A 65,963-nucleotide genomic window follows, 5' to 3' on the forward strand; every position below is an offset into this window, starting at 1 on the left:
AGCAGCCTTGTCTGCACTCTCAGACAAGTTGCTGTTCAATGAAAGAATAAAAAACTTAGTGTCTTGCCAGCTCCGGGACTATGTTTTTCAGAGGTATTGGGGCCAGTGGGATTTGTATTACAGTGAAATTGTAGGAACTCTTTTACTCTTTCATTCATGTTCTCACTCTTATTTGACAGTCTTAAATGATATTGCATCCAGAAATCCATGACAGAAGAATGTTCATGTTGGAAAGACAAGCACGCATTAGGAGGTGCCAGAATTAAAGATGCTTCATACCCATATATGTAAACAAAGTTGTTTGTCTTGATAATTGGCTGAACCAAAAATAGCCCTGAGTGGACTTGTAGGTGCTAAATTTTTACATTATTACATATCTACACTCAAAAATAAAACAAACAAAACCTACATTTGTAAATTGCACTTTAATGTTAAAGAAATTGCACTACAGTACTTGGACAAAATAAATTTTTAGAGTGGAAATATACATAATGAAAATGCATATAAAGTGAGCAGTGGACATTTTGTGTTCTGGTTTTTAATTGACAGCAATATATTTGAAAATGTGGAAAACATCCAAATATTAAAATAAATGATATTCTGTTATAGTTTAATAGTGTGATTAATTGCTCAAGTAACTGCGATTATTTTTAATGCTTGGCAGCCCTAATTACAACCTAAATGATAGGCTACTGCCACAACATTCTAAACAGGCATCACGGGTACCTGCTTCTTGGACAGCTTCTTAACGTGGTAGCACTGATATGACCCAGAACCTGTGGCAGGTTTTTCCCTTTTGGCGAACAGGTTAACTGTGGGACTTGTCTGTGATCTAATGCTCATTACAGGGGTAAATGGGTGAAACTCTCTGGCCTGTCTTGCAAAGAAGATCAGATTAGATGATCTAACGATCCCTTCTGGCCCTAAAATCAATGAATATGAAGAAAATGTCTGTAGTGGGTCAGTATGGCCTCCTGCGGACCCAGAGGCCGGGGAAGCTATGCCAAGGCCCTGGTGGGCGGGGCCGGAGTCAGGAGACCAGAGGCCCGCCCCTCAGAGGGCGGGGCCAAGGGCTAGAAGAGCCAAAGGCGGGACTCGGGCACCATTCAGTGCTGGGCCTCCGGGCAAGGAGGACGTGCCTGCACGAGCTCCCCGGGGCCAAAGGGAGAGGGCCTGCAGCCGCCCAGCCAGGCGGGAGGAGCAGGCCCCCAGAGGCTCCACGCAACTCCGCATCCGTATGCCCCAAGGAGACTACCCGGACTTCCCGGACCTACCAGGACCTTCCCGCCGGTGGAGACCCCCTGCCGTGGAAGAGGCCCCGGGAGCAGGCTGCCTCAGAGCCCCGGCGGATCCCTATAACATTCGGACCCAGGACCGCCCTGCATCTCCTGTATTGCCACCGCCTGACTACCCTAACGACGTGGTCATGGACGATTGGCCAGGGCCCCCACAGGTGGATGACCCAGAGGAGACCGACCTAGGAGGACCCCTCGACCAGATGGACTGGGACCTGCCGCCAACAGAGGGTGAGGTAGGAAGTGGCCCGGGGAACGTCGCTCACGAACCAATGGCAGTGTGTTGCGGCCTGGATCCCCACTGCCGGGGTTGCATGTGAGCGACCCCCAGGGCCCCGGGCCGGGTCGCAGTGGAGCGGGAGGGCCTGCGACCCCCTACCCCCCTCCCTGACAGGGCCAGCCCCCGCTGAGCCTGTCTATAGTCCCTTGTGTTGCTGCCCTGCCCCAAACTGAGGGTTGGGCCGGTGCGTATCCTTGTGTTGCTGCCCCGCCCCAAACTGAGGGCTGGGCTGGTGTTTTTCCTTTGTGTTGCTGCCCCGCCCCAAACTGAGGGCTGGGCTGGTGCTTGACTCTTGTGAACTGCTGCCCCGCCCTGGACTGAGGGCTGGGCCCAGAACTATATAACTCGGGTGAACTGCCGCCCGCCCTAGACCAAGGGGGTGGGCGTCACGGGACGTGTTACACGTGGTGGAGAAAGTGGGTATTCGATCCCCACCCCTGACGTAAGGGGTGAGGAAGTGGGCGCAGACCCACGGAGGGGAAGGTCCCTGGACAGTGAGGGCAACTGTCCGCTATCTTTTTTTTTTTTTCTTTTTTGCGTTTTTGTCTCTCTCTCCTCTTTCCCTCTGGGCTTGTTTTGTGGGTTCTTGTATTGCTGCTAACTCTGTTTCCCAATGGAGGGGGACAGGCTACTGCAGTATCTGGCGGAGAGCCAGCAAAAGCAGCAAGCTGCCCAACTACAGCAGCAGCAGCAATTACTCCAGCAGCTGGGAGCCCAGCAGCAGCGGCTCCTGACAGAACTAATGGCACAGAGCCAGGAGCACCAGCAACGGTGCCTGCAGCAGCTGGCAGCCCTGGTGCCGCTACCCACCGAGCCACGGCAAGAAGCTCCAGGGGAGGGCCCAGCGTCGGCCCCACCGGTACGCCTGACGAAGATGGGCCCCGCGGATGACCCGGAGGCCTTCCTGGTCACCTTCGAGCGGGTGGCAGTGGTGGCCAGGTGGCCCCGGAGCCAGTGGGCCACATTACTGGCCCCTTATTTGACCGGGGGGGCCCAGAGAGCCTATCGGGCTTTGTCGGTGGAAGACGCCCGAGATTATGACCGGGTAAAGGCAGCCGTCCTAGACGCATTGCACGTCGGCCCAGAGACCTTTCGCCAGCGCTTCCGGTCCCTGACCTACCCTCCGGGAGCCCGGCCACGGTGTGTGGCACAAGAGTTGAGGGACGCGTGCCGGCGGTGGCTGCAGCCGGAGATGAGAACCTCCGCAGAGGTCGTGGAGCAGGTTGTGCTTGAGCAGCTCCTCTGCATCCTCCCACCTTGAGGACGGGCTTGGGTGCGGCGCCACCGCCCTGCCACCGTGCAAGTTGCTGTGGGTCTTATGGAAGACTTCCTAGCGGCGGAAGAGCCAGAGGCGCCCACGGGCCTGGTACCATCGTCCTGGCCCCTGCGTCGGGGAGCTGGGAAGCCAGAGGAGCCCTGCTCCAAATCATCTGGCCAGCTGCGGGACCCACCCAAGCCATGTCGGACGACGCCTCTGAAGCAGGACCCCGGTAAACCCCAGGGGCGGATGGAGGGGGCTACTAGCACGCGACCACCAGATCCTAAGGGGCGCCAAACCCGGGGGCGGGCCCAGCCCGCGGTAGGACCCTGCTTCAGTTGCGGTCAATGGGGGCACCTCCAACGAGACTGCCCAGAGGGCATCTGTAGCTTTGGCCGAGTGTGGGCGGCTGAAAAGAGGGCACGACCCCCTCAGGCACCCACAATTACAGTCCCAGTCCTCGTGGGAAATAAAGCCGTGATTGCTTTAGTGGACTCGGGGTGCAGCCAGACTCTAATACGACAACGTGCCGGCCTGGAGGCTGACCCCGCTCTAGGGACTATCAGGCTCCAATGTATCCATGGCGATGTGCGCCCTTACCCCAGCACACGAGTGCCCCTGACGGTGGCAGGGGTGACCCATTATCTGGTCGTCGGCCTAGCCCCCCAACTAGCGTACCCTGTGGTGTTGGGTCGGGACTGGCCAGGCTTCACAGACATCTTCCGGCCGGCCATGGGACCCAACGAAGAGGCGGCCCCTGTTCTAGAAGGGGACACGCCCAGGGACCCACCCGAGGAGAGTGTGGAGCCGAGCCTGGAGTCCCCAGAGGAAAGACCTGCTGAAGGCCCAAAAGGGACCAGCCCCGATAACGGGGCAACCTCGGACTTTTGTCGCGATCAAAAAGACGACCCCACACTAAGTCGGGCCTATTCTCAGGTGGCGGCCATCGACGGTGTGGCGACAAACCCCCAGCTCATGACGCAATGGCCCCACTTTGAGCTACGCCAGGATCGCCTCTACCGGGTGAATCGGGACCCCCAGACCCAGGGCCAATGGGCACAGCTTTTGGTGCCGAAGTGCCACCGACGGGCCGTGATGAAGCTGGCCCATGACATCCCTGCTGCAGGCCATCTGGGCCAAGAGAAAACCGTGGCCCGAATACTATCCCGATTCTTCTGGCCCGGGGTCTACCAAGATGTGAAGGACTATTGTAGTTCCTGCCCCGCGTGCCAGCTTGCTGCGCCCCCGCGGGTCCCTAGGGCCCCCCTGGTTCCAATGCCAGTGGTGGGGACCCCGTTCGAGCGGGTGGCTATGGACCTAGTGGGCCCGCTCCCTAAGAGCGTAGCTGGCTATAAGTTTGTGTTAGTCCTCGTGGACTATGCCACTCACTTCCCGGAGGCAATCCCACTGCGCAATATCACGGCCCGCACCATCGCAGGGGAACTAATGAAGATCTTTGCCCGGGTAGGATTACCACGGGAACTGCTTACGGACCGGGGAACTAACTTCACATCACGCCTGATGAAACAGGTCTGTGCCCTCCTTGGGATCAAACAGTTACACACCTCCGTGTACCACCCTCAGACAGATGGCCTGGTCGAGCGATTCAACCGCACGCTAAAAGAAATGATGCGCAAATTCCCCCCAGAAGACCTGCGACGGTGGGATCAGTTGTTGCCCCCCTTGCTTTTGGCCATCCGCGAGGTTCCCCAGTCCTTGACGCGGTTTTCGCCATTTGAACTGTTATACGGACGGCGTCCCCGGGGAGTCCTTGACCTGGTGCGAGAGGTCTGGGAACAAACCGCGTCCCCCTCAAAAGGACTGCTGCAATATGTTCTCCAGCTCCAGAAGCACCTGGAACGGGTAGGGGCTCTCGCAGAAGAAAATTTGAGAACTGCGCAGGTGTCCCAGGCTCGATCGTACAATCAGGAGGCACGAAGCCGCAGCTTCGAGCCAGGTGACCGGGTCCTGGTCCTACTGCCGTCCAGCGAATCGAAGCTGTTGGCTAGGTGGCAGGGACCCTACGAGGTTGTTCGAGCCGTAGGGCCGGTCACCTACGAAGTCCGCCAACCCGACCGCCGCAAGAAGACACAGCGGTACCACGTTAACCTTTTAAAACCATGGCGGGACCGGGAGGGCTTCATGATAAACCCCTGCCCCCCGGAACCCGAACTAGGACCCCAGGTGCCTCATGGGGAGGAACCTGTACAACCGGCCCTTGGGGCAACGCTAACAGGGGAGCAGCGGAAACAGGCCCAGTGCCTCCTCCAGGCGTTCCAAGAGAACTTCACGGCCCTCCCAGGACACACCTCCCTGGTCTGCCACGTCATCTGTACAGAGCCAGGGAAGGTGGTTCGCGATGCCACACGTCCACTACCCTTTCGAATGCGTGAGGTAGTAGAGGAGGAGGTACGGGCGATGCTGGCTCTGGGAGTCATAGAGCCATCCCAAAGCGAGTGGTGCAGCCCCGTGGTGCTCGTCCCAAAGCCCGACGGCACCCAGCGGTTCTGCATCGATTTCAGGCGGGTGAATGCAGTCTCCAAATTCGATGCGTACCCGATGCCCCGCGTCGATGAGCTGCTGGGACGTCTGGGGGCCGCCCGCTACTTTAGTACCCTGGATCTCAGCAAGGGGTACTGGCAGATCCCCCTGACACCTTCCTCACGAGAGAAGACCACCTTCGCGACCCCATCGGGCCTGTATCAGTTCACCCGGATGCCTTTTGGTCTCCATGGTGCCCCGGCGACTTTCCAGAGGCTTATGGACCGTCTCCTTCAGCCCCACAGGGACTATGCCGCGGCCTACCTTGATGACATCGTTATATATAGTCGTCACTGGGAGGAACATCTAGACCGGGTGGCCGCGGTCCTTAGGTCTCTGAGGGCCGCGGGCCTAACAATGAACCCAAAGAAGTGCCGGATTGGTTGGCAGGAGACGACCTACCTGGGGTATACCATAGGAGGGGGCCGGGTAAAGCCCCTCGTGGGCAAGGTACAGGCCTTAGCGGCCTGCCCTCCCCCCAGTACCAAGCGACAGGTACGACAGTTCCTGGGACTGGCAGGATATTACCGGCGCTTCATCCCTGAATTCGCCTCAGTTGCAGCCCCCCTGACGCAGCTGCTAACGAAAACCCAGCCACAAAGGGTGGTGTGGACTGCGGCTGCCGACAAGGCATTCCGGGCACTAAAACAATGCCTAATACGGGAACCAGTCCTCTACAGCCCCGACTTCACTCGTCCGTTCATCCTGCAGACGGATGCCTCCGGTGTAGGCCTGGGAGCTGTCCTGTCCCAGGAAGTGGACGGAGAGGACCACCCCGTAGTTTACATCAGCCGGAAGCTCTTCCCCAGGGAACAGCGCTATGCCGTGATAGAAAAGGAGGCTCTGGCGGTGAAGTGGGCCTGCGACGCCCTAAGGTACTACCTGCTGGGTGCCCCCTTCACCCTAGTTACAGACCATGCACCCTTACAGTGGCTGGCGCGGATGAGGGATACAAATGCCCGTATTATGCGGTGGTACCTGGCACTGCAACCGTATGCCTTCGACATACGTCATCGGGCAGGTAAGGACCACATAAATGCAGACTTCCTGTCCCGCCTGGGGGAAATGGAAGAGCCCGCCCCCATGGCATGGGAGACGGACTTGAGTGGGGGGGAATGTAGTGGGTCAGTATGGCCTCCTGCGGACCCAGAGGCCGGGGAAGCTATGCCAAGGCCCTGGTGGGCGGGGCCGGAGTCAGGAGACCAGAGGCCCGCCCCTCAGAGGGCGGGGCCAAGGGCTAGAAGAGCCAAAGGCGGGACTCGGGCACCATTCAGTGCTGGGCCTCCGGGCAAGGAGGACGTGCCTGCACGAGCTCCCCGGGGCCAAAGGGAGAGGGCCTGCAGCCGCCCAGCCAGGCGGGAGGAGCAGGCCCCCAGAGGCTCCACGCAACTCCGCATCCGTATGCCCCAAGGAGACTACCTGGACTTCCCGGACCTACCAGGACCTTCCCGCCGGTGGAGACCCCCTGCCGTGGAAGAGGCCCCGGGAGCAGGCTGCCTCAGAGCCCCGGCGGATCCCTATAACATTCGGACCCAGGACCGCCCTGCATCTCCTGTATTGCCACCGCCTGACTACCCTAACGACGTGGTCATGGACGATTGGCCAGGGCCCCCACAGGTGGATGACCCAGAGGAGACCGACCTAGGAGGACCCCTCGACCAGATGGACTGGGACCTGCCGCCAACAGAGGGTGAGGTAGGAAGTGGCCCGGGGAACGTCGCTCACGAACCAATGGCAGTGTGTTGCGGCCTGGATCCCCACTGCCGGGGTTGCATGTGAGCGACCCCCAGGGCCCCGGGCCGGGTCGCAGTGGAGCGGGAGGGCCTGCGACCCCCTACCCCCCTCCCTGACAGGGCCAGCCCCCGCTGAGCCTGTCTATAGTCCCTTGTGTTGCTGCCCTGCCCCAAACTGAGGGTTGGGCCGGTGCGTATCCTTGTGTTGCTGCCCCGCCCCAAACTGAGGGCTGGGCTGGTGTTTTTCCTTTGTGTTGCTGCCCCGCCCCAAACTGAGGGCTGGGCTGGTGCTTGACTCTTGTGAACTGCTGCCCCGCCCTGGACTGAGGGCTGGGCCCAGAACTATATAACTCTTGTGAACTGCTGCCCCGCCCTGGACTGAGGGCTGGGCCCAGAACTATATAACTCGGGTGAACTGCCGCCCGCCCTAGACCAAGGGGCTGGGCCCAGAACTATATAACTCGGGTGAACTGCCGCCCGCCCTAGACCAAGGGGCTGGGCGTCACGGGACGTGTTACAATGTCTTTCAAGTTTTCTCTGTATTAGTGCCACAATACAGTTGTGGAAGAAAAGCTGAAGACAAAATGCACTCTGCTGTTCCTTCCCAGCCAGGCAAGTTGGCTGGGTCAGAGACAGGAAAATTCAGGGGTTCTCAGCAGATATACTGAAATCAAGCATGGCTTTGTAACTAAAGCCCATACTTACATCACAGGTTAATTAAACCAAGCCTCTCTTCTCAAAACACACTATGCTTACATACATGGCCTGTGGAGGGCACTGCGAGTTTATTTCACATAGAAACTTTGTTCTAAACAGTTGTCAGTAGAGCTGTTCTGTCCCATATCAAGTTTAGTTTAGTTCAATATTAATTACGTATGTTTCCATATGATCAGTGAATGAGATTTTATTACGTTTGAAATTTGAAGGGGGTCTTGAATTCTCTCTGAGTCAGAGAAAATGAAAAAGGAAAGAATGATCAAACAATATACACAAGGTGAAACGAAAGACAGTAGAAATGCAACTAAACAAACTATGATACATCCTGCCCTTTCAGATCTTAAACGTATTTTTCTCTGACAGTGAAAAGGACTTAAATGTTTTTTAAGTGCAAAGAAAATGGGATACTGGGAATAAAGCTGTGTTTTACCAGGCTTTCTGATCAAGGCTAAAATGTATTAGTCATCTAGGGGCTCACATAAGAGCACATAGATCTTAAACCAAACACCTCCATGCATGGTGTCTACTCTAGTGCTATTTCAGGTCTGTATTTGCCCTGTGTTGGTACAAGATCTGAGCATCTCACCATTTGCAATGTAATTATCCCCTGGGTGGTAAGGAAGTGCTATTATTCCCATAGTACAGAGTCAGGGCCACCTCAGACCCAGGGAGCCAGGGAGCCCAGCTGTCCCTTCCCCAGAGGCCAGGTGCCCTCAGCTCACTGAGGGGTGACTGGGCACACCTACAGATGAGGGTATATGGAGTAGAGACTACAGCATTGAAAGACCAGGGGAGTGTCATCATGCTTATCTTAGAAAAGGTTGTGAAGTGTAATCAGTGGCTATAAGCAAAAGGCATGGGGTGATGTACGTTCATGGGTCAGTCAATTATTACCTCACCATCCTGGTAAAAACTGAAATCCAGGACAACACGACAGGGGTAAGGACAATTGTAGTCGCTAAACTCAATCCCTGGTACTCCGAGAAAGGGAATTCCCAGGATTTGGAACCTTACTCCCAGAAGGGGGCTTGGAGCAGGTGGGAGACTTCAGAGTTAGAGAGGCATCCACACTAGACTGTCAGACACGGATATTTTCTGAAATATCCCCAGATCTGTTCCCCACCTCCAGGATGTCCCAAAAATAGAAAAAGAAAGAGAGACAGTTAAGGCATTGGGATCCCGGATACTGACCCAAAAATTGTCCCCATAAGCAAGCGGACCTGGGCAGCTGAAAAGGAGTCTGCTCTGGGAAAAGTGACACCTGAAAATGACCCCCCATTAGAATTCCTCCAAACCGAATGAGGTGATGGAAGCTAGTTCCCCGGAACTCATTATTTGATTGGTTCGTTGCTGCAGCTTCCTTGACTCCTATTAGGCATTCATATGGGCTTGGGTGGCTTTTTCTCTGCTACCACAGCTTAAACCAGTACCTGCACTCCGCCACCCATAGTAGTAAAAAGTAGGAAGGGAACCCTCGCTTTTCTTGTTAGGTGTTTTTACCTCACTGTCTACCTAGCCAACCCCGACACTGGTTGTGACAAAGCTCCTTTTCTGCCTTGATGGATCCTACACTTTCAGGTGGATGTTCACCTCAGAGGGTCATGGCAGCCCTTGGTTTAGACACACTACCTAGAGGCATAAATATGCCATTTATTTTGCCACCTAACCATTAGCCAGAATGGGGAAAAGAGAGGAGACCAAATCAGGAACAGGTCAGATTTTTCCTCAAGTTTTCCTTCCCCTGGACTGTGAGCAACTGTCTGGGTCAGCTCTCATGTGGTGAGTAGGGAGTTGGGGGTGGGGAGGAATCCAGGCCTGCCTTCTAATCTGGGTTGCAATCCAGGGATCCTGTGATAGTTGTCTATAATATTCCCAATATCAACTGTGTGGCAGTTACAATTCTCTGGGCCACTTACCCACACCCTCTGCTGGCACCTCCTTTGCACTGTCACTTTTTCCTAGTTCCTGATAGCATTTGTACCTTCTGGCCTTCCACAATGCCTTCTTACCCTCCCCACCCAGCTCCTTGCGCGCAGAGAGCAAGTGGAAAAAATGTCTTGTTGACGAGTATCAGCTGGCTCTTAATTGGCTCCAGCTGTCCTGATTAGCCGGTTGGTTCTGGAAAGTTTCTTTATGGATTTTATGTACCCTAATTGACCTTCTGCCCTAATTGATTCTGGCAAGTTCCTGACTGTTTTGAATTATCACTTTGTATCTTACCCCAGGAAAAGAGACCTGTTCAGTCTGGGTCTAATATACTTGGGAATTGGGCCCAAACTAGGAGTCTATTTCATGAAGCGGGTCTTTGCCCACGAAAGCTTATGCTCCAAAATATCTGTTAGTCTATAAGGTGCCACAGGACTTCTTGTTGTTCTCAAAGATACAGAATAACACGGCTACTTCTCTGATGTTTAGGTTATGAAACGGAAGTTTAAAACAATTGTTTATGTAACCCTTCTGCTGGAAGGAGTCAGCAGCAGCAAGTCTGTGTGCCAGGTGTATTACATCCTCTCCAACCACTCCAGGTGCTTTGTAAGTTAGTCTATTTACAGACTTTATAACTATCTTGCCTATTGAGCTGTGGAAGCCTCCTCTGATGACAGGAGCAAGGGAGGCCCTCCTGAGGATTCCCTGTCTACTGGCATAGGCCCTTGTATCTCTTGCTCACAGACAGGGATGTCCTGGGCATCAGTGACACCTTCAACTTGTGTATCATCTCTGTATGCTAATTGACGTGTATCTGCACATGCTTGGTTCTCCTCCAGACTGTCTATAAATGGGACAAATTCATCACCCCAGTTTCGTGTTGTTGTGGGAGGAGGGTTTCCAGCCACAGGCCTAAACACTTCTGCCCTGGGATTTAGCACCACAGATGTTGAACTTTCCCCATGTTCACTTGATAGGATCTGGGATCTGGTTCCCATTCTAAGATGCTCCATGGGAGCCTCATCCCCTTCAGATTCAGTCTCGAAGGTGCTGGGTAAGGGTAAATTAGCCCCACAGTGCCCACTGCCTGAGTTGGGTAGTGGATGTAACCTTACGCCCTCTTTTCGCCCCGGCCCCATGTCACAGTCCACCTCAGAAGGGGCACCACAGGCAGTAGGAGATTCTATGTACAATCTTGATTGGCCCTGGTTTCACTCTCAGGTTTGATTCTGTAGACAGGCAGGTCCCTAAGTCTTTCCACCACTAGATAGGGTGCTGCCTTCCATCCACCAGCAATCTTGTGTTTTCCAGCAATACCTAAATTTCGCAGCAGAACTCTGCTCCCAGGCTGGAGCTCCTGCAGGCGCACTGTTGCATCATACCAGTGTTTGTTATGATCTGTGTTCTTGCGGGCAGCTAAGCAGTAGGCATCCTGCAGTTCTTCTCTTAGTCGGGAAACATACTGCAGGTGTGTCTCATAGCTTTCCCCATCCTCTGACACCCCAAAGCATAGTCTATGGGTAATCTGGGCTCTCGTCCAAACATCAGCAAATAAGGGGTGGCTCTGGTAGTGTCATTCTTGGTGGCATTGTAGGCATGCACCATAAATGCAACATGCTGCCTCCAGGTTGCTTTCTGCTCAGGGCGCAATGCCCCCACCATATCCAATAGCATTCGATTAAATCGTTCTGGCTGAGGGTCACCTTGTAGGTGGTAAGGGGTGATCTTGGACTTTTTGGTTCCTGCCACCTTCAGCACCTCCTTCAGGAGGCGACTCTCAAAGTCTCACCCCAGTCAGAGTATATCCAAGTTGGGAGTTCAAACACTGAAAAATATTCTTCCCACAATACTTGTGCTATGGTGGTGGCTCTCTGGTCATGCGTGGGATAGGCCTGTGTGTACCGGATGTAGTGGTCAGTCACCACTACGATGTTTCCAATATTCTTCCTATCCAGTTCTAAAGAAAAGAAATCAATGCATACCAGCTCCAAATTTTTGCTGGTCGTGATGTTCTGCAGATAGGCTGCTCTACTGGGCAGAGTTTTCCATTGAACACATTGAGCATGTCTCACATTTCCTACATACGTCTTTGGCCATCTGAGGACACATTCCTCAAATCCTCCTGCAGTATTGAGCTCCTGCTGCCACATTCCTTACATTTAGGTTAAGAATTTACATGTAACTAGTTTCTTTCAGGAATAGGATTAGCTGCATTTTTTGTTTATTTTAGCTCAGTAATTTGCTTTGATCTGTCAGTTTTCACTTGCAGCCATTTGCATCCTACATTGATACTTAACAAAACATTGTTGTCTATTATTAAGCACAGTGTAAAGAATTGTTACTGTGTGGTGGAGGGAGCAACCACTGTGCATATCTCACTTTCATTGATAAAGGGAGCAAACTTGGGAGCTTTCTCTGTTTAAAACCTTTACTCAGAGTAAGATGGATTTGTTTTGGGTTTTGATGATCTTGGAGGGCTGTGTTCCTGGTCCTCACAGCCTAGACCACCCAGAGCTGAACTCATTCAGTGTCAGTGTTGCTCTGCAGGAATTGATAATCCCAACAATGGACATTGTCTAGGGGAAACCAGAGCTTCTGGCCCGGGAGGACAGGATTGTGGGGAGCCCCACAGAGCAAGAACGTGAATATCAAAGGGTTGATCAGCACACCGAGGGACAATGCCAAAGCCGATTTCTGCAGTCTACATTATCACTCTTTGGCTGTGACCACACTAGCCCCCGCATCTCGGAAGGGGCATGGTAAGGAGGGATTTCGGAAGATGCCAATGAGGCTCTGCCAAGAATATGCAGTGCCTCATTAGCATAATGGTGGCCGTGTGCACTTCAAAAGAGCTGCTGTCGAATCATCTGCCACCTATGTAGATGGGACCTTTCGAAAAGACCCCCTGATTTCAAAAGCCCCTTCTTCCCAAAACCAAAGGGGGAGAAGGGGCTTTCGAAATCAGGGGGTCCTTTCAAAAGGCCCCCGCCTACACAGGTGGGGAGCATTTCGAAAGTGGCATTTCAAAACGTGCGTGGCTGCCATTATACTAATGAGGCACTGCATATTCATGGCAACACCTCACTGGCATCTTCCAAAATCCCTCATCACCATGCCTCTTTCAAAAAGGCGGGCGGGGGGGCTAGTGCGGCCACAGCCTTTGTGCTTGAAAATTTTGCCCTATTTTGGCTTTTGGAGGTTACCAATCATGGTTTCCCTCCCCATGCTACAGATCTGGAGATAATCATTGGTATATAGTAACTGGAGCATAACATAGTGACAAATGATTAAACAAAATAATTCACAGATAAGATCAGGATAATTGTTTACCACATTTCTCTGTTCAGAGTAAGTGTATTTAAGTTACTTTTACTTTTGCGCAACATGCAATTACGTACAGAATTTCTAAGGGAAAGTTCAGGCAAGTAGCAATGGGAAAGCAGGTGCAGTTGGTTATACAATGTGTTTTTGTAGCAAACTGAACTTTCTCATTAAGGAAAAAAATATTAAATATACATCAGGTAGGTCCATTTGATAAGAGGTTTTTGCATGATTTTTTTCTGCAGTTTTCTGTGAGGCTGTTCCATATTTTGTTTGACTGGTGATATAATTTTGTATCAATGTCTTATAGGACCATCTTGTAAAGCTGTTGATAGGTAAATCAAAGGTCTGACTTTACAACTGTGTCTGTGCTGGTAGGCTCCACAGGAGAAATCTTGAGAAGAACCAGTTGTGGGATTGCAGTCCAAGAAGGCTGCCTTCTGGTCCAAGTGTAGACATCATCTCTTGGGGTTTGTTTACCCCGGGGAAATTGACCAGATTACCTCCCAGTCTGAATAGTTTATTCTGGACTAAAAATTACTTTATTCTGGAATTATTAGGATCTGTTGTGAGTACACTGATTTTTTTATAATATTGTGACTGTTATTCTAGAATAGTAAAATGGTAAAATTAGCCAGTGGAAAATCTTTCACTGGCAGAAGAGTTAATGGTTTCGGAGCAGGTGGTGAATTGCATTGGACTATTTAAGTGAAGCCCCCTTGTCTATTACTTCTGTATAAGAACTAAGTGTGAATTAAGATCATTGCACAGGAATTGATACACTGAGAGCACAAAGTCACCATCCTAGCGTCGAACGCTTCCCTCTTCGTCACACCACAGGCTGAGACAAGAGAGAAGTTTGAGGTGTACCATGTCCCTTTTGGAAAAACCCACCTTGACTCCTTGATCCAGGATATGGCGAACTTGTGGCTGTACAATAAACCAACCTGTTGACCTTCTGGCAGTTCTAAGGGAACTGGGAAAGCTGGTCAGCAGAATGAATGAGATAAACAGCCATTTCTGTGATGGCGTGTTATCTAATCAGGCTTTAATGGCTCGGCTGCAGAGGGACAAGTACATAAGAACATAAGAACATAAGAATGGCCATACTGGGTCAGACCAAAGGTCCATCAAGCCCAGCATCCCATCTGCCGACGGTGGCCAATGCCAGGTGCCCCAGAGAAGGAGAACAGAAGACAAGTGATTTATCTCCTGCCATCCATCTCCTGCCCTTGTTATGAAGGCTAGGGCACCATACTTTATCCCTGGCTAATAGCCATTTATGGACCTGACCTGCAAAAATTTATCAAGCTCTTTTTTAAACCCTAATAGAGTCCTGGCCTTCACAGCCTCCTCGGGCAAGGAGTTCCACAGGTTGACTGTGCGCTGTGTGAAGAAAAATTTCCTTTTATTAGTTTTGAACCTACTACCCATCAATTTCATTTGGTGTCCCCTAGTTCTTGTATTATGGGAAAAGGTAAATAATTTTTCTATATTCACTTTCTCCACACCATTCATGATTTTATATACCTCTATCATATCGCCCCTCAATCGCCTTTTTTCCAAACTGAAAAGTCCCAGTCTCTCTAGCCTTTCCCCATATGGGACCCTTTCCAAGCCCCTAATCATCTTAGTCGCCCTTTTCTGAACCTTTTCTAATGCCAATATATCTTTTTTGAGGTGAGGAGACCACATCTGCACGCAGTACTCGAGATGTGGGCGTACCATAGTTTTATATAGGGGAAGTATGATCTCTTTTGTCTTATTATCGATCCCTTTTTTAATAATTCCTAACATCCTATTTGCCTTACTAACTGCCACTGCACACTGCGTGGATGTCTTCAGAGAACTATCCACTATAACTCCAAGATCCCTTTCCTGATCTGTCGTAGCTAAATTTGACCCCATCATGTAGTACGTGTAATTTGGGTTATTTTTTCCAACATGCATTACCTTACACTTACCCACATTAAATTTCATTTGCCATTTTGCTGCCCAATCACTCAGTTTGCTGAGATCTTTTTGTAGTTCTTCACAATCCCTTTTGCTTTTGACTGTCCTGAACAACTTGGTGTCATCTGCAAACTTTGCCACCTCACTGCTTACCTCATTTTCTAGATCATTGATGAACAAGTTGAACAGGATTGGTCCCAGGACTGAGCCCTGGGGAACACCACTAGTTACCCCCCTCCATTGTGAAAATTTACCATTTATTCCAACCCTTTGTTTTCTGTCTTTTAACCAATTCCCGATCCATGAAAGGACCTTTCCTCCTATCCCATGACCACCTAATTTACATAAAAGCCTTTGGTGTGGTTCTGTCTGATGCGGTCTGTCTCTGTGGTGACCTAATTGCTCTCAGACTGAGAATTCCATTTGTGTATTCTCTGCGGTTCTCACCATCTTCCACCCTAGAACGTCACTGTGGGAAGATACCCGCTCCACCTTCGTACATTCCTGCAGCTTTGTCTGAACTCACAGACGAGTTGTCATTCAGTGAAAGAATAAAAAACATAGTGTCTTACCAGCTCCAGGACTATGTTTTTCAGAGTTACTGGGGACAATGGGATTTGTATTACAGCGAAATCCTACGTAAGCCTTTTACTCTTTAGCTACGTCTACACGTGTAGCGACATTGAAATAAGCTATTTCGATGAATAGCGTCTACACATCCTCCAGGGCTGGTGCCGTTGATGTTCAATGTTGACGTTGGGCAGCACCACATCGAAGTAGGTGCTGCAGGAGAGTGTCTACACACCATAGTGGCCCACATCGAGATAAGGGTGCCAGGAACAGCTGCAGATAGGGTCACAGGGCGGACTAGCACTTCCGGGGCAACAGCTAGCCGCTCCCTTAAAGGGCCCCTCCCAGAAACACTCAGCCTGCACAGCACGCGGTCTGCAGAGCCACAGGCAAGCACACCCGTCGAAGCAGTATGGACCCCCAGCAGCAGCAGCAACAGCAGCCAGAGGTCCACACAGCCGCCCCTGCAGCAGCAATACTTGCCCTGCTCAATGCCATGCAGGAGGCAGCTGACCACCTTTTATTCACAGAAGAGGAGCTGCCCCCAGGGGAGGAGGAAGCAGCCCCAGACCTTGCTGCCCTCCGACCCCACCCACCCACCGCCGCACACGCCGCCAGCTGTGGAGCTACCCCACGAGCACCGACTGGTGGGAGCGCCTGGTGCTCGGTGAGTGGGACGACGACCGCTGGCTCCAGAACTTTCGCATGAGCCGGCAGACATTCCTGGAGCTCTGCCAGTGGCTCACCCCTACACTGAGGCACCAGGACACCGCCATGCGGCATGCCCTCAGCGTCGAGAAATGGGTTGGCATCGCTGTCTGGAAGCTGGCCACTCCAGACAGCTACCGATCCGTGGGGCAGCAGTTTGGTGTGGGCAAGGCCACCGTTGGGGCTGTCCTCATGGAGGTAAGAGGACCCACCGGGGGTGGGGGGAGCACTGGGGGAGGGCAGCCCTGGGGGTGGAGGGAGCCCTGAGGGGGGAGGGAACCCTGGGGGGGGAGGGCCAGACACACCCTGCACACCCCTCACTGGTGCTCTCCCATGTCCTACCCCTGCAGGTCGTCCGCGCCATCAATGCCCTGCTCCTCCACAGGCTTGTGCGGCTTGGGGACCCGGATGCTGCCATCGCGGGGTTTGCCACCCTGGGGTTCCCAAATTGCTTCGGGGCTCTGGATGGGACCCATATCCCCATCCGCGCTCCGTAGCACAGCGGAGGACGCTTCTTAAACAGGAAGGGCTACCATTCGGTGGTCCTCCAGGCCTTGGTGGACAGCCGGGGCCGCCTCCTGGACATTTATGTTGGGTGGCCTGGCAGCACCCACGACACCCGGGTGTTCAGGAATTCGGGCCTGTGCCGCCGGCTGGAGGTGGGGACCTACATCCCTCAGTGGGAGATCCCTGTGGGGGACACCACCATGCCCCTCTGCGTCATCGCAGACGCTGCGTACCCCCTCCGGCCCTGGCTCATGCACCCGTACACGGGCCACCTGTCAGCCAGCCAGGAGCGCTTCAACACACGCTTGAACCACGCGCGCCAGGTGGTTGAGAGCACTTTTGGCCGCCTCAAAGGGCGCTGGAGGTGTCTCCTCACCCGCCTTGATGCGGGCCCCACCAACATCCCCCAGATTGTGGGCGCGTGCAGCACCCTCCACAACGTGGTCGAGAGCAAGGGGGTGGCCTTCTTCCAGAGCTGGGCTGTGGAGGCTGGCAGGGCTGACATGCAGCCACCCGCTGCCCCCAGTTGCCAGGTGGACCCCGAGGGGATCCGGGTCCGGGAGGCCCTGTGGGCCCATTTCAACCAGGCCATGGGGTGAGAGAGAGAGAGAGAGCAAAACAAAAGGGGGGGGACTATTTACATGGGAGGGCAGGTACCATATAAAACAGAGCAGGGGTGTAACACAAACTATATACAACAAATAGGTATGATGGGGGATATGTACAAAGGGGGGGGGCCATGTGCTGGGCCCCGCACCCCTCTACTGTCCGGTGCCCGGGGTTGGCGGGCGCGACCCTCGCCTCGGCCTCAGCCCTGGCCGAGGCTGGCTGGGGGCCGGGTGAACCGGCAAGTATGGCCGGCGGGTGTCAGAAGGCCCCAGGTCCCCCTCGGCAGGAGGCCCCAGGGTGGCGGATGGCAATGGGATGGCGGTTGGAGCAGCGGGTGGAGCGGGCAGGGCGGGCGGCGCGGCATGGGGGGCCAGGAAGTCCGCTATGCGGTTGAGGGTGCGCATGAAGGCCCCCCATGCCTCCTGGCGCCAGGCCAGCGCACGCTCCTGGAGCTCCAGCCGCCGCTCTTCCACCCACAAGCACTGCTCTGACACCTCCAGCTGACGCTGGCGGGTCGCAAGCAGCTGGGGGTCCATTGCCGTCCTCTGGTGGTGGCTCCTCCTCTGGTGGCCCCATCCTGGGGCTGGTTGGTGCTCTGCTGAGGGGCTGGCTTGCTGGGATGGCCCAGGTGGGCTCTCCAGGACCACTGACACCTCGCCGGCGCTCTCCGGGCCCTCCGATGGTGCAGCTGAGGAACACAGGGGGAAGAAGAGTGGAGACAGCCGTTAGCGTGGGTCCCGAGCCGTGGCCCTTGTCCCCCCACCCCTCTGCTGCTGGTTCCCCATCCCCGTCCCCGGGAGATGCTGCTGCTGCTGATGGGTGTCCCACCCCCTTCCCCCAGGGGGACCCTAGGTTATGCTCCCCCCATCCCCAGGGATGGGGCATGGCACTGTCCTGCTGGGGGGGCAGGGGCTGATGCACTCTTCTGACGGACATGCCACTGCTGTCCTTGGGGCCATGGTCATCTGGGAATATGGAGGGCCCTGGTCATGTCTGTTGTCCCTGCCCCTTAACCCCGGGGGTGTGCACCGCGGGGGTACATACCTGACGGTCCACTCCCACGGTCGGGGGACACCCTCTGGGCGGATGCCCTGCTGGAGCTCCAGGACGGCAGCGTGATGTGGAGCCCCCCCATCGCTGGAGGAGGATTCCCCCTCCTCTGGCATCCCAAGGGTGGGCTCCTGGGGGGGCCCCTGGGGTGCAGGGCTTGCCTCCAGGGTGGACTCCACCTCCGGGGCCTGCTGGGGCTCATCGGCCGAGGTGTCAAGAGTGGCTGGCGGGGAGGAGGTGTGCCGGGGGCCCAGGATGGACCTGAGCTCCCTGTAAAAGGGGCAAGCGGCGGGGGCAGCCCCAGATTGGCTGTCCACGTCCCAGGCCCGGGCGTAACCCTGCCGCAGCTCCTTCACCTTACTCCTGACGTGGTCAGGAGTGCAGGCAGGGTGACCCCGGGCGGCCAGGCCCTAGGCCAGCTGAGCAAATGCATCCATGTTCCGCCTCTTGCTTCCCATTACCTGGAGCACCTCCTCCTCGCTCCAGAGCCCCAGCAGGTCCCAGATCTTGGCCTCCGTCCAGGAGGGGCCCCGCTGCCTTTTCCCGGGCTGGCTGCCAGGCTGGGAGCCCTGGCTCCCCTTGAAGCGGGTGCCCTGGGGGTGCGTGGGGGGCTGGTGGGCGGCCATCGCTGCAGGAGTGGTGGCCTGGGGCTGCAGAGATGCTTGCAGGCTGGCCGTGTGGCAGCGCTGCCTCCTGCACGCACTCTCAGCTTCCTGCACAGGAAGGCAGGGGGCAGGGAGCTTTAAGGGGCCACTGCACGTGGCGACCATAGAGCTCAGGGGCTGGAGAGAGCCTCTCTCAACCCCTCAGCTGATGGCCGCCATGGCAGACCCCGCTATTTCGATGTTGCGGGACGCGGATTGGCTACACGTGCCCTACTTCGACTTTCAACGTCGAAGTAGGGTGCTATTCCCATCCCCTGATGGGGATAGCGACTTCGATGTCTCACCGCCTTACGTCGATTTCGAAGTTGGAGCGGCTACTTCGAAGTAGCTGGCACGTGTAGATGCGGCTTTTCACTAATACTCTCACTGTATGGAAAGACTTGAATGATATTGCATCCAAAAATCCATGACGGAAGAAAGTTAATTTTGCAAAAGCAAGTGCTTATTAGGAGGTGCCCGAATTATCGATGCTGCTTACAGCACCAGCCCAGCCCCGCTCTGCAACTGCAGAGTCATAACTAAGTGCTAGCTGAACACGTGTTCCCTGTTTTAGGTGATAATAACAAATAAGAAGCAGGCAACATTATAGCTCGTACATGTAAACAAAGCTATTTGCCTTAGTCATTGGCTGAACAAGAATTAGGACTGAGTGGACTTATAGGTGCTAAATTTTTACATTGTTTTATTTGAGTGAGGATATGTGTCAAAAAATCTACATTTGTAAGTTGCACTTTGATGGTAAAGAGAATGCATTATAGTACTCGGACAACATAAATTAAAAAATGCTATTTATTTAGTGCAAACACAGCATGGGCTTGTCTACACTTGCCCCTAACTTCGACGGAGACATGTTACTCAGGGCAAGGTGAGATTACTAATGAAGTGTTGCAGTGAATATGCAGCACTTCATTAGGCTAATTCTCCCCCATGGCAACTTCCAAGTACCTTTACGTCTCAAAATTTGTTCATGTTTGACCCTTCAAAATTGCCACGGGGGAGAATTAGCCTAACGAAGTGCTACATATTCACCACAGCACTTCATTAGTAATCCCCTATCACCCTGATTAACATGACTCCTTTGAAGCTGGGGGCAAGCATAGACCCAGCCTATGTGTAATAAAAAATTAATATAAAGTGAGCACTGCATATTTTGTGTTCTGGTTTTTAATTGACCGCAATATATTTGAAAATGTGGAAATCATCTAAAATAGTTAAATAAACAGTATTTTTATTGTTGAATAGTGTAACTAATTGCTCAATTAATTGTGATTATTTTTAATTGCTTGGGATCCCTAATTACAGTTTAAATGATAGGCTACTGCCACAGCATTCTAAACAACCATCAGGGATACCCTCCTTTTTGGACAGCTTCCTAATGTGGTAGCATTGACATGACCCAGAACCTATGACACGTTTTTCCCTAGAGGCACACATGTTACCTGTGGGACTCTTCTGTGATCCAGTGCTCACTACAGGGGTAAATGGGTGAAATTCTCTGGCTTGGCTTGCAAAGAAGATCAGATTTTATTAGGTTTGAAATTTGAAGTGGGTCTTGAATTTCCTGAGTCGGATAGAATGAGAAAGGAAAGAAGACACATAAACTGCAATGGAACAGAATAGTAATGGACAACAGTGCGACTTGGCAAACCATTAGAAACACTGCCCTGCAGGAACTTAGAAGCTATGTTTCTCTGACAGTGAAAAGGACGTAAATGAAAATGCATTACCAGGAAAAAGCTGTGTTTTATCAGGTTTTCTAACTCAGTCTACAATAGAGAATCATAGGGCTGGAAGGGACCTCAGGAGGTCATCTAGTCCAGCCCCCTGCTTCAAGCAGGATCAGCCCCGACTAAATCATCCCAGCCAGGACCTTGTCAAGCCGGGACTTAAAAGCCTCGAGGGATGGAGAATCCACCACATCTCTAGGCAATGCATTCCAGTGCTTCACCACCCTCCTGGTGAAGTAGTTTTTCCTAATACCTAACCTACACCTCTCCCTCTTCAACTTCAGACCATTGCTCCTTGTTCTGCTGTCTGACACCACCGGGAACAATTTCTCACTATCCTCTTTAGACCTCCCCCTCGGGAAGTTGAAGGCTGCTTTGAAATCACCCCTCAGCCTCCTTTTCTGTTACCTAAACACACCCAAATCCCTCAACCTCTCTTCATAGGTCATGTGCTCCAGCCCCTTAATCATTTTTGTGGCCCTCTGCTGAACTTGGTCCAGCAAATCCACATCCTTTTTATACTGGGGGTCCCAAAACTGGACACGATCTTTCAGATGTGGTCTCACCAGTGCTGAATAGAGGGGAACAACCGCTTCTCTAGATCTGCTTGAAATTCTCCTCCTAATGCACCTCAATATGCAGTTAGCCTGCTTGGCTACAAGGGCACACTGTTTATTCATATCCAGCCTTTCATTCACCATAAGCCCTAGTTCCCTTTCCGCTGTACTGCTGCTGAGCCATTCGGTACCCAGCCTATAACAATGCTTGGGATTCTTGTGTCCCAAGTGCAGGACTCTACACTTCTCCTTGTTGAGCCGCATCAGATTTATTTTGGCCCAATCCTCCCATTTACCCAGGTCACTCTGGATCCTATCTCCACCCTCCAATTTATCTCCCTCTCCCTCTAGCTTTGTGTCATCCACAAACTTGCTGCGGGTGCAATCCAGTCCCTCATCCAGGTCATTAATAAAGATGTTGACTAACACCAAACCGATGCCCCAGAACCGAGCCTTGCGGCACTCCACTTGAAACTGACCACCATCCAGATATTGAGCCACTGACCACTACCCATTGGGCCTGACCATCACGCCAGCTTTCTATCCATCTTATAGTCCATGGATCTAATCCATACTTCCCCTTAACTTATGTGCAAGAATGTTGTGGGAGACCATATCAAAAGCTCTGCTGAAGTCAAGGTATATCACTTCCACTGACTTCCCCTTGTCCACAGAGCCTGTTATGTTGTCATAGAAGATAATCAGCTTGGTCAGGTAGGACTTGCCTTTGGTGAATCCATGTTGGCTACTTTTGATCACTTTCCCCTCTTCCAAGTGCTCCAGAATGGGTTCCTTGAGGATCCCCTCCACTATTTTCCCAGGAATTGAAGTAAGGCTGACTAGTCTATAGTTCCCTGGATTGTCCTTTCCTTTTTTAAAGGTAGGCACTATGTTTGCCTTTTTCCAGTCATCTGGGATCTCTCCCGATCTCCAAGAGTCTTCAAATATAACTGCCAAAGGCTCAGCAATGACCTCTGCTAATTCCCTCGGCACCCTTGGGTGCATTAAATCCAGACTTATGAATTCATGTACATCTAGTTTTTCTAGATAGGTCATATCTTGTTCCTTCTCCACAGATAGCTGCCCTCCACCTTCCCATACTGCATTGTCTAGCACGATAGTGTAGGAGCTGTATTTGTTGGTGAAGATGGAGGTGAGGAAAGCATTAGAGTACTACAGCTTTTCTTACATCATCTATATTACTGCCACCTAAGCCGTGTCTACACGTGCACGCTACTTCGCAGTAGCGGCACTAACTTCGAAATAGCACCCGTCACGGCTACACGTGTCGGGCGCTATTTCGAAGTTAACTTTGACGTTAGGTGGCGAGACGTCGAAGCCGCTATCCTCATCAGGAGATAGGAATAGCACCCTACTTCGACGTTCAACGTCGAAGTAGGGACCGTGTAGTCGTTGCGCATCCTGCAACGTCGAAATTGCGGGGTCCTCCATGGCGGCCATCAGCTGAGGGGTTGAGAGACGCTCTCTCCAGTCCCTCAGCTCAATGGTGGCCACGTGGAGCAGCCCCTTAAAGGTCCCCTCCCCCTCCCTTCCTGTGCAGGAAGCTGGGGGAACGTGCAGGCGGCAGCCTAGACACGCGGCCAGCCTGCACGCCCCTCAGCCACCCAGAACAGGGCCAGCACCTGCCATGGCTACCCGGCAGCCCCCCCAGTGCCCCCAGGGGAGCCCCCCCCAGGGGAGCCAGAGCAACCAGGCCAGCCAGCCCGGCAGCCAGGCTGGGAAGTGGCAGCGGGGCCCCTCCTGGATGGAGGCCCAGCTGCGGGAGCTGCTGGAGCTCTGGAGTGAGCAGGAGGTGCTCCAGGTAATGGGGAGCAAGAGGCGGAACGCGGATGCATTCGCTCGGCTGGCCGAGGGCCTGGCCGCCCGGGGTCACCCTGCCCGCACTCTTGACCATGTCAGGAGTAAGGTGAAGGAGCTGCGGCAGGGTTACGCCCGGGCCCGGGATGTGGCCGGCCGATCTGGGGCTGCCCCCGTCACTTGCCCCTTTTACAGGGAGCTCAGGTCCATCCTGGGCCCCTGGCACACCTCCTCCCCTCCGGCCACTCTTGACACCTCGGCCAACGAGCCCCAGCAGGCCCTTCAGCCGGAGTCCGTCCCGGAGGTAAGCCCCGCACCCAGGGGGGCCCCCCCGGAGCCCACCCCCGGGCCATCGCGGCAGGAGGAGGAGGAGGAGGAGAGGGGGGGCTCCTCCTCTGCAGAGTCCGGGCTGCAGATCCTCCTCCCGCCCTCCCGGAGCAGCAGCCGGGCGTCCGCCCCCCGGGGATCTCTGGACTGTGGGAGTGGACTGACAGGTATGTACCCCCCGCTGGTGTACACCCCCGGGGTTGAGGGGCGGGGGGTAATAGATATGTATCCAGGGCCCCCACATGCTCACATGGCCATGGCCCCAAGGACAGCAGGGCCATGTCCCTCACAGCAGTGCATCAGCCCCTGCCCCCCCCCCGACCCCGCACGACAGTGCCATGGCCCATCCCCGGGGCACGGGGGAGCGGAACCTCGAGGGTCCCCCGGGAGGAGGGGGTGGCACACCCCACAGCAGCAGCATGTGATGGAGTGGGGGGAGTGCAAAAGGGAGACTCAGGCTAGATATGAGCAACAAGCTGAATAGCTCCCAGGGGCAAAGGATGATCCTGGGGCTACAGCTGGCAGGTGACACCTCTGCCCTGAACAAAGAGGAGGGAGGAGCCGAGCTGGCTTTGAATCGGGGTGGGGGCCGCAGGTAGAGGCTAGGGGAAGGGAGAGCTGGAAGGCAGCCAGCCTGAGGAGGGGGAAAGCCACACCCCAGAGGGGCACCCCTTGGGGTCTTCTCCCCAGGACGGGTTGGAAGGACTGTCTCTGACTGCTGTGCGGTCACTCCCGAGAGAAACCGGGCATCTGTGGCCTAAGAAACCTCTCCTGTCAGACCCTGCTGAGTGAAGTGAGAGTCACTCCCGCAAGGGGACAAGGTGCAGTGCAGGGGGACCCCTGAACCCCATCCATCACAGCAGCATCTCCCGGGGACGGGGATGGGGAACCTGCAGCACAGGGGTGGGGGGACAAGGGTCACGGCTCAGGGCCCACACTAACGCCTGTCTCCATTCTTCTTCCCCCCCTCCTCCTGTGTTCCGCAGCTGCACCATCGGAAGGACTGGAAGAGAGCGCCGGCGAGGCATCAGTGGTCCCGGAGACCCCTCCAGGGCCATCGCTCCAGGCAAGCCCCTCAGCGGAGGACCGACCGGCCCCACGGTGGGCTAGACAGCGGACCCCGCAACAGCACCCGACGGCGACGGACCCCCAGCTGCTGGCCATCCATTGTCGGCAGCTGGAGGTCGCGGAGCAGCGCCTGCGGGTGGAGCAACGCCGCCTGGACCTGCAGGAGCGGGTGCTGGCCTGGCGCCAAGAGGCATGGGGGGCCTACATGGAGACATTCAACCGTCTTGTGGACTACCTGGCCCCCCATGCTGCGCCAGCCGCCTCAGTGCCCGCCCTGCCTGCTCCACCCGCCGCACCACCTGCTGCTCTGCACGTCACCGTCCTGTCCGCTGTCGCCCCACCACCCACCACCGAGGGCCGGACTGCTGAGGGACACCTGGGGCCAGCTGAGACTCGCCAGTCATATCTTCCGGTCCGCCCAGCCCCCAGCCAGCCCCGGACAGGGCTGCGGCCGAGGCGGGGCTCCCAGCCGCCCACCCCCAGTGCCGGACTTTAGGGGCGTGGGGCCCGGGACGTGGCCCCCCCCCCCCCCCCCGTATATAGTTTATAAGACTGTTGCGACATTTATTTGTGCCCCCTTTTTGCCCCGTTCCCCGCCCCCATGTAAATAGTTCTCCCCTTCCTTATAATCCCTGGTTTTCTTTTTATTGAAGAACATATCCATTCTATGCAATCTTTTTTATTATTGTTTTATTTGTACAGAATACTTTTGTTAGAAGAGGTCTTGTATATAGTTTGTTCTTGTTTTAATTATAGTTAAAAAAAAAAGTTCTAAAAGAAAAACCAGTTTAAGTTCAGCCACACGTGCGTGCTGTCATTTGTCCTGGAAAAGTGTGGGGGGGGGCGGTTGGGTGCTCTGTGGTGTGGGCATAGGGGTAGGGAGTGTTGTGGAGGAAGGGGTGGGCAGTGTGGGGCCTGGCAGAGTTCACCCCGCGGCCTCATCATTGAAGTGGGCCCGCAGGGCCTCCCGGACCTGGGTCCCTTCGGGGTCCACCTGGCAACTGGGGGCAGCAGGTGGCTGCAGGTCGGCCCTGCCAGCCTCCACAGCCCAGCCCTGATAAAAGGTCTCCCCCTTGCTCTCCACCAAATTGTGCAGGGTGCAGCAGGCACCCACAATCTGGGGGATGTTGGTGGGGCCCTCATCCAGGCGGGTGAGGAGACATCTCCAGCGTCCTTTCAGGCGGCCAAATGAGCGCTCCACCACCTGGCGCGCGTGGTTCAGGCGCTGGTTGAAGCGCTCCTGGCTGGCGGAGAGATGGCCCGTGTACAGGTGCATGAGCCAGGGCCGGAGGGGGTACGCCGAATCTGCGATGACGCAGAGGGGCATGGTGGTGTCCCCCACAGGGATCTCCTGCTGGGGGATGTAGGTCCCCGCCTCCAGCCGGCGGCACAGGCCCGAGTTCCGGAAAACCCGGGCGTCGTGGGTGCTGCCAGGCCAGCCCACATAAATGTCCTGGAAACGGCCCCGGCTGTCCACCAAGGCCTGGAGGACCACAGAATGGTAGCCCTTGCGATTGATGTAGCGTCCTCCACTATGATGCGGGGCGCGGATGGGGATGTGAGTCCCATCCAGAGCCCCGAAGCAACTGGGGAAGCCCAGTGTGGCAAAGGCCGCGATGGTGGCATCTGGGTCCCCCAGCCTCACGAGCCTGTGGAGGAGCAGGGCGTTGATGGCGCGTACGACCTGCAGGGAAAGCACATGGGAGAGCACCAATGAGGGGTGAGCAGGGTGTGCGTGGCCCTGCCCTGCCCTCCCCTCCCCCACCCTGCCCTGCTCTGCCCTGCCCTCCCCCGCCCTGCCCTCCCCTCCCCTCCCCTGCCCTGCCCTGCCCTGCCCTCCTCTGCCCTGCCCTCCCCTCCCCTCCCCTACCCCGCCCTCCTCTGCCCGGGCCCCCCGCCCCTGCTCTGCCCTTCCCCCATGGGTCCTCTTACCTCCATGAGGACAGCCCCGACGGTGGCCTTGCCAACACCAAACTGCTGCCCCACGGATCGGTAGCTGTTGGGAGTGGCCAGCTTCCAGACAGCGATGCTGACCCGTTTCTCCACAGGGAGGGCACGCCGCATGGCAGTGTCCTGGTGCCTGAGTGCAGGGGTGAGCCACTGGCACAGCTCCATAAATGTCTGCCGGCTCATTCTGAAGTTCCTGAGCCAGCGGTCGTCGTCCCACTCCCCAAGCACCAGCCGCTCCCACCAGTCGGTGCTGGTGGGGTAGCTCCACAGGCGGCAGTGTGTGAGGCGGGGGCGGGGGGCGGGGTGCTGCAGGGTTGGGGGTTGAGCCCTGCTGCCCTGGGGGCAGCTCCTCCTCCGGTGTAGCAAGGAGGTGCTCAGCTGCCTCCCGCATGGCATGGATCAGGGCGAGCCCTGCTCCTGCCGGGAGGGCTGGGTGGACCTCTGGCTGCTGCTGCTGCTGCTGCTGGGAGTCCATGCCTGCGTCGCCCGGGGTCTGTGTACCTATGGCTCCTCAGACCGCGTGCTGTGAAGGCTGAGAGTGTCTGGGAGGGGCCCTTTACGGGAGCGGCTAGCTGTTGTCCCGGAAGCGCTAGTCCGCCCTGTGACCCTGTCTGCAGCTGTGCCTAGCATCCCTATTTCGATGTGTGCTACTTTGGTGTGTAGACGTTCCCTCGCTGCGCCTATTTCGATATGGTGCTGCGCAACGTCGACGTTGAACATCGACGTTGCCAGCCCTGGAGGACGTGTAGACGTTATTCATCGAAATAGCCTATTTCGACGTCTCCAAATCGAAATAAGCTACTTCGATGTAGGCTTCACGTGCAGATGTAGCTCTAGTGTCACATATAAGAACACGTAACTCTTACACCAACCCCCTCCATCCATGCATGGTATCTGTTCTAGTTCTATTTCAGGTCTGTATTTGTCCTGTGTTGTTACAAGATCTGAGCATCTCACCATCTGCAATGTAATTATCCCCTGGGTGGCGAGGAAGTGCTGTTATTCTCATAATACGGAGTTAGGGCTATCTCAGACCCAGGGAACTCAGCTGTCCCTTCCCCATGGGGGCAGGAGCCCTCAGGTCCTAGCTCACGTGTGTAGTGGCTAATATGCAAGAGTTCTGGAGGACTGGTTTCCATCACCTCTTTTGGTATGAAGAAATTCTAATGGGGGTCATGTTCAGCTGTCTTTTCCCCTGGGGCAGCCTCCTCTTTAGCTGTCCTGATCTGTTTGCTCAGGAGAGCAGTCTTCTGGCTTTGGGTTAGTATCTGGGATCCCAACGCCTCAACTCCCGCCCTTTCTTTTTTTGATATTTGGAACATCCTGGAGGTGGGGAACAGATCTGGAGCTATTTCAGAAAATATCCACGTTTGAGAGTCTAGTGTGGATGCCTCACTAACTCTAAAGTCTCCCACTTGCTCCAATCCCCCTTCTGGGAGTAAGGTTACAAATCTTGGGAAATCTCTCCCTCGGAGCACTGGGTATCAGAGTTTAGGGACTACAGTTGCCCTTAACCCAGTAGCGTTCTCCTGGATTTCTGTTTTCACCATGATGGCGAGGCAGTGACTAACTGACCCATGGACACGTCACCCCCTGCCTTTTGCTTGTAGCAACTGATTATACTTCATCAGCTTTCCTGCAATGAACGTGATGACGCTCCCGTGATCTATCAATGCTGTGGTCTCTCCCGCATATAACCTCATGTGTAGGATGCTCTAGGCATCCCTCAGTATCTGAGTGTGGATCACTAATATCCTGACGGTCCTGACTTTTTGCATTCTCCAGTAGATATCCATTTCCCCTCTTTTCCCCTGTGGGCTTTCCTGGAGGGCACACACTGCAAAGCAACTTTTGTCAGGAGACATGCCCAGTGTTGTTGAAAAAAAATCTTTCATCCTAAGGCTCTGTCTGCACTATATATTTTTTCGCTGATACTTTTTCTGACATCCTAATGTCAAAATAATTAAAAGTTGAAAAATGGCGTTCACCCCCGCCCCACAGTACTGTGAAATGCAGAGTTCTAATTAAGAGCCATAATTCAAGGCCACGGCATTGCAAAAGGAGCCTTCACTTGAGCTGAGAGTAGCTGTTCACACACATTTCTTTTCTACCTCAAAAGGTGGGAGACGAGTCCAGCAAAAGTCATGTGCAGAGCTGGTGTAATTATTTTAATGGAAAAGCCCTCTTTTCTCGGATTATCCTGCTTGGCTGTGTGACTGCTCTGGGGGTTTTTGGGAAAAAAGGGCTTTTTCAAAAAACAAAACATAACAAAACAAACCCCAAGGCAGAAAAGCATTATAGAATATGACTTTTCTTTCCCCGCTCCCTTTTATTGTAGGTAAAGAGGCGGTGTAGTTGCTACTATTTGTTTTCTCAACAGAACTGGCTTCTGCCAGTATCCTCAAACGCTTGCTCTGTCTTGTGATCTCTGTGGCACCTCTCTCCTTTTGGGAAGTATCTAACAGGTGAATGTGCTGCTCCTTCTGAGGAACAAAGACTGTCCCTGTTTTGTCCTGCGCCAGGAATGCAGTGTCAGGCAGACTGATGCTGTAAGGAGTTGTGGAGAGGAGACCCTGATGTCCTACTCTGACATTTCTGAATAAGGACAGCTCCCAGAGCTACTCGTGATGCCACCCCCAGCAGCTGAAGAGGCCGTGGGAGAACTCAGGGGGATCCTAAGAGGTTCAGTGGTCTTGCCCCTACCCTCATCAGCATATTCTTCTCAGTTGTACTAGATTGCCCATTTCAAAACTCACACAGTGATGTATTTCTCCACACAAAATTAGATGGCGCTCTCTACAACCTGGCTAGACTCAAGGCCAAAACCAAGGTCAAGAAAGTCCTCATCAGGGAACTCTTCTTCGCAGATGATGCAGCTCTCGTAGCTCATAGTGAAGACAGACTCCATTCACCGATGGATTCTCTGTCCAGAGCCTGCAAGTTGTTTTCTCTTTACATAAGCATGAAGAAAACTGTTGTATTCACTCAAGGTATACGTCAGCAGCCCCATGCCATTCTGGATAACAGCCCATTAGATGTGGTTCAACAATTCTGTTACCTTGGATCTACTGTCACCACAAACCTATCCATGGATGAAGAACTGAACATCGGAATCGGGAAGGCAGCTACTACTTTTGGAAGACTTGCGAAATAAGCATGGAACAATCCTAAATTGACCTTGAAAACAAAGATACTAATCTACTAGGTATGTGTATTGAGCAACCTGCTATATGGTTCTGAGACTTGGCCCACCTCCTCAAACCAGGAGAAAAAAAATTGAATTGCTTCCACCTTCACTGCCTCCACAGAATTGTGAATATCAACTGGCAAGATAAAGTTTCAAATGCAGATGTCCTGTCAAGATCTGGCATACCCAGGCTCATAGCAATCCTCAACAGCAGAAGACTACGTTGGCTTGGTCATGTGAGAAGACTGGGTGACAAAAGTCTTCCCAAAGAAATCCTCTTCAGTGAACTGTCATGTGGGTTGAGAACAAGAGGAAGACCACAGCTAAGATTCAAGGATACGTGCGAAAACACCATGAAAAAATTCAACATAGATCCAAAAATCCTGGGAAGCTACATCATCAGGTTGAAATACCTGGCGACGATTGCTATGACACCATCCTTTGACAGTATGGCTACGTCTACACGTGAAGGCAACATCGAAATAGCTTATTTCGATGTAGCAACATCGAAATAGGCTATTTCGATGAATAACATCTACACGTCCTCCAGGGCTGGCAACGTCGATGTTCAACTTCGACGTTGCGCGGCACCACATTGAAATAGGCGCTGCGAGGGTACGTCTACACGCCAAAGTAGCACACATCGAAACAAGGGTGCCAGGCACAGCTGCAGACAGGGTCACAGGGCAGACTCAACAGCAAGCCGTTCCCTTAAAGGGCCCCTCCCAGACACAGTTGCACTAAACAACACAAGATCCACAGAGCCGACAACTGGTTGCAGACCCTGTGCCTGCAGCATGGATCCCCAGCTGCCGCAGCAGCAGCCAGAAGCCCTGGGCTAAGGGCTGCTGCCCACTGTGACCATAGAGCCCCGCAGGGTCTGGAGAGAGAGCATCTCTCAACCCCCCAGCTGATGGCCACCATGGAGGACCCAGCAATTTCGACGTTGCGGGACGCGGATCGTCTACACGGTCCCTACTTTGACGTTGAACGTCGAAGTAGGGCGCTATTCCGATCCCCTCATGAGGTTAGCGACTTCGACATCTCGCTGCCTAACGTCGAAGTTAACTTCGAAATAGCGCCCGACGCGTGTAGCCGCGACGGGCGCTATTTTGAAGTTAGTGCCGCTACTTCGAAGTAGCGTGCACGTGTAGACACAGCTTATATGTGCAAGCCACACAGAAGAGCTTCATCTTTGAAGGAAAAGCGCTCAGACTCACGAACTCGGAAATAGACTGACAGGCAGTTATTGCAATCGACTGTGCAAATCCAATACTGGACGGATAAGCCACGAGTGAAGCTGCAAACTCAAACGCTGCCCATAGATCCTCACCACCACTGCTAACCGCCGTCTCTCGAGACAAACAGGGGCCATAGATTAATTACAAAAATGGTTGTTCAACCTTGGAGCAGTTGATTTTAGAAATTCTCAGAGTCGAGCCATAGGGAAAAATGGTGCCCTAGTAAAACTTGCATTTTGGTGCCCCTCTGTCCCCCCAGTCCCAGGCATGGTGCCCTCCCCTCACCATTTCTCTTGGAAGCTGCATAGTCGCTTGCTCCTCTGAGTAAAGGGTTACTGTCTCTCCCCCTTGCAAAGGGAGTTGTCAAAGTCCTTCTTGGCCAAGCCCTTTCTTTAAGAGCTACATGGAGAATGGATTATTTTAGCTTAAATCAGGGATGGGGAACCTAAGGCCCGGGGCAGGGAGGGGCTTGGATGTAGCCCTTGGCTTGCCTAGATCTGCCTCCTGAGACTCAGGGCTTCCCCTCAGCATTGGTCCTTCCGAGGTGCTCGTGTGCAAGGGGAATGTATTTCTTCTTCTCCACTGGGGGCCACATCAGTGAAGGTTCTGTTTGTTTTGGTTTTTGTTTTTGCTTCTCACTTGTAAGAGAACCTGGACTGTCACCCTGACCCAAAATAGGTTCCCTACCCTTGAATTAAATATCTTCCCCCTGGTATGACGCACAGAAGGCAGGCTGTTGTACTGGAATAGCATCAGATTGTGAAATGAAACAGCGGGTGAGGAAAATCTGAGGGAGTCACTCGCCCTTCAGTTGGTTCTACCTCTACTGTTTGAGCAGCTGCCACTCCTGACTCACCAGTGGTGCCATTTCAGATTGTGTTGCGCTGGGGAAGGCAACTTTAACTGTCTGTCATTCCAGGGGATACGTAGGCACCTCAAATGTCTAAGGTTTTGGAGCAATTTTTTTTTTGGAGGGGCAGCCAAATAACTTAGAAATCAGCTGATTTCACTGTACTAAGCAATCCTGAAATATTTCCAACAGTAATAATTAAGTTATAGCTCGGGAAAGCAAGAAAAATGTGGCTTGAGAACTTGTTAGAGTAAAAATTCACTGATATAAACTTCTAAACTGGGCTTGTAACAAATGGATATGTGAATGAATACGTGGAGAAGTGAATGAATAACTAAATTAACAAATCATGTCTGGTATTAGGAGGTTTATTTTGTATATCTTGACGTGATGTAGTGGATTTCGCTGTTTTGTTGTACTTATATTGGTGCCACAGTGAGAGCCGCAAACTGAGCAAAGTAAATCTTTAATTGGACTGAATATGGCTGGTGAGAGACAACCTTTGGAACTCCTCAGAGTTCTTTTCCAGGTCTGTGAAGCTCAAAGGGGCTCATCTCTCACCAACCAAAGCTGTTTCAAAATAAAAGATATTACCTCACCCACGTTGTCTCTCTGGGTTTTAGCAGCTTTAAAGCTTGAAGTCTTTGCATCTCAGCTTCATCTATCATTAAAAATGATCAGACCTCCCTCCATAATTTTCCACAACCTTCAAAATTATAAAGAGACGAAAAGCTTAAAACGTATTACATAAAAGTTATAAAAAATAAAAAATGCATTCCACCAAGCCTTGTTATGAGCCAGAACAGCCAGGGTGAAACATTGCAGAGGGGATGGGGCAGAACCTATATTCCATTAAATTCCTCTGAGTTTAAGTACCTCATTGAAATTGCAAGTCACGACAATCACACCTCATCCTTTCAGAGAATTAAGAAGGCTTGTAGGTTAAGATGGGCACAAAGAAAATCCTTATTCCCAATCTTGATGCAAGAATAACACTGTGCTCAAAAATTTTGCAGGTCAGGGGGGTTTAACAAGGCCCCCTAACCGGAGAAATTTCACCCTACTGATAAATACAACTTGCAGGGAGAAGGTGTACTAAACCTGAGGGTGTGGCTAGGTCAACAAGAACTGAATGAAAGGTAAATGTGTTTCCGCCCTCCAGCCAGACATCACCCACTGTGACTCATTTCCTTAGGGGACTCCTGGGAGAGCTGATTTCTGTAACAGTTCTCTCTTCTGCACCTACCCACCTGCCTCACACTGGGGAAGCAGCAGCAGCAGCAGCCCCCCATCCACCCCGAAAAGTGAGAAAAGCTTCTAAACCAGCCAGGGAAGCAGGAAGACAGGAGGACAAACTGCTGATAGAGGAGGGGGTGCAACTGAAAGGTTCCCAGCTCAGAAACTCAAGTGTCACACCCCACTCCCCAGTTTGGAGCTCAGTCCTCCTCCTCAGTCCCCCGGTGGGGCTTAAGAGGAAAAGGGGGTGGGGGTGGACCCAGACCTACTCCAAATTAACACACACCCAGATAGTAGGGTTAATCCAAACCCCAGCCAGCGTGTGCACGTGCGCGCGCACACACACACACACACACACTCATACCGCCCCTCCACTCCAACACACTCACATTTCTTCAACCTCCAGAAGCCTCAGCTGCCTCCCCAAGCCTCTTCCAGCACATCTTGCCCCACCCTCTTCGCATAGGGCTTCTGCAGGGGGCCCTCTGTTGCAGGGAGAATGGGGAGCTCCTGTCCTGGACACCCACCTTGCTGCTTCTGCCACTGGAGCAGAGGAATTACCTGAGACAGACTAAATTCTGCTGTCTTCCCTACCTTTGGCTGAAATGCTGGATTTCCCTTCCTACCTCCCTGGCTGGCCTGCAGGTAAAGTCACATGAGACTTTTCATTTGCATCCTGCTCAGCACATCACCTTGGGCAGCAGCCTTGGTCACTAGGGCTGGTAGTGTCTGCACAGATACTATTTTTGAATGCAAAGGTGTTGATGCCGCTATTAAAAAGGTTCTTCTTTGGAAGGGTCATTGTGCTGTTTGGTTATTTTTTTAAATTGCCAATGCATGATATTGGATAACAAGCAGGTGCAGCTGTGCTTTAGCAATTAGGAATACTGGCTTGAACAACTGCTAGTGGGGCAATGAAAGTAATTAACTAAATACTTTCAGACATGGTAGGTGAATAAAATGTACAGCATTTTCTAAACAATAAAAAGTCAGTGAAAGTTCAAATGTCATGAAAATAAATTGCTTGAATAAAGTACAAATTCTGAAAAAAATATACTTGGGTAGTGCAGCGAAATATTTCTGCTTAGTTACTATCCACCTCTGCCCAAATCTCCCAGCCCCAAAAATGCTGTCACTACAATTCCACTGATCGCCTGAGCCACACATGCCTGTTGCTGAGGGGCAGAGGGTTGGAATAAACAGCAAGTAAGTCATGAAAATGCTGCTCTCGAGAGAGTGGCTTCTTATTACACAGGGTTTGGAAAGCTGGCTAAGTCAACTCTAGGCAGCAGACACATGAAGTCTGTCAGGGTAAATGGTCAAGACCTCCCTGCATGGAAGGATAGTGGGGCAGAAATTTCTGTGATCTTGAGGGGACTTGCTTCATGAGCAAGATATACTCCTTAGGGATCTGGCTGAATTACAATGGTTGGTGGCCACAAGATCTTTGCCCCTGACCAGGGTACAGGTCAGACAGGGAAAGCAAGCCGAGTTAACCATTGGCGCTGTGTCAGAGAATTTTGCACTGTTTATTTAGAGAATAATACCGTAATTTCAGAACACTACCCTTCCTACTTCTGCACGTGGGAACTAACGATACGGCCAAAGTGCGCTGATCTGCCGCTCACTCCCAGCTTCTTGTTCTCTGGCACTCCCCACCACCCTAGCCTGCCGGGCCAGTTCCTCTAGTCTCCCCTGGCAAGGCAGAGAGTTGGGATTACTGCCCCCCACCCCCCACCCTCAAAAAAAGCAATGCAAATACAGAGCCACTTCAGCTCTGGGAGGATGCAGTTCTAGGCCTCAACACCCAGGAAACCAACTCCCAGAAGGGATCAAAACGCCAAATAAAGCCATCTACTTCTGTGTCAAAGTTTTACACGAAGAGGGCTCACGTTTGCCCTCTTTATCAATGACAGATAGGTATGCACGACTGGTTGCTTCCCCACCAAGTCACAATTATTTACACTGGGCCTGATAATAAACAAAAGTGTGTTTTATCAAGTATAAAAGGTCAGATTACACCACAGCTGGGGAACAGCTCTAAATCCCTCTGTGCAAGCAAGGAGGCATTGGGTTTCCATGCAAATTACCCAGGCCTCTTGCTGATTCTGTGACATCCTACCAGGCTCTTGGTGGGGCTAGTGGGCTGCCCCGACCAAGAGATGGCCTCCTCAGAGACTATGCTTATAACCCTGGGCTTAGCAGACCAGTGTGCTAACCACAGAGCCATCCCTCCACTGTCATATGTGCACATGCAGGACAAGTGTTTCCACACTCCAGAGACCCACCCAAATGCATCTGCAAAACTATTTGTCCGTCTGTCACAAATCATGAGTGACAGTCATGACTGGTGAAAGAGAAACCAGTGGTTACAGGGTCAAGGCCTGGTAATGAGTTCCTGATGCAAAACCCCCTGAAATCCATGGAAAAACTCACATTGACTGTAGTTTGCAATTCAAAGACTATAATTTTCCTGCAGATCTGAAAATAGGCATTGTATAACAATAGCTGACTAGCAGAAAGAGCGAGTTGTTTTCAATCCAGCAGAAGAACCCACCCATTTCATCCTCCAAGGAGACCCTCAGTGATCCAGAACAGGATTTGGTACTAGCTGAGCCTGTCCCCATGTATGGTCGTTGTCCGCTGAAATGACTTTATATCAATATTGGACCGTTCAGCATCCAGTTTTTGAGGGCTGTGCTCAGAAATGGTTCCACGGTGCATTTAGGAATGGAGTTTAGCTCTGAGGAGATCTGCCACTGTGCAGCCATGGTGTGGAAGAAGTGGCTTTTTGTGGTGCTGTGAGTTCACATATGCTCTTGGGACTCAGGATCCTGTGAGAAGGTGCTGGTCTGGCCCACCAATGCCCGTCACTGGCTCAACATAAAACTGGTGCTGGAGGAACTTGTCCTATGGGGCCATGAGGTGGCTGTTCTGGTGCCATCAGCAAATTTCTTCGTCGATTACAACTAGTCCTCTTCCCCATTTCACTTTGAGGTCCTGCCTGTGCCCTTTACGAACAAAACCACGGCCATTGTAATCAAGGACTTTCTGCAGCTATGGCTGTATGAGCTTCCCCATCTGTCCCGCTGGGAGGACCTGCTGAATGTGATGGAAAGCACGTCATCATTGATGAAGGGGTCTACTCAAACCTGTGATGGTGCGGTGCTGAATCCCAGGCTGATGGCAAAGCTACGGCAAGACGGGTTTGCCGTTATAATCTCAGACTCTCTTTTTCCAGGTGGTGAGCTGGTAGCAGAGTTGTGTGAAATTTGTTTTGTCTGTACTTTCCGATTCTTGCCTGGGAACACAGCGGAGGGGCTAAGGGGGAAGGGCTCTTCCAATCCCACTTTGCTACGTGCCTACCAACCTGGGAAAACTGATGGACAGGACGTCTTTCATGGACAGGTTGGAAAATATCTTCTTTTATGTTTGCCAGGATACCCTGTTTCACCAGGTTCTCTGGAGAGAATGGAGGCAGTACTACAGCAATGTTTTAGGTACAACTGTGCTTGTTTGCCAAGACTGAGTCTATACCATAACATCAAAAATGTGGGCCCACACTTGCCGTACAGCAGGTTGGTCCAGTAATAGGATGCTACCCTGGGACTCCAGACACATCTGTTCATGCTCTGTCAAATGTTCCCCAGATAATCTTGGGCAAAGTCACCTAGGGCTTGTCTGTAGATAAAAGTTGTACAGGCTGAACCTCTCTAATCTAGCACTATCTCATCTGGAAATATCCGTAATGAGGCATGATTTTAGCTAGCCTGATGACCACTTACCATGAATGTGGCCAAATTTCCATGTACTGCATTCACTATACTATAGTGGATAAAATGGTCCCACTCTGAAGATGGTGGAACAAGTTAAAGGTATTGTTTTTCCCATGTGGAAAGGGAAGTAAGTTATGTGGGTTTGAGACACCTTGAAGTCAACATAACTGAGTACATGCTGGAATTTATTCTGGTATAGCTATGTGTTCTTTTTTTAACACACCACTCATGGAAAACAAATACAGAAAAGATGGCCTTGGGCTATCTGTGCCTCAGTCTTCATCTATACATGGGGACACAACCCTGCACTCTCACCCAGGGAAGTTGTGAGGACAAGTTCACTAATTTAGTGAGGTGCAAGTCATAAATACAACCAGAGACTGTGTTAAACTTTGCTGAAGCTAGTGGGGGTAGCAGCTGCCTCTCAATCTGTTTAAAAAGCCAGTTCAACTTGTTTATGGAACCAGACAGCTAAAATGTCAAGGGCTAGGCCCAAACCAAGGATGAAATAGGAGTTGCCACATGAAACCAAAGTGTTCCTTTGTGATTTGACAACAGTCTCCTGCAACAGGGGATAGGTTGGATTGGATTACGTCTGGGTGCGTGAGAGAAGCAGATTATGGAAAAAGAACAGAAAGCCCAGGAGACAAATGAGTAAGCATGTTTGAGAAGATGGCCTTGAGGGAAAAAAAACATCTCTGTAGACAGTTTTTTGATCAGAGTGCTGCCTGGAAAATTTGAAACTGCAGACAAAGATATTGCCTCCTGCTGTCTGATTCCGACTTTATAAGTAAACAGGGTTGCTTGTTTCAATGAGATACCTGTCTCTGTTCTCAAGTTCTCTTGCTAACAGAAACAGCTCAACAGACCCTGAACTTTAGCTGTTCATGGCAAAATATGGGTTCCAGTTTTCAGAGAGCTTATACATTGGCCTCTGCGTTGAACCCGGATGAGACAAATAATGAAAGTGCTCAGAGAAAGGGAAGAAGGACAAAAGAAAGTAAATCAAGATGTAGAACGATTGGAGACTTTGCAAAAGGAATGAAAGCAGCATCTGAAGGCTTCCCCATGTGGTCTGAGGGATGACTTGCAGGCAGAGGTGAAATCTATTGGAGCAGCAACTGCGAAGAGTCTGGACAGTCTGGAGATGCTACTCCCCCAGTCTGCAATAACTGGCCAGATCAGTGAGGTGAACAACCTGACTGTCATGGGCCAGGAGGTTTTCCATGAAGTAGGGGAGGTTAAAAAAAAGCTCAGACTGGCTTGGAACTCCTGCCCGAGATGAACTGCAGCAAGGAGTTCAGGAGCTGAGAGGCCACCTTGAAAAGAAAATCAGATGGTCACAGTGGAAGGAGGCAGCCTGGATAAGGAGTTGAGCCAGCCAGAGCGATTAAGATAAGACACCAAGAACAAGTGTCTTAGAAATGTATGTGGGAATTTCCTTTAAAGCTGTGGCATCTGTAAAGCACATATTCATGTCAAACAAGAGGTCCAGGCGAAGTAGTAGTTACTTCTGCGGACAGTTGGCACTTTCAGCTTGCCACATACCTAACTGGTGCCAGCGAGAAGTTACTGCCAACATTGTTTTAGCATCATGATAGAGGGAGTTAAAACAGAGTCCTCTGGGGGAGCGGGGAGGGTCTGAGAACAAACCAGACACAGCTTTTGCCCTTAAGCGAGGTAGCAAGGAAGCTGGGTGTTTGTCAGCCTTCTTCCCTGAGAAGAGAAACTTCCCCCTATAAGAGGATTAATGGATTGATCCCACAGAGGCTTTCCCTGAGCTGCTGGGGAGAGCACTAATCAGAGAGGCTGGGGTCCTAAGCTCCTTCCCTCTGACTGATGAAAACAGGTGCAAATGCTCAAGGCTGGGGCAGGGGAGGGGCGTGATGACTGATTTGTGAGGGCCAAAAGCTCTGGGCCTGACTGTGGCCCAGTGGTTTGTGAATAGGGCAGGCTGGGTGGTAAGGGTGATGCAGTTTCTCCTGGAAAGACAATAGATTGATCTGTGTCCTGTTCAGACCTATGGACTGGGGGGAGGCAGAGGGGGAAATGCCACTGTACGCAGCTATGAGGAAGTGTGTGTGGGCTTCGTGTCTCAGTCCAGGTGGCACCGAGGGCTGAATGCCCTTGGGCCTGCCCCCCGTTCCCCCTTGCCTCAGGGACTGCCATGGCTGTCGGCCACTCGCCCTATTCTCCAAGGGTGGATGGCTCTCTTGTCCTTGGAGAGAGGCCTCAGGGGCCTCCACAGCCTCCTTCTCCACCCAGTGCATTACAGGAAGAGCTGCTCTGCAGAGGGAGGAGGGTAAGATTCCCCTGCAGGAGAGCCATAGATAATCCACATCAGAGTTTGGCACTTGCAGAGCCTCTTGCCACGTCCGGTGGCTTTGCACTGAAGTGACGTTATACCAAGGTTGGAACGCTCAGCGAGCGGCCTTCGAGGGCTGTGCCTGGAAGCGTTTACATGGAGGACTTTGGAACTCAGCTTAGCTCTGCCGAGAGCGGCTACTCTGCAGCCATGGCGTTGAAGGAGTTGCTTCTGCCTGTGCTGTGGATTTACCTATGCTGCTGCAGCTCAGGATCCTGCGGGAAGGTGCTGGTCTGGCCCACTGGTGCCAGTCACTGGCTCAGCATAAAACTGGTGTTGGAGGAACTCATCCTACGGGGCCACCAGGTGACTGTGCTGGTGCCCTCAGTAAATTTGGTCATTGACTACAACGAGTCCTCTTCCCCTTTTGACTTCGAGGTCCTGCCAGTGCCTTTTACCCAGGAGACCCTGGAGGCCACACTGGAGCGTTTCCGGCAACTGTGGATGCATGAGCTCCACCATCTGGCTCTCTGGGAGCGCCTTTGGAAAATGAAAGAGTCTAGGGATCTCTTTGCCCAGACGTTCAAGCAGATCTGTGACAGCGCCGTACGTGACCCCAGGCTGATGGCAAAGCTACGGCAAGCCGGTTTTGACATTCTAATCTCAGACCCGATTTTTCTGGGCGGAGAGCTGATAGCAGAGTTGCTTGAAATCCCTTTTGTCTATACTTTCCGATTCTCTGAAGGGAACACATGGGAGCGGCTGTGTGGGGGGCTTCCAGCCCCTCCTTCCTACGTGCCTGCCCGCATGAGGGGCCTGACGGACAAGATGTTCTTCATGGAGAAGATGACAAACTTGCTGCTTTATATTTACAACGATGTGTGTTTGTGGTATTTCTGGGCGGATGAGTGGAATCAGTATTACAGTGATGTCTTAGGTGAGACGGTAACGGCACAGGCATAGCTTTTTTGCCCAGACCATGAGTTTAAACACTGGGGGCCCCAACTAGGGGCTGGATTTAGGTGCCTAAGTGGCCTGATTTTTTCAAGATCACCGAGCACTGTCAGCTGCAAGGTCAGATATTAATACTGAAAGAAATTCTAGATGCATTTCTTTTCAATATTGGATCAATGTTTGCATTTCTCTAAATGTTTGCAATCCATTTCATTTCCTGGTTTTTCCAAGTGAGCTCAGTTCTGCAGGACAGCAGAGATTCCTTAAGGATAAGTTGTTTACATTTCAAATGAATTTTAACGTTATGGAAACATTTCCACTGAGCCTAAATTTATTTAGAAACTTGTGTTCACAGAGTGTAAATTGTCAGCTAAACACCCTGAATGTGGGCAGAGTCCTGCTTCCTTTTAAGCAAGCAGGGGCCAAGCTTTACTACTGATCTTCAATTAACTGCCTCTGCATTCTTAGTTCTCTCTGTCTGGGAAGTATGTAATTAGTGAGACACAGAGTAAAGTCAAGCCAGCAGTTCAGTAAAGTGCCCTTGCTCATGGGCTATGTCCGCACAGCTCCGTCAGGAGTTTTCTGGCATTATGCCTTTCCCCGCTGAGATATAACGCCTCTGTCAACAGTGTACTAGTGCCGTGTAGTCGCTCCCAGGCCGCTTCTGTCGACAGAGAGGTGCTCCATGGCGCCATCCGGCTCTATGGCCCCCAGCCTCTGGCCATGCTTAAAGCACCAAGCAGCCTCAGAAGCCCCAGGTGGGCAGCTGGAGGTGTGGCTCCAGCCCTGCTGCAGGCAGCCAGCAGCACACCCAGCAGCCACCCCCAACCACTATTAAAAATGGCTCAGGCTGCCCCAGAACCTCCTGGCTCCTCCCAGGCCGAAGAAGATGGCTCCCCTGAAGCGCCAAGGGGCACCAGGAAGCGTGCGGGTCCGGTCCCAAGATCCAGGACCTGTTTTCGCTCTAGGCCGACTAGCCGGTCCTGTTGGACCCAAGCACCAAGAGCCGCAACGCCTTGGGCTACTCCTGCGTCGCCAAAGCCCTGGTGGAACACTGCAGCCCTGCCTGGACCTCGAACACGTGTGGGTGAAGGTGAAGGAACTCTGCTGGGGTACGTGTGGGCACGGGGTGCGAGGCGGAAGTCAGGGGCAGGCCTGGCCAGCTGCCCCTACTACCGGGAGCCGGACCATCTCCCTGGGGGTGATGGCAGGGCCCCCAGAAGTGCAGACACCAAGGAAGAGGCTCCCCTAATGGAGGGGGTGTCCCCAGTGCCCATAACCCTGCCGGAGCCAGCCCACGACCCACCCTCCGACCCTGAGTCAAACCAGGGCACCCTCACCATAACCCTGGAGTCAGGCCCCTCCAGTGCCACCACCACTGCACAGGCTTCTCTGGACCTCTTCACAGGACCATCCAGTGAGTGCCTCCTGGGTGGCACAGAGCCAGGCTAGGGGGAGCAGGCGAGGTGAGCCATGGGGCTTGGGCAGGCACCTGCACCAGGGGCTCAGCCCGTGCACCCTTGTCCATGGTAGTGCGTCCCACCCACACCCAACAGGCAGCCCCGGGGCAAGCGTGGGGATCCTGAGGACCCCCTGGGTCCTGGTGTTGGGGGGGACCAGCCAGGCCCCACCAAAGCTGGGAGCAGGATAGCCATAAGGCTGATGGCCTGACCCCAGGCAATGTGCAGCACCGTGGGCTGCATGAGCATGAAGAGGCCCCGGGGAGGGTGTGGCTGCACCTGGGCCAACCACCAGCCATGCCAGGACCCCTCCATAGCTGCCCATTGGGCTGGTGGGGGCAGCGGTCAGGCTGGTTCCCATGACACCACATGTTCCCTGCTTGGCAGGGCCCACCGTGTGGGGGTCATGGACGTGCACCCAGCACAGTTCCATCCCATGATCCAGGGGTGAGGGCTGCTGCTCACAGGGGTGTGGGGCAGGGCCTGAGGGAGTGTTGCATGAAGGATGTCCCCTCTCCCCCAACAGCGCCACCAGCTGAGGGCCAGGCCACCCCCGCCACGCACCCAGGCAGCCCCATGGAGGACCCAGAGCCACGCCGGCATAACCTTGAGCAGCACCCCGGGGAGACAGCAACCCACCGCCGGCAGGGTGTGCCTGTGCCCTGAAGGGACATTGCCACCTGGAAGAGGACATCCGATGGGCATACACAGCACAATGACGTTGCCGAGCGGCGGCTGTGGCAGGAAGAGATGCAGCACTGGGACCAGGCAGGGGCCTCTGACCACTGGCTGGCCTGGGCTGACCACCTGCTGGACCTGGCGGAGGCCTGGCTGGCCCAAAACACCCCGCCTATGGACCCCCCATGGCTCCCCTCCCACCAGAGATGGTGCTCCCCATCCCACTCCTGTCCCCTCACCCGTGGTCCCCCTGACCCCATGCCCCGTGTCCTCCTCCAGGCCCTGTGGTGAGCAATGGACATGGCTAGTGCCCACGCCACCCCGCCCCGGGTCTCTCCAGCCCCCCTGCTCCCCCATCCCCCTGCCTTTCCCAGCCCCCCCATGGTACCCCCCCCCATCTCCCTACCTCCCCAGGCTCCCAGCCCTGGAGAGGAGTCCACACAAGAGGTGAGAGGGGATCCCATGGCCAAGATGGCCCACGGCCCTCCACACCTGCCCCCGCTTAAGGCCCCCGTCCCATTTCAGGTGTCCCCCAGCTCCCACATCTATACATAGTGGGACACGTTGGCACTTGTAATAGTTGTTTGACCACAGTTTATTTTTGCACAAGTTCTGTTTTTTTTAAGTAAAAGTTTATTTTTATGCATCACCCCCCGTGTCCCTCCTTGTTGGGTGGGAGTCTGAGAGCAGGTGAAGGAAGGGCGGAGTGTTGGGGGATAGGGGTGTGGGGCTGGAGGGCTTCTGAGGGTGCCCTGGGAAGGGCCATAGGGAGCATGGGCAAAACTCTCCCATGGGGCCTCCCAGATGTGCATCCTGTTCGCATGTACTCGCTGGCTGGGGGCTGCACGCTGCTCTCCTTAGGGGCTGCTCTGGTATGGTTGCAGTCTGGTAAGAATGGGATCTCACTCATACAGCTATGGAGCCCTGCACTCGGTACGCAAGCCTCCGCATGGGCAGGGAGCGTGGGTCAGGGGAGTAGCCCTTTAAGGACGTGTGGGGCCAGCAGTCCAGGAAGGGCTCGCCCTCCATGAGTTCTGCACTTCTGAGGTTGTGGGGGCCAGTTCTGTTGACAGCGCGGCCAGCACATGTGGTTGCTCTTTGTCGACAGAATGGATTGCAAGAGCAATCTGCTTTATTGTGTAGTTTCACTCTGCCGAGAGGTGGTTTACTGGATTATCTCTGCTGACAGCGATCTTTCTCCACAGAGGATTCTCATGTAGATGTAGCCAAGAAGGGTACAAGCTTAAGCACGTATTTTAACTTGAAATCACTGGGCCTTGAGAATGTGCATAAGTGCTTTCCTGAATTGGAGCCAGAATGTGAAGATATATTAATTACCTTGTAGATTATAAGAATAATGTATATTAAATGGGCAATGTAAGAGGTGTGACCTTAAATATTCATTTCCTTGTTGGCAAGGTCTTGAGTTTTGGAACTGATGTGAAAGGTAACCTGAATCATAGAATCATAGAATCCTAGGGCTGGAAGGGACCTCAGGAGACCATCTAGTCCAGCCCCCTGCCCAAAGCAGGATCAACCCTGACTAAGTCATCCCAGACAGGACAGTGTCCAGCCGGAACTTAAAAACCTCTAGTGCTGGAGATTCCACCTCCTGTCTAGGTAACACAACCCAGTGCTTCACCATCCTCCTGGGGAAATACTTTTTCCTATTATCCAACTTACTCCTCTCCCTCTGTAACTTTAGACCATTGTTCCTTGTTGTGCCATCTGTCACCACTGAGAACAGCTTCTCTTTAGAGCCTCCCTTCAGGATGCTGAAGGCTTGCTATCAAATTGCCCCTCACTCTTCTCTTCTGCAAACTGAATAAGCCCAAATCTCTCAGCCTCTCCTCATGGATCATGTGCTCCAGCCCACTAATCATTTTGTTGCCCTCTGCTGAACCTGCTCCAATGGGTCCACACCCTTTCTATATTGCAAGGCTCAGAACTGGACACAATACTCCAGATGAGGCCTCACCAGTGCTGAGCAGAGGGGAATAATAACTTCTCTAGATCTGCTGGAAATGCTTCGCTAATGCACCCCAATATGCCATTAGCCTTCTTTGTTACAAGGGCACACTGTTGACTCATATCCAGCCTCTCATGCACTGTAATCCCCAGGTCCTTTTCTGCTGCACTGCTACTTAGCCAGTTGGTCCCCAACCTGTGAAAATGCTTGGGAGTCTTCCGTCCCAAGTGCAGGACTTTGCACTTTTCCTTCTTGAACCCTATCAGATTTCTTTTGGCCCAATCCTCCAATTTATCTAGGTCACTCTGGACCCTATCTCTACCCTCCAATGTATTTACTTGTCCCCCTTGCTTAGCGTCATCCACAAATTTGCTGAGGGTGCAATCCATCCCCTCATCCAGGTCATTGACAAAGATGTTGAACAATACTGTCCCTAGAACCGATCCTTGGGGCACTCCACTTAAAAACAACCATCAGCCAGAAACTGAGCCATTGATCACTATCCGTTGGGCCTTATTATCTAGCCAGCTTTCTATCCACCTTACAGTCCATGTTTCCAATCCATACTTCCTAAGCTTATGGGCAAGAATGTTGTGGGAGCCTGTATCAAAAGCTTTGCTGAGTCAAGGTATAATCACATCCACTGACTTCCCTATGTCTACAGAGCCAGTTACCTCATCATAGAAGCTAATCAGATTGGTCAGGCATGACTTGCCCTTGGTGAATCCATATTGATTACTTCTGATCACTTTCCCTTCTTCCAAGTGGTTCAGAATAGATTCCTTGAAGATCATCTCCATGATTTTTCTGGGGACTGAGGTACAGCTGACTGGTCTATATTTCCCCGGTTTGTCCATCTGCCCTGCAAAGACAATAACTATGTGCCATCGATGTGTAAAATTTTCAAGCACATTGAAGTCCCCTTTTTGAAAGTGACGAAGGACCAGACTGGGAAAGGTACGTCAGGTGCTGAGCTGGATTAACAAATGCCCATGTGTAGGTGTGTCCCTACAAGTTTCAGCACTTAACTTGCACAGGCACTTCTAGAAATTCCAAACTGCCAAATAGCTGCATTGTTGGGCAATACCTCTTGCAAACTTGACCCTAAGACAGGATATGTTTCCAATGTGCAGCTAAAAACCTGCAGCTGTCCCATGCCAGCTGATTTGGGTCCACAGGGTGATGGAGCTGGTTAATTGCAATGTAGGCGTTCAGGGTCGGGCTGGAGCATGAGCTCCAGGACCCTGTGAGGTGGGAGCTTCTGAAATTCTTGTGCATTCATACAACGTCCTTGTGTAAAGATGTAGGTGCAGGCTTGAGGCCTAGATGGACAAGGCATTCGTGCAGCGCAACCTGCCTCCCCTTGCAACATCAGTAACGCAATAAGTGATCATAGCAAATTAAACATCAGACAGAAGGTAGCCAATGCCCTTCCCCCAGGCCAGAAGCGCCCCCCAGCCAAGTCCCTGAGTCTCAGTGGGCTCTCCTTGGCCCATCTGAAAAAGATCATGCCACTAACAATGTTGGACGTCCCTAGCATTTAGCTAGCCTATAGGACCTCAATGCACCTTAAAGGTGTGGATAAGCACTGTGAGCCCAACAGAATGCTTGGTCCAGCAAAATACGGCAGTGCTAAGGTCTGATGAGTGAGCGGTCTTTGTAATGTTGTCAGCGCTGAACTGTTTTCCAACCGTGTCTGTGCAGAAATAAAAGCCAATGCCTACGGGATTTCCAGCTGCCCAGCAGGGGAGCAGGTGGTGAGACTGCTGTCAAATTTATTGCCACCTTTAGCAGAACACCCAGGACAGGGTTTGGTTCTTACAGAGGCATCCCAGCCCAACTCAGTGCAGAGGTTGGAGGAGACAAATTCAAATGAAAACACTTCTGCAGCTTAAATCAACATACTTATGTAGCCTGGACCTTTTCCAGACCTGTGTAGCTCGAAAGCTTGTTGCGCTCTTCAATCGAAGTTATTGGTAGGAGGCATGACCTCACCCGCCTCGTCCCTGACCTGCTGGGACCAACATGGTTAACACCCCATTGCATCATAGTTAACCTATGCCATGAGCAACGTTTACTGCATCATGGTGTTACGGGTGTGTGAAAATCTTGTCAAAATACATCCGGCTCTGATCATGGCGGGACGGGGTAGGGGGGCACCATGGACAGTCTTAGTTGTGATCAGTGTGACTGAGATGGTAGACAGCGTTTTCGATGCTTTGTCTGAGAGTAGTCGCTTCTGTCCCCTTGCTGAGCCCTGGACAAACCCATAGTCCCGCCCTTGAAGCGTTTGCAGGCTAAGGCCTGGTGTAAACACACAGTTGTAGGGATTTGGCTAATGGTGTAACTTTATGGCAGTGCAGTTATTTTCTGCAGACACGTCTATTGGGTCATGTTACACCAGTACAGGAACCAATTAACTGCTAGATCTAAGGTTGCCGGACACCCCGCGATGTGCGGGAAAATTACCCCCTGACTGGGGTGCCTGCAGCAAAGGCAGTTGGTACACAGCCACTCCCAGCTACGGGGCTGTGCAGCAGGGACCCCTGTCTCCCCAGCCAGGCTCCATGTCGCTTTCAGCTCCCGACGGCAGAGCTGCGAGTGGGGCATTGGCTACCCCCAGCCAGGGAGCCTGTGGCTTGGCACTCCAGCCAGCTCCCAGCTGTGGGGCTGCAGCCCTGTGCCAGGTTTTGGAGATGTTATGCGGGACAGGCAGCCCTGGCTGGGGATCCTGCGGGTGGGGCTGCCTGTCCCACATAAGTTTTCCCAAAATCTGGCACCCCCAGCAGAGCTGACTAGAACAGGCTCTAGGCAATGCCAGAGAGACGGATGTGCCGTTTGTACAAACCCAGGTTGAGGTAAATCAGCGACACAGTGGTGTGCAGATGTCAGCGGGACGGGGACAGAGAGTTGTGGTCACCTGGCCATGGCCATGCACCAGGGCGATGGCACAGCTGGGGTAAAAACCTGGGGTCACCAAGTCTCAGCTCCGTTCACTAGACCAGGGGTGAGCAAACCTTTTGCACTGGGCCCCATTTTTTTGTCCCTGCAATTAGCTAGGGCCCCTGCTCCGGAACTGATGCTCCGGACACTCTTGGCAATGGTAGCCCAGGGGGCACAGAGGAGGCTGGTGGAGCCTCATCACCTGCTAAATAATTTTGTTATGTTTAAGCTACTACAGGAACGAATGGCTTTTGTGCTTGCTTGTGTAAAAGCTGACAAACAAAGGCACCTAAAAGTCTAAAGACAAGACTGGAATGGAACTGCTCTTTGGAATGGAGTAGGGCTGCTGAGAGCAGGGGCTGGTGTTTGAAGAACTTGCCCTGCCATCTTCCCCAGCCGTTCAGCTCCTGCTCACTACTTAACCCTTGTGCTCTGCATGGAGCGGAGGAAACAAAAGTCTCAGAAACATCTGCAAAACATCTTCAGCCCTCCATGGCAACCCTTAAAGCAGAAAATTCATGCTTAAAGAACCCGTCCAACTACTTCTCCAGCTGTCCCAGGTAGCTCCAGGCATCCTTTAACGTTGAACAAAAGGTCAACATAATTGCACTTAAAAAAAACCCCTAGATTGTCTCTGGGTTGCTGAAACAAGGGGCCATCCCAGTAAAAGCTCACCCCGCCCCCACTCAACTGCCCCTGCAAAACGTGAGTCCCAGCTTGCTCCTGCTGGGAGATGCTGACAGTGTGGTTGGGATATTCCAGTGCTCCCAGGGGATGGGGAAGATACTGGAAGTGATGTGGCCCTCTGGCAACGGCAGAGACTGCGGGGTCAGGGAGGCAGGTAGCACAGCACGTAAGCGCAGGACAGCTGTGCACAGAAGCTACAGGGAAGCAGTGGAGGGCCCCTGTGTGGGGAAAACAACTGTGCAGCCCCACCCTTTTGAAATTTCATGCCTCCCAGTGTGAGCACCTCTGCACTAGGTCCCAGTGCCACTGAACAGCATCCAGGTGTGCCAGGTCACAGATGCAGGGCTGGTATGTTTCAACAGACAAAGCTCCTGTGGCTCGTTCTAACTCCCTCGCTTCTGCTTGCAGGAAGGCCCACGACGCTGTGTGAAACGATGGGCAAAGCAGAGATATGGCTGATCCGAACCTACTGGGACTTTGAATTCCCTCGCCCTCTCCTGCCTAACTTTGAGTTTGTTGGAGGACTCCATTGTAAGCCTGCGAAGCCTTTACCGGAGGTACCGTCATACGCTCCCTGGCCAGTCATCCACCTGGCTGGCTAGTTCTTTGCTTCCCACACAAATCTCTGCTGTGTCCTGAGGGTGCAGGGTGGGTGAGGTAATGGATTTATTGGCGACCTTCTGTTGGCACTGGTGGTGAGTATCAAAGTCACAATGGCTCTGCCTTCCCAAACAGCCTGATGTGCCCCTGCCCCACCCCCAGACTCCTTCCTGGTCTCTTTGTGCCAGAAGCTGAGGCACCCTGGCTGGGGGCTGTTGAGGGCCTCCAGGGCTCTGGCCATGCCGTCTGCCCAGCCCTGGGGTTGGAGGCCTTCAGCTGAGATGCCTACCCGCCCGTCCACTGCCAGGGGTGGGGTAGGGGCCAGTGGGTAGCTGCAGGTGTGCTCTGGTCAGGCAGAGTGAGGGGGCCAGGGGCTATCATCCCTGAGGGGCATGTTCAGCCACCACCCATGTCTGCTGGTGAGGTTGACGAACAGGGCTCTTCTTCAGGTCTGGGAAACAGTCACAGGCAAGTGCAAGGTGGAATAGTTCATTTAGCACACGTGACTAACCCATTTCAAGGGCGCATTTGAAGGGAAGTGGCCTGTGGCCATCTCTGCAGTGAGAAAGGAAGGCAATGCCGCGGCGGGGGGAGCGCAGACGGGGCAGCTGTTAGGGGGTTGCAGATTTTTGTAATAAGCCAGAATCAGGGCTCCTCTCGTGATTTGTCGTGTCTAGCAGAGTAACGCATTTACCAGGTCCCAGACTTGCCTTTAGAAAGTGTTGTGATGGTATCCTGTGAGGAACAGAGGATGAGGCTGGAGAGGCTGGATAGGGAGTGATTGTCCCGTGAGAAGTGTTCACCTACGGCGACCAGGTGTTTTTGCTGTTAGCCTGTGAGAGTGCAGAGCTTGTCTGGTTCCCTCTCACGGCTCTTACTCGGCATTTTGAGCCATGCGTGAGGCGCGCCCCATGTTGCGAGATGCAGGGGAGAAGTGGGGTGCCCCGTTGCAGGGAATAGCAAAGTAAGTGAATTGCTAGTGCCAATGCTGAAGCAGCAGCTCCCAGGAAGCCTGCTGAGCCCTTGGGCGCTCTCCAGTGGAGTGGTGGTGTCTCACTCCCACCTGCCCGGGCCCGGTATTACAGAGACGGGGGTTTGGATCTGTTCTCCGCAGCTGCAGGCTGTTTTGGGTGCTGTGTACAGTGCGTGTCCATAGTCCTCGCCGCATGGATACGAAGAGCAGGGCCGACGGTGAGGGACGGCTTGTGCTAGTACAGAACAGACCTGAGTGACCCTCCCCTGCCCTGACTCCTGAGACCCCCAACCCACTGCCGTTCTGAATTTCCCCTCCCACGCCCCCAGCCCTCTCTCATGTGCCCCGGCTGCTCTCCCCCCCGAGTCCAGTTTCTTACACGTACAGTAAACCCTCGAAATGCGCCATTCTGAGTTGCACTTAACTCACACTAATATGAGCTGAGTGCAACTCAAAATCCCACCCCTCCCCCCGCCTGGACCTAGCTCGACCCCCTGAGCCCCACGCTGCCCCAGTTCAACGCTCCCCAGCCCCACTCACCACCCGCTCACGGATCTGGCACACCCCCGCTCACCAGCCCTCATGCATGGCTTGGGCTCAACCCCTCCACCCCAGGTCTGGTCCAAACCCCCCATGTGCCACTCCGGCTCAAACTCCCCCACTGCCCTGGTTCAAACCCCGCCCCCCACTGCCTGGCTCACCACCCCCTGTGTGTGAGCGGTTCCCAACTTTTCGGCATCACGCCCCCGCTTTTGAGTTTTGAGAAACCCTCACCCTTCTTTACCATCATCCAACCCCCTTTTAACAATCTGTAATTTAAAATAAACACAAAAACTTGATATAAAATGTTATTTAAAGTTAAAAATAAGCACAAATAGTTTTCCTTGGTCCAAAAATTTAATAAAAACATAATTTAAAGCCAGAAAGAGCAGAAGCGAATGGATTTCATGTGAAAGATGCTGCTGCATTTTCTTCACGCGTTGGGAAATCCTAGGAGACCCACTATGGATCATCCAGGCTAACGGCACAGCCCCCGCCTGGTGGGTGCCTGGCGCAGCCTAAGCTGGCCAGCTGCCCAAGCCCTATGCTGCCAGGGGTGCCCGCCTGCCCGAGCCCCATGTGGCGGGACCGCCCACCTGAGCCATGGGCCAGCTGCCCGAGCCACCTGTCCGAGCCACGGGCCAGCCATCTGTGTTGCTGGGACCAGCCGCCTGCCTGAGCCGCGGCACTGCCGGAGCCAAACTACCCGAGCACCCACCAGCCATGGGCCAGCCACCCGAGCCGCCTGCCTGAACCCCCGCTGCCCAGAGCCAGCTGCTGGCCCACCAGCCGCCCGAACCACCCACCAGCCAACCCTGGACCACACGCCTGAGCCTCCATGCTACCGGGGCCAGCCGCCCACCCAAACCCCTGCACTTCCGGGGCCAGCTGCCCACCCACCAGCTGCAGGCCATCTGCCCGAGCTGCTGCACTGCCAGGGCCAGTCGTCCAGCTGCCCTAGCTGCCTGCCCGAGCCCCCATGCTGCCGGGACCAGCCATGTGTCAGCTGCCTGAGCTGCCCACCCAAGTCCCTCCCCTCCTGCCCCAAAGCCAGGCACCTAACCCATCCTCCTCCTCCCCCCAGCCCACACTCACTCCCCTCTGCAGGACGCAGCTAGTTCCATGTGGGTCTTCACCGGCTGCCTGCTTTTCAGAGTGGCTGCGCTGGGTCACCCGCGTGAAACAGCAGGGGCTGAGAGCTGGAAGCAAGGGCCGGCTCTTTCTTGGGGTGCAGGGAATGATGGGAGGCAGGGTCACCTCACGCCCCCCCTGGAATTTCTTCACAACCCCCAGTTCGGGAAACCAAGTGAGTCTAGTTCAAACCCCACCTGCCCCGGCCTGGTTCAACTCCACCTCCCATCCCCCTGCAGGCCTAACCCACCCCAGGCTCAACTCCCCTGCCCCCCGCCACAGCCCTACCCCACCACCAGGCTTAACCCTCCCCAGCTGCGCCCCCAGCTCCACGACTTACCTTTCCAAAAGGAGCCCTAGGTGAGCCTGCCGCTTCCTGGCTGCAGAACGTGTGTTCTGCTGGGGAAAAAGCTGCCCCCTGACTTATGCCAAATTCAAGGTGCGCAAGGGCGCGTGGGAGCACAGCCCTCCCGTAAATCGAGGGACCACTGCACTGCCCTAGCACACCCCCACCGCCAACCCACTGCCCTGACCCCACCCATGGGGGTTCTGACGTGACGATACACATCAGAATGGAAGTTACTTTCAGCTCTGCCATAGACAGACGACAACCGCATTGCAGGGTGCGGCGGCTTCCCCACGCTCAAAGGCTCTTTTCTCTCGCCAGGACACGGAAGAGTTTGTCCAGAGCTCAGGGGAACACGGCATCGTGGTGTTTTCGCTTGGCTCGATGGTTTCCAACTTAACCGAGGAGAAAAGTAACATGATTGCCTTGGCGCTCAGCCAGATTCCACAAAAGGTCAGTTTCTCTCCCAGGAGGGCTTTCTTGCCAGCAGGCTCAGCAGCCTTGCTGCAAAAATCCCTGCTCCCCTCAGGCCACAGCTTGCAGACCTCATTCCTACAGGCCGGCTTGTCACGTGCTCAGCGTTGTCCCCTCTGCAGCTCCAACGGAAGTCAGTGGGTTTGGGGCTTGCAAAGAGGCAGGTCACAGAAATGGAATGTCTAGTGTTTTGCTTCTAGTTGATTCACTGGAATAATACCACCTGGGGCGAGTACAGTCAAGCAGTGTGGACTAGAGGATAAAGCACAGGATTGCGTTGCTGGCCTGCTGGGAGATTTTTTGGGCAAGCCACTTCCCTATCCGGTGCCTCAGTTTCCCAGCCTTACAGATGAGGGTAATGATCCTGCTGGGCTTGGAGAGCAACTGTTAAAAAGCCCAGCGTAAGCGATCCAATAAAGAATGGAATATCTCATTCCAAATGCGTGTGTAAATAAGGGAAGCAGCTCAAAACGAGCCGGGCTAAACAAGGACTGGACCCAAAGCCCATCGAAATCGAAGGCAAGACTACAGTAGACGTCAGTGGACTGTGGATCTGGCCCCAGTTTGCTTCGCTGTGCGGTTGTGCAGCTTGAACTACAGTTCATGAGTCTTCCAATGTTTTTGTTCAAGGTTCTCTGGAGGTACACAGGGAAGAAACCAGAAACCTTAGGACCCAACACGAGGCTTTATGACTGGATACCCCAAAATGACCTGCTTGGTAAGACTGTGCTGGACGTGTTCCCAGCTGAGTTTTCCTCAGCATTGAGGAGCGTGTTCCTGCCCTTGGTTGCTCACTTCCTTTATGACAAGAAGAGCCTAGCTTGCCCACAGGACACACAGGCTATGCCTGTAGCCTGAGGCAGTCCCTGACCGTCACTTTGGGAGGCAAGGGAATTGAGTGTGTTTGTGATTTAGGAGGGAGAGACTTTTACTCAGCCTTAAGTACACATGCTCCTGGCAGCAAAGCAAGGGTAGGATTTTACAAAGGTACTTAACTGAAGTCAGTGGAAGTTAGGAGCCTGAATACCTGTGTGGCACCAGCCCTTAGTACTTCAACTTCAGCAGACAAGATTTGTTCTTTTAGTCGTGAGTGTCCCAGGTACATAGCCCCTTGCTGGCCCCGTGGGATCAGTTACACAAACAACAGGCAGAGCTGTGGGTCGCAGGCAACAACCCGAGATCACTGCATGTGAGGGAAGTATAAACTGCACAGGGATTATGTTTTGTGACAAAGTCAGTCCTATTCCTGGGCCTCTGGCCTCTGCTCAGTCCGTTGGGCCCACTCAAGGGCCCAGTTGCCCTTGCTGGGGCAAGGGGTGGTCTGGGGGGAACCCAGCTCCTGCCCACTTGTGCCAGGTTTCATCCCAGGGACCCTATGTGACTGCTAGTGAGAAGGGCTGACTCCCTTAGCCCTTGGTGCGGCAGGTCTTCTCCCTGGGACACTTCCCCAGACGATTCCCCCGGGACCTTCTCCAGGCTGCAGCTGTAACAAGTCCCCCTCTCAATCTGCTGCAGCTCTTCATCCTCCCCCTGCGGTTCCTGGTGTTCCGGTTCCTTTCTTCAGCTCCTTTCCAACCTGCTTTCTCTCACTGCTTCTGGGCTCCTCACCTCCCTCCACTCACCTCTCACACACTCCCCCTGCCCTTCCCCCTGTGAAGGGTTTTTAAAGGCATCTTATTAGCCCAGTCATTGGGGCCAGCTGGCCTCAGTTAGGCTGAGCCATCTCCCCCTCAGCTGCCTGTGATTGTCCTGTAGTCCCTTCTGGTTGCTTGGGCTCCCTCTGAGGGCCCTCCACCCTGGCTCTGCCACAGCTTCTTAAAAGCACGTGGCATTTTTCTGAGGGGAGGAGGGGATACGCCGCCACACGTACTGAAAACAGATACCAGCACGTGCATTTATTCTCACCACACGCTCCACACAAGTCCTGCGGCTGCAGTTAGAACAATCAGTTCTTATCGCTCGAGTCAATCTAGCGGTCAGCCAGCCTGGAGATAAGTGGGCGGGTTGACTCAGTCGGTCAAGCTCAGCTGCACCATTGCTGTTGCAGAAGGAACTCCAGGTCCCTCAGCCCTCAGCAGTTTTTATAGCGGTCAGTCTCCGTGCAAGCCTGTGGATCTTGCTGCATCATGTTTGGCTCATTAATCACCAACTAGCTGGTTTTCCACAACCCTGTTTGTGCAGTCACCCTCCACCTCCTTACCGTGCACCTTGTTCTTGGTTTAGGGCAGGTGCCTTTTTCACCCTCGGGTTGTCGACTTGCACTCTCTCTCTCTGGGTCTCTGCATGCTGCTGCTGGTGCCGGCCATTGTTGCACTCCCTCTTTTGTAATTTGTGGGTGTTCTTCTCTTATCGACTCATATTCCACATCTACCTCATTCACACTAAATGCCCTAGAACAACAAGAAGCCCTGGGGCACCTTATAGACTAACAGATATTTTGGCGCATAGGCTCTCATGGGCAAAGACCCGCTTCGTCAGATGCGTCAGATGCCCACGAAAGCTGATGCTCCAAAACATCTGTTAGTCTATAAGGTGCCACAGGCCTTCTTGTTCTTGAAGATACAGACTAACACGGCTCCCTCTCTGATCCTAAATGCCCTAGTAACACCTGTGTGAGGAAGGAGAGAGAGGGAGAAGGACAGTGACATCACAGTTCCCATCCACTAGGAATTACTCTAAGGCAGGCATATCAAACTCAAAGCCTACTGAGGGCAGCACAAAAGAAAACTGATAGCTTTCAGGCCCCCAAAGAAAACGTATTTCTATCAGAACGTCCTAATTATTTATTATTACAGATTATGTTTTAGGGGCCATAGTCATACTTTGTAATACTTTTTCAGGTCTTGTTTGAATCACAGAATCATAGAACAATAGAGCCGGAAGAGACCTAAAAAAGCCATCAAGTCCAGCCCCCTGCCCTAGGCAGGACCAAACCCATCAGATCAGCCCCGCCAGGGCTTTGTCGAGGTGAGACTTAAACACCTCCAGGGATGGAGACTCCACTACTTCCCTGGGTGGACCATTCCAATGCTTCACCACCCTCCTAGTGAAAAAGCTTTTCTAATGTTCAACCTGGACCTTCCCAACTTGAGACCATTGTTCCATGTTCTGCCATCCATGACCACTGTGAACAGCCTCTCTCCAGCCTTTTTTGCAGCCTCCCTTCAGTAAGTTGAAGGCTGTTATCAAGTCCCCCCTCAGTCTTCTCTTCTGCAGACTAAACAGTCCCAAGTCCCTCAACCTTTCTTCATAAGTCATATGCTCCAGCCCCCTAATTATTTTGGTCACCCTCCAATGGACCCTCTGTGTCCACATCCTTCCTAAAATTGGGGGCTGGAGCATATTGAATATAATACAATAATTTAAATTGAGAATTTAATACTTAATATGAATTGTATTGTTTTCTCAAATGTTATGAACTATTAATAACATTATAAGACACACGTAGCAGTGAGGGAAGAAAGAGATAGAAAACAGCGATAATAAAAACAGACCAGGGAGAAAAGCCAAATCTGAAAAGCCAGAGCATCCTGATGAAAGAAGGGACAGACGGTTTTGCAGTGACCATGCGAAGCCAGGTGTCAGGATGCCTGCATTCTATGGCTAGCTCTGCGTGCTCTGTGCTGTCAGTTTCATCATCTCTAACAATGAGGCTAACTGTCGCACAGGAAAGGCATGAGTCACCAACATGAATGACGGAACAAATGGGATTTGAGATTTATGGCCAGCAGGAACAACAGCAGGAATTAATTGAAAGCAGTGGGAAGCTAAGGGGAACGGAGCTGTGCAGACTCACAGAATGAAGAGTAGGGCTGAGAGAACCTGAATGCCGCCAGCTGGCTGGTGGAACACCACTGATGTTATGTGGCTCAGGTTGTACGTAAGTCGGACCATTTCCATTGCACAGGGTTTGCTCTGCCAGGCACTGCGACCAGGTTTGAATGATGCCTTGGCTGATTTTATGTATTTTCCTCTCACCTTTGTACAGGTTGGGTACAACACAGTGATAACCCTGCCCCAAGAGCAGCCTCTCTCTCCATATGGAGGAGGTTAGGCAACTGGGGCCAGGACTGTTGGTAATGTTTTGCAAGGTACTTCCCCATTGGCTAATGTTCAAGCATATACACCTCAGTTGTCCCTAATGGCGTAATCAGGACAAGCTGCTTGTCTAACAAACCATTACTTACCTACTTAGTACAAAACTGCTGTTTTCTTCTCTGGAATTTAGGCATGTAGAGACCCATTGCTCCTAAACACTTTTCTCTGCCTGTTCCAGGCCACCCCAAGGCCAAAGCCTTTATTACTCATGGTGGAACCAATGGGATCTATGAAGCTATCTACCATGGGATTCCCATGATTGGGATTCCCATCTTTGCAGACCAGCCAGATAACATTGCTCACCTGAAGGCTAAAGGGGTGGCAGTTGAGCTGGACTTAAACTCAATGCAAGCCCAGGATTTAATCGATGCACTGAATAAAGTCATTAACACCACCAGGTGAGTTCAGTCTCTGCCTAACGGGGCAGGATTATGGTAGCTGTTTTGGTCCCAGCATATTAAGGACACCAGATGGATGAGGCAATAACTTTAATTATCTTGTCTCTCTAAAAGAACGGGGTCAGTGAGATACCCACCTAGCTTCTTCTTCGGGAACTCTGTCACCAAAAATAGTGCACAGTTTGAACATAAGGCAAGCGTTAACCTCACAAAGGGTCTTGCCTTAAGTGTGTCTCTGAGCATGCAGCAGCTCCTAGGAGGGGGTGGACCTAAAATCAATTTCCCTTACACAGTATTTTGTGATCTCTTTGGGAAAGCTCCATCCGAAAAGGTTCTGGAGCAGTCTGCGAGACTGGTTGTGGCTGCACTACCTCCTCCTTTCAGAGGGGGCATGCTAATGAGCCACTTCAGCAGCCGCTAATGAGGCATAATGGTGGCTGCACATGCTTCGAAAGTGCTGGTTTCAAAACTCACGCCACCTGTGTAGCCGGGGACCTTTCAAAACGACCTCGTGATCTCGAAAGCCACTTCCTCCCAAAACCAAACGGGGCTTTCGAAGCGCACGCGGCTGCCATTATGCTAATGAGGCACAGCATATTCATTAGCACCTCATGAGCATCTGCCCAATTGGCTCATTAGCATGCCCACTCTAAAAGGAGGGGGTAGTGTGACCACAGCCATTGTGTGGTTTTCTGTATCTACATCTGGAGCCAAGTCAGATGAAGTTGCACAGCCAAGTTCTAATTCTCTCATGCTAGGGATGAACTTCCTCCTTGGCTAGTTTGTGACGCTAAGTCTTGGTGTCCCAACTTGCTACTGCTATCTGCAGGGACCAAACGCCTTACCACTGATGGCATTCCGCCTGTCTCGAGCTGCGAACCACCAGATCAGGAGGGAAAAACCTGGCAAATGATCTTCCCAGCAGTATTTTTCACAAGGAAAAAATTACAATAAAACCAGCTGGATTCTAGCAACATCTTGCTGCCAACCTGCTGAAGAAGTAGCATTATGCAATAGCAAGTTAGCCTGGTCCATCCTTCAGCTCACGCTAAACCTTGCTGAGGCCACAGCTACCCTACACAATTAAGTGAATCTCATGCACCAGCAGCCCATCACTGCGGTTGTTAAATTGCTGGTGTGCACGCCGGCGTGTGGTGCCTTCTGCTGGCCACGAGTATCTGCATTATGAGTGCTTGTGTCAGCTGAATTGCTAGTGCGGGTCATTGCTGGTTGGCTGCCGAAAGCTAGTAACAGTCATGCACACTTAGCCTGCATTGCACTAATACCATTGACTGTGTCTTAGCACTGCCGGGGAGGGGTTGGTGGCACTAAAATAGGCATAGAGAGACACTTTCACTGGTGGGAGTACACTTCTACAGCTAGGGCGATGCAAGGCAGCTTACAGGGGGCCTGGCCACCAGCCCCTTTGCATGCAAGTTGCCCTGTAAAGTAGCTGTGCTGGTGAAGGCGCTAGTTCAGAATAACCTCACTGTTGTTTCCATTCCCCTCGCCCTGCTCCTTCAGCTATAAAGAAAACGCAGTGAAGTTATCCCAGATTCACCACGACCAGCCCATGAAACCTCTGGACCGAGCTGTCTTCTGGATCGAATTTGTCATGCGCCACAAAGGGGCGAAGCACTTGAGACCTGCAGCTCACCAGCTCACCTGGTACCAGTACCACTGCCTGGATGTCCTGGCGGTCTTGCTGGCCTGTGCAGCAGCTGCTGTTTGCATTGCTGTCAAGTGCTGCTGGCTTTGCTGTAAGAAATGGGGGAGGGTTGTCAAGAAGAAGAAAACCGAGTAGGTTTGCTGTTCCCATTGGCCACGCTTGTTTCTGGTTAGGCCGTGGCTCAGTGAGGTACTTCTGCTTGTCCACGGCCACGTGGATCCAGGCATGTGAACGGCCATGTTCATGGGGAGTAGTATCTAGGGCTACCAGATTTGACCCTTCAAAACAGAAGCCAACGCTCAGAGGGAGTGTGTCCGTATCAGCACCTACCAACCCAGGTGGTATTCGTGTGCTATTCATACGATAGCCTAGGAGCGGCCAACCTGCAGCTCTCAAGCCACGTGCAGTTCTTTGCTCAATGAAATGCAGCTCCTGCTCGGAGCCGTGCGCCTAGACTGCTCACCGCCACTCTGTGCACATGCCCCAGCACCCGGACGGAGAAGCACACAGATGCAGCGGTGGCTCCAGTGAGTCCCAGGCATTGGCTTGAAGCAGGTGGGCTGAGAGTGCCTGGTTCCAGAGCGGGGCAATGAGCCACATACTATCATCTTTCAACTGTCGAGGAATAAAGAGATAAATGAAATACACTTATTTGTATCTATCCATTGATGGATGAAAATAAAGGTATAATACATGGCTCTTTGCACCTTATCCAGAGCTGTTTTGGCTCTTAGTCGCTAACTGGTCGGCCACCCCTGCTATAACACATGAATACAACTATCAGAGAGGGAGCCGTGCTCGGCTGAAGCTTTGAGAACAACAAGAAGTCTTGTGGCACCTTATAGACTAACAGATATTTTGGAGCCTAAGCTTTGTGGGCAAAGACCAGCTTCATCAGATGCATTTCAGAAGGGAGACCATTGGGAAGAGGAACCCCTGCAGTGTGGGGCAGGCCCGTACAGCGGGCAGGAAGAATGCAGACAGGTGTGTGTGTGTGTGGATGGGCAGGGGACAGTGGAATATTGTCCACCACACCCAAGCCATTTATTTAGCCTGTTCGGAGGCCAAACCCACAGCCAGCCTCCCACCTTGGTTTGGAAGAGCCGCACTTCCTTCACTTTACTGGGCTGTTTTGGGGCAGGGGATGGACGTTGAGCACCGGATCCTATGGCGCAAAGGGGGCAGGCCCAGGTACAATAGCCCCTCAAGTTAAGTGAGGGTTGTGTTCCTGTGCACCCTCGAGTAACTCATAGTTCGTGTAAGCTGGCGGGGCGGGGGCGTTCCCTGGGATGCATCTGATGAAGCCGGTCTTTGCCCACGAAAGCTGATGCGCCAAAATATCTGTTAGTCTATAAGTTGCCACAGGACTTCTTGTTGTACATGAATACAGCGTGAGCGGGTAGATACTGATACAGACACACTCCCTCTCAGAGGCGTCCTCTTTTTGGAAAGTTCCCGTATGGTAACCCTAGTATCAGGGCAGCCACAACCTTCGCGTTTGTCATGGCTACAATAACTTCTTTTTGGCCTGAATCAGAATGAATCATTAGCTGACCCTCCACTTGGATAATTTCGGTGGTTACCCAGGGACTTGGATGCTAATTGTGGAAGTGATTTTCAGCCCAGCTGTTTTAGGCCCTTTGCTCTGTCTTCCACCTGCAGCTATTAAAGTTGATTTGCTCATCCTGCAGCCTGTGAGAGTGTGTCCTCACTGGGTCATCCACCCACAAAACGTCTGTCTCTCCTCTGTGGCTCTGATGGATAAGCAGCAGATGCTGCTAGTAGATGCCCCCCCCAGAAAGACCAGGATGTCTGAAAATCACTATCTACCTGCAGGCTCCTATGTCCATATTAAAGTGTATTAACCTGATTTTCAAATATTCTGGGCATGCAGCAGCACCCTCCGATCTTACGTAATCATGGTGAGGACTGAGGAACTGGATTTTTAAAGCAGCCTAAGGTAGTTCTGCATTCCGCTTCCCCTGAATCACAGCAAACGCCCTTGGCCGGCTTTCAAAACCCGCACCAGAGAAGAGCTTTGGGTCACATAGCTCGAAGCTTGGTCCGGAGTACAACATGGGAATGGAGTGTACAGAGATTTGGAGGCTCCGGTCGGACCCATTTTGCATTGCGTCACATCTGAAAATCCTCCCAAAGTTTAATGAAGCTTTGCCCTGGGTTTAATTTCTCCGGGTGAAGCCACAGACAGATGGCCAGGAATTCAGTAGGCATGGGCTAGTGCAGGAGTCCAAGAACGCGCACGGGTGAGGGGGAAGGGGGATTGTTTGAACGGCAGCTTTTCCAGACGTGGCACGAAGGGCAGTCACTCTGCACAGTACAGAAGTCCCAGTGGTAAAAGCAATATACCGGCAGCACCAGGAAATGGCAGAATAACTCCAGAGGGTTTTATAGATACAATAATCCCTCACAATGTGCGATATGAGTCAAGCACAACTCAAAATCCTTCTCCCCCAGACCCACTTGAACTCTCCCCCAGGCCCACCTCTGGTTCAGCACCCCCCGTTCCTTGCTGCACGGCCCAGTCCAACCCACCCCTCACTTGCAGCTCTGGCTCAGCCCACCCCCACTGCCCCTCACAGGCCTGGTTCAACCCCTGGCCCCCCCATGTGGCCCCAGTTCAGCCCTCACCTCATGCCCAGCTCTGGCTCAACACTCAAAGGGCCACGTGGCCCTGGTTCACACCCTCCCATCCCCTCTGCAGCCCTAACCCCTCCCAGGCTTAACCCCCCTGCCCCCCTCCCATGGCCCAACCCACCGCCAGGCTTAACCCTCCCCAAGTGTCCCACCCACCCCAAGACTTGTCATTCAGCCGCTTCCCCCGCTGCAGAATGTGCTTTCTGCCAGGGAACCCCCCTGCCCCGCCAGCTTACACGAACTTTGTGTGCGCAGGAACACAACCCTCACTTAACTTGAGGGGCTATTGTACCTGGGCCTGCCCCCTTTGTGCCATAGGATCCGGTGCTCAACATCCATCCCTTGCCCCAAAACAGCCCAGTAAAGTGAAGGAAGTGCGGCTCTTCCAAACCAAGGTGGGAGGCTGGCTGTGGGTTTGGCCTCCGAACAGGCTAAATAAATGGCTTGGGTGTGGTGGACAATATTCCACTGTCCCCTGCCCATCCCCACACACACCTGTCTTCATTCTTCCTGCCCGCTGTACGGGCCTGCCCCACGCTGCGGGGGTTCCTCTTCCCCATGGGAATGTAGAACATGAGCCTTCGCGGCATCTGAGCTCTCTTCCTCTTGCTAGGCAGACAAACCAGCTACATGCTCACCTGACACTTGCGCAAGTGCCCTGAAGCCTCACGTTAACTTCAGTGGGGTTTGGCTCTGGCCTTGGCAAGCCACACCACCAGGAAGTCCCAGGAGGCTGCTGCTGCTGCTGCATTGCAGAGCTGCTGGAAAGGAGACCTGCCTAACAAGGGGCCTCCTGGCCTCAGTGGTTTGCAAGAGGTTGATGTGCAATTCCTCCACTCCTGGAAATGCCAAGTGGACCTGCTGAGCTCCCTCGGTAACTGGCAAACCTATTATCTGCACAGTGGCTGTATATCCATACAGACTCTGCTGCTGAGCCCTGGGAAGCCATGCCAGCGTTACAGCAGCTGAGCTGCCCCACTTATGAGCCTGGGGGTTGTAGCGTGCGTGGTCGCCACAGTGCGCCACCAGACTGCACGTTGGCCTTTACACGGCTCACTGATCAGAGCTGGGTTGCATTTGTGAATATGATCCAGCCTGTCATGACAGGCAACTTCCATTTGCCCACAGACAAAGCAGCAGGAGAAAACAGGGCTCGTCAGTTGCTGCCTGTATTTTCTTGTGCCCTATCAGCTTGTTATGAGCACTAATTTTGGTTCTTGCTGGGACAACCGAAGCCCTCGGTTTGGTCAACGCTACATAACCTCAATTATAGGCAAATGGCTTTGTTCATAGAAGTGAAAGCTCCAGTACTAACCTGAAGATGGGACACCCTGGTGGTGGTTTAGGCTACCCTAGACTCCAGGGCTGTCATAGCACACTCGTAATTTCACCTTTCCTGACCCCTACAGCAAGAGCGCTGCATGAGCAAGGGCATGCACTTTATTTGCCCATAAAAGGCCATACAAGTTCAGGCGCTTGTGAAATTCAGTGTTTGTTGCTCTTGCTGCGTGAGCTAGTTCCCTTGTGTGCGTTGTTTGAAAAGCCGTTACAGCAGACCATCGAGTTACGTGAGGGTTCTGGTCCACACTCCCTCACGTAACTTGGATTTCACATAAGTCAGGGGGCAGCTTTTTCCCCAGCGCAACACACGGTCTGCAGCTGGGGAAGCAGCAGAAAGGTAAGTCCGGGGGGGGGGGCAGTTGGGGAGGGTTAAGCCTGGCGGTGGGTTGGGGCCATGGGAGGTGGACAGGGCTAAGCCTGGGGTGGAGGTGAGCCAGAGCTGTGCACTGTGGTGGTGAGCTGGGCCGCAAGGGGTTTGAACCAGGGCTGCACTTGGCCAGGGGCTTGAACCAGAGCTGTGTGTGAGGGGATTTAAAGCTGCAGGTGGTTGAGGGGGTGTTGAGCCAGAACCAGACACGGAGACGGGGGGTGAGCTGGAGCTGCGCGTGGGTGGTGAGCGAGGGCTAGAGAGGTTGAGCCAGAGTGGTGCCTGAGGGGTGGTGCGCTAGAGCCAGAGGTGGCAGGGGGGTGAGCGGGAGCTATACGCAGGTGGCGAGTGGAGCTGGGGGGCGGCGCTGAGCCAGGGCTGGGGGAAGAAAGTTAAGCACAACCGGAAATTGCACATTTCCAGGGTTAACTGTATGAATCAGGATCACCGCGTAAGAGCGGGGTCACGTACTCGAGACCTTAGCCTGCACAGCAAATACTTTGATGGAGCAGCCCTGGCAATCTAGCGGACAACTTTTGAGTGGCAAACAGCTCGTCTAGTTGCTATTTCCTCTGCTGAAATGTGCAAAGTTTGGTTAACGAATGTGTGTTCCAAGCCTGGGAACCCGGCTGTAGAAGAGCCCATAGTAATCGGCACTGCCACAGTGCACAGGACTGCTAGCCAGAGACATGACCATGCGCAGTTCCAGCCGGGTTGCTGAAAAGTTTGCCTGAGCAGGAGACAAATGTGGTCAGAGGAAGGAGAACAGAGTGAAGGTGGATGAGCACAAGTACATGGAAACAAAAAGGCTGCCTCTTCGGAGGAATTTAGCCCTGAAGAACTCGACTCTTTCCCAAGCCTGGTCCCCAGCGAAGGAGCTGAACATGTGAAGTCCAGCCATAAGCCCACCTGGCTTTCACGCTCCAGCCTGATGGTGCCTCATTGCTACTGCCACACTTGACTTTTCTTGGGCTGCTGCACATGCGGCCACAAGCTGTACTTTGTCCGTTACCGAAGCAGCCTGGTGAGCCAGGGTTCAGATGACAAATTCAGGTGACGGCAAGTTACAGACAGCAGCTGCATTGCTCAGCAGGGCATGGCCCCTGTAAGCATAAACTTGCTAGGAGCCACCAACTTCCCACAGCCGGAGAGGAGCCTCAGTGAGGCCTTTTCTGTGCTACCATGGTCAGTCGACCTGTTACACTACTCCAGCTGTGGGGCTCCGTTAACAGGGATCGACAGAGCTTAGGTCAGCTTACTGCAGTGCCTCTCCATTTGACTTCCCTTACTCCTCCTGGGGAGGTGGAGTACCAGAGCTGACTGGAGTGCTCTTCCCTCAGTTTAGCACAGCAGTTCCCAAACTTTTTGGCATCACGCCCCACTTTTGACTTCTGAGAAAGCCTCACCCCCCCACCTTTTCTTCGTCATCATCCAACCCCCCTTTTAAACAAACAAGTCACTTTGTAATTTAAAATAAACACAAATGTGGTATAAAAATGTTATTTGAAATTAAAAATTAGCACAAATGGCTTTGCTTGGCCCAAACATTTAATAAAAATGTAATTTAACATCAGAAACAGCAGCAACACCTGAATTTAATGTGAAAGATGCTGCTGCATTTTCTTTGTGACCTGGGAAATCTGAGGACACTAACTATGGACCATCCAGGCTAACAGCACAGCCCCACCTTGTGGGTGCCTGGTGCAGCTCAAGCTGGCCGGCTGCCTGAACCTTGTGCCAGCTGCGTGCCCGCCTGAGCCCCCATGCTGCTGGGGCCAGCTGCCCACCCACCAGCAGCCCAAACTGCCCGCACGCCAGCCATGGGACAGCCCCCCAAGGTACCCACCTGAGCCCCTGCGCTCCTGGGGACAGCTGCCCACCCGAGCCCGCACACTCCCAGAGCTAACCGCGCACCTGCCAGCCACCCAAGCCCTGTGCTGCCGATGCCAGCTGCCTGCCTGAGCCCCTGTGCTGCCAGGGCCAGTGGCCCAGTCACCCAAGCTGTCCACCTGACCTCCCGTGCTGTCCAGCCACCAGCTGCCTTAACTGCCCGCACGCCAGCCATGGGAAAGCCACCCAAGGTGCCCACCTTACCCCCTGCGCTCCTGGGGCCAGCTACACACCCGAGCCTCCCCCAGTCCCAGGGCTAGCTGCACATCCGAAGCCAGCCGCCTGCCCGAGCCCCACTTCTTGGGGCCAGCCACCCAAGCCACCTGCTCGAGCCCCAAGGCTGCCGGGACCAGCCCCCAGAGCTGCCCACCCGAACCGCAGGCCAGCCACCCCAGCTGCCTGTTAGCCCCACTCCAGAGTCCCTCCACACCTCGGCACCTCCATCTAATCCCACTCCCACTCACCTTTGCAGGAGGCAGCTAGCTCCACAGGGGCCTTCACCGGCTGCCTGCTTTTTATAGTGGCTGCGCCGGTTCGCCCATGTGAAATGGCAGGGGCTGAGAGCCAGAAGCAAGGGCCAGCTCTTTCTTGGGATACAGAAAATTTGAGGGGGGGCTGGGTCACCTCATGCCCCCCCTGGAATTTCTTCACATGCCCCCCAGTTTGGGAAACCACAATTTTGCAGATCTCCACCAGGCTTGCTGAACTGACACCTGCTGCCTCAGTTGCTCCAGTGCCCATCTAGTGGTATGGGTAGAATAGTACATTTCAACCCAAGAGTTAACTCTCAGTACCATGGAGCAGGGCAATGCCTTTAAGTAGGGCGACCATATTTCCTACTGGTGAATATGGGGCACTGGGTAAAACTGCTCAAATTCAAACAAGTGGAGCGCAGAAACAAGACACAGGACAATTTACCTGAACAGCAGGAGAGCTGAAAGAGGGCTTAAATAATGGACAGCGCTGTTAAAAACGGGACTGATGGGCACGCTCCCTCCAACCATATGCAGAGAAGAGTTTTTTCCACTCAACTTTCAACTTGTATGTTCACACTCTGGTTTTCACTCGTGAGTTTAAATTCAAATCTGTCCTGCTCAAGAGCATTTTGGTAGGGCAGTCAGTGACACGTCCCCATACATGTTAAAGAGAGGCAGTCCTCTGCTGGCTCTGCAGTGGGCATGTGCCCTGCAATTCTGTTTGGGTAGGCAGTTGTCGGACGGGGGGTCAGTTTAGATCTCTGTAAGCAAAAGGTGCTGAAACCAACGCAGAGCTCAGACACTAAAACCAGATTTCTTCAAATTAAGAAGACAAATTTTGCCTAAGTTATTGAGGGCAGAGGGGTTACCTGGCTGCCCCATGAAAAAGCATAGCATTTTCATCAATTGAGTGGTCTGCTCTGGATTGATCCCCAAACCCATGAAGATACTGCAGTGGTCCAGGAAGTTATAACTATGAACCAACCTGCTCTATGGCTATGCCTACATTACACCCTGGAAGATTGGCCCACTCACGGTTGATCTTCCAGGGTTCGACTTTGTGCATTTAGTATGCATGTGTGAAATCATCCCTCTCAGAGGTCACAGCTGACCCCTGTACTCCTCATGAGACACGAGGA

The 65,963-nt window shown here is 53.0% G+C and overlaps 1 protein-coding gene across 4 annotated transcripts; it reads left to right on the forward strand.

Annotated features, from left to right (window-relative positions):
- The first annotated feature begins 6,936 nt into the window (after positions 1–6,936).
- On the forward strand, positions 6,937–59,783 carry LOC142012883 (UDP-glucuronosyltransferase 2A2-like). 4 transcript variants are annotated; one of them, XM_074993884.1, is made up of 6 exons: positions 6,937–7,069; positions 48,275–48,423; positions 51,778–51,909; positions 52,561–52,648; positions 56,207–56,426; positions 57,951–59,783. In XM_074993884.1, exons 2-6 carry the CDS (start codon positions 48,301–48,303, stop codon positions 58,228–58,230), a joined length of 843 nt encoding a protein of 280 aa, XP_074849985.1. In that variant the 5' UTR covers positions 6,937–7,069; positions 48,275–48,300; the 3' UTR covers positions 58,231–59,783. The 4 variants fall into 4 exon arrangements, with proteins under 4 accessions (XP_074849985.1, XP_074849987.1, XP_074849984.1 ...); XM_074993886.1 differs by lacking the exon at positions 6,937–7,069 and adding an exon at positions 13,255–13,271; XM_074993883.1 differs by lacking the exon at positions 6,937–7,069 and adding an exon at positions 39,386–40,112.
- Positions 59,784–65,963: the final 6,180 nt, after the last annotated feature.

This window comes from Carettochelys insculpta, chromosome 4 (assembly GCF_033958435.1).
Source record: "Carettochelys insculpta isolate YL-2023 chromosome 4, ASM3395843v1, whole genome shotgun sequence".
Taxonomy (NCBI): domain Eukaryota; kingdom Metazoa; phylum Chordata; order Testudines; family Carettochelyidae; genus Carettochelys; species Carettochelys insculpta.

What these genes read in the sequence shown, in the direction of transcription:
- LOC142012883 (XM_074993883.1), top strand. Translation starts at nt 39,386, where the DNA reads ATGGCGTTGAAGGAGTTGCTTCTGCCTGTGCTGTGGATTTACCTATGC. An exon ending in CTGCGAAGCCTTTACCGGAG is followed by an intron (nt 48,424 to 51,777) that starts GTACCGTCATAC and finishes TTCTCTCGCCAG; the next exon opens with GACACGGAAGAGTTTGTCCA. An exon ending in AAAGTCATTAACACCACCAG is followed by an intron (nt 56,427 to 57,950) that starts GTGAGTTCAGTC and finishes CTGCTCCTTCAG; the next exon opens with CTATAAAGAAAACGCAGTGA.